The sequence below is a fragment of the Hyperolius riggenbachi genome, chromosome 7 (assembly GCF_040937935.1).
Source record: "Hyperolius riggenbachi isolate aHypRig1 chromosome 7, aHypRig1.pri, whole genome shotgun sequence".
NCBI classification, from domain to species: domain Eukaryota; kingdom Metazoa; phylum Chordata; class Amphibia; order Anura; family Hyperoliidae; genus Hyperolius; species Hyperolius riggenbachi.
In genome coordinates, this window is record NC_090652.1 from 3493721 (window position 1) to 3565809 (window position 72089).

Consider the following 72089-nt stretch of genomic DNA (forward strand, 5'->3'; position numbering starts at 1 on the left):
ACATTCCCATGAGGCATAACTATCCTATAACCGCCACACAAATGTATTCATCAGCCCACAATCCCATCACTGCAGCGTGTCTCAATAATGACCGCGCAGATCACTTACTTATATATTTACATACATTAAGCCCGGCAAGACCGCGTGCGCCTCAAGTAACGGCCCCGCCAGGGACAAAGCCATCTACATAATGTCACTAAAGCAGCCGTAAAACTATAAGATTTCCATAACCTCATAAACGTCTGAGCTGATACATCAGGGCAGCCATTGCTTCAGAATTCATGCAAATAATATCCATATAATAAAACTATATTACAGACAGTGTGATGCATACTGCAAATAACTCTTTATGCTAATGTTAAAGCACAACTCTAACCCTAAGGGCTCATTCACACTGGGGATCGCAAATCGCTAGCGACTATCGCTAGCGCTTTGCAGTGGCAATTTTTAACAGTAAATGCGTATTTTTTACTCTACATCTTTTTGATTGAGAGCATGCACATGTGACCCCATACACAGCAGTGTATATGTGTGCAGCCATGCACTGACCCCAGACACATAGGTGTATATGTGTGCAGCCATGCACTGACCCCAGACACAGCAGTGTATATGTGTGCAGCCATGCACTGACCCCAGACACAGAGGTGTATATGTGTGCAGCCATGCACTGACCCCCAGACACAGCAGTGTATATGTGTGCAGCCATGCACTGACCCCAGACACAGAGGAGTATATGTGTGCAGCCATGCACTGACCCCAGACACGGCAGTGTATATATGTGCAGCCATGCACTGACCCCAGACACAGCAGTGTATATGTGTGCAGCCATGCACTGACCCCAGACACGGCAGTGTATATATGTGCAGCCATGCACTGACCCCAGACACAGAGGTGTGTATGTGTGCAGCCATGCACTGACCCCAGACACAGCAGTGTATATGTGTGCAGCCATGCACTGACCCCAGACACAGCAGTGTATATGTGTGCAGCCATGCACTGACCCCAGACACGGCAGTGTATATATGTGCAGCCATGCACTGACCCCAGACACAGAGGTGTATATGTGTGCAGCCATGCACTGACCCCAGACACAGCAGTGTATATGTGTGCAGCCATGCACTGACCCCAGACACAGCAGTGTATATGTGTGCAGCCATGCACTGACCCCAGACACAGCAGTGTATATGCATGCAGCCATGCACTGACTCCAGACACAGCAGTGTATATGTGTGCAGCCATGCACTGAACCCAGACACAGCAGTGTATATGCATGCAGCCATGCACTGACCCCAGACACAGCAGTGTATATGCATGCAGCCGTGCACTGAACCCAGACACAGCAGTGTATATGCATGCAGCCATGCACTGACCCCATTCACAGCAGTGTATATGTGTTCAGCCATACACTGACCCCAGACACGGCAGTGTATATGTGTGCAGCCATGCACTGACCCCAGACACAGAGGTGTATATGTGTGCAGCCATGCACTGACCCCAGACACAGAGGTGTATATGTGTGCAGCCATGCACTGACCCCATTCACAGCAGTGTATATGTGTTCAGCCATACACTGACCCCAGACACAGAGGTGTATATGTGTGCAGCCATGCACTGACCCCAGACACAGAGGAGTATATGTGTGCAGCCATGCACTGACCCCATTCACAGCAGTGTATATGTGTTCAGCCATACATTGACCCCAGACACAGAGGTGTATATGTGTGCAGCCATGCACTGACCCCAGACACAGAGGAGTATATGTGTGCAGCCATGCACTGACCCCATTCACAGCAGTGTATATGTGTTCAGCCATACACTGACCCCAGACACAGAGGTGTATATGTGTGCAGCCATGCACTGACTCCAGACACAGAGGTGTATATGTGTGCAGCCATGCTCTGACCCCAGACACGGCAGTGTATATGTGTGTAGCCATGCACTGACCCCAGACACAGCAGTGTTTATGTGTGCAGCCATGCACTGACCCCAGACACAGAGGTGTATATGTGTGCAGCCATGCACTGACCCCAGACACAGAGGTGTATATGTGTGCAGCCATGCACTGACCCCAGACACAGAGGTGTATATGTGTGCAGCCATGCACTGACCCCAGACACAGAGGTGTATATGTGTGCAGCCATGCACTAACCCCAGACACAGAGGTGTATATGTGTGCAGCCATGCACTGACCCCAGACACAACACTGTATATGTGTGCAGCCATGCACTGACCCCAGACACAGAGGAGTATATGTGTGCAGCCATGCACTGACCCCATTCACAGCAGTGTATATGTGTTCAGCCATACACTGACCCCAGACACGGCAGTGTATATGTGTGCAGCCATGCACTGACCCCAGACACAGCAGTGTATATGTGTGCAGCCATGCACTGACCCCAGACACAGAGGAGTATATGTGTGCAGCCATGCACTGACCCCATTCACAGCAGTGTATGTGTTCAGCCATACACTGACCCCAGACACGGCAGTGTATATGTGTGCAGCCATGCACTGACCCCAGACACAGAAGTGTATATGTGTGCAGTCATGCACTGACCCCAGACACAGAGGAGTATATGTGTGCAGCCATGCACTGACCCCAGACACAGCAGTGTATATGTGTTCAGCCATACATTGACCCCAGACACGGCAGTGTATATGTGTGCAGCCATGCACTGACCCCAGATACAGAGGTGTATATGCGTGCAGCCATGCACTGATCCCAGACACAGAAGTTTATATGCGTGCTGCTATGCTCTGACCCCAGACACGGCAGTGTATATGTGTGTATCAATGCACTGACCCCAGACACAGCAGTGTATATGCATGCAGCCATGCACTGACCCCAGACAAGAGGAGTATATGTGTGCAGCCATGCACTGACCCCAGACACAGAGGTGTATATGCTTGAAGCCATGCACTGACCCAAGACACAGAAGTTTATATGCGTGCTGCCAAGCTCTGACCCCAGACACGGCAGTGTATATGTGTGCAGCCATGCACTGAGCCCAGACACAGCAGTGTATATGCGTGCGGCCATGCACTGAGCCCAGACACAGTAGTGTATATGCATGCAGCCGTGCACTGACCCCAGACACAGCAGTGTATATGTGTGCAGCCATGCACTGACCCCAGACACAGAGGTGTATATGTGTGCAGCCATGCACTGACCCCAGACATGGCAGTTTACATGTGTGCAGCCATGCACTGACCCCAGACACAGAGGTGTATATGTGTGCAGCCATGCACTGACCCCAGACATGGCAGTTTACATGTGTGCAGCCATGCACTGACCCCAGACACAGCAGTGTATATGTGTGTAGCCATGCACTGACCCCAGACACAGCAGTGTATATGTGTGCAGCCATGCACTGACCCCAGACACAGCAGTGTATATGTGTTCAGCCATACACTGACCCTAGACACAGAGGAGTATATGTGTGCAGCCATGCACTAACCCCAGACACAGAGGTGTATATGCGTGCAGCCATGCACTGACCCAAGACACAGAAGTTTATATGCGTGCTGCCATGCTCTGACCCCAGACACGGCAGTGTATATGCGTGCAGCCATGCACTGACCCCAGACACTGAGGTGTATATGCGTGCAGCCATACACTGACCCCATTCACAGCAGTGTATATGCGTGCAGCCATGCACTGACCCCAGACACAGAGGTGTATATGCGTGCAGCCATGCACTGACCCCAGACACTGAGGTGTATATGCGTGCAGCCATACACTGACCCCAGACACCGCACTGTATATGCGTGCAGCCATGCACTGACCCCAGACACTGAGGTGTATATGCGTGCAGCCATGCACTGACCCCAGACACAGCACTGTATATGCGTGCAGCCATGCACTGACCCCAGACACTGAGGTGTATATGCGTGCAGCCATACACTGACCCCAGACACAGCAGTGTATATGCATGCAGCCATGCACTGACCCCAGACACAGCAGTGTTTATGTGTGCAGCCATGCACTGAGCCCAGACACAGCAGTGTATATGCGTGCAGCCATGCACTGACCACAGACACAGCAGTGTATATGCGTGCAGGCATGCACTGACCCCAGACACAGCAGTGTATATGCGTGCAGCCATGCACTGACCCCAGACACAGCAGTGTATATGTGTGCAGCCATGCACTGACCCCAGACACAGAGGTGTATATGCGTGCAGCCATGCACTGACGCTGCACGCATGCTGGAAAATAACTTGGAATAATAAAGGGCATGGAATGATCTTGTCACATTACACTTATCACCGGATCCGCTGACCTGCACTCCCTCCCGCTGTCACGGCTCTTGCTCCTGTTGTTTAGCACGAGAGTAACAGGAAGTCTGAACGTTTTGTCACGCCAGATTCCCAATGTGGTAACAGAACGATCAGCGCGACCTCTCCACAACCTCCTGATATTTCCGGGCAATTAGCATATCGCCGCTGTTTAGGGACATTAATTCATTGTTGCTTATTTAGCCAGTGTAAAAAAAACATTTCAGAGAATAAAGCGCGTTCAGCATCATAAAATATCCTGCGCCTGACTTACATCTCCAGACTGGATATCATCAGACCCCGAACATGATCCTGCAATCACAGCCTCGATTCACAACAAACTCACTGCGACTGCAAACACACAATCATTACTTCACCTGCCCTGCAGCCAGGGGGCGCTCTACTGCCCAGACCTGCAGCATGCCACAGTGAGGGGGCACAATAACCTCACAGTCATTACTACACCTGCCCCACAGCCAGGGGGCGCTCTACTGCCCAGACCTGCAGCATGCCACAGTGACGGGGCACAATAACCTCACAGTCATTACTACACCTGCCCCGCAGCCAGGGGGCGCTCTACTGCCCAGACCTGCAGCATGCCACAGTGACAGGGGGCACAATAACCTCACAGTCATTACTACACCTGCCCCGCAGCCAGGGGGCGCTCTACTGCCTAGACCTGCAGCATGCCACAGTGAGGGGGGCACAATAACCTCACAGTCATTACTACACCTGCCCTGCAGCCAGGGGGCGCTCTACTGCCCAGACCTGCAGCATGCCACAGTGACGGGGGGCACAATAACCTCACAGTCATTACTACACCTGCCCTGCAGCCAGGGGGCGCTCTACTGCCCAGACCTGCAGCATGCCACAGTGAGGGGGGCACAATAACCTCACAATCATTACTGCACCTGTCCTGCAGCCAGGGGGCGCTCTACTGCCCAGACCTGCAGCATGCCACAGTGACAGGGGCACAATAACCCCACAGTCATTACTGCACCTGCCCTGCAGCCAGGGGGCGCTCTACTGCCCAGACCTGCAGCATGCCACAGTGACGGGGGCACAATAACCTCACAGTCATTACTACACCTGCCCCACAGCCAGGGGGCGCTCTACTGCCCAGACCAGCAGCATGCCACAGTGACGGGGGCACAATAACCTCACAGTCATTACTACACCTGCCCTGCAGCCAGGGGGCGCTCTACTGCCCAGACCTGCAGCATGCCACAGTGACGGGGGGCACAATAACCTCACAGTCATTACTACACCTGCCCCGCAGCCAGGGGGCGCTCTACTGCCCAGACCTGCAGCATGCCACAGTGACGGGGGGCACAATAACCTCACAGTCATTACTACACCTGCCCTGCAGCCAGGGGGCGCTCTACTGCCCAGACCTGCAGCATGCCACAGTGACGGGGTCACAATAACCTCACAGTCATTACTGCACCTGCCCTGCAGCCAGGGGGCGCTCTACTGCCCAGACCTGCAGCATGCCACAGTGACGGGGGGCACAATAACCTCACAATCATTACTACACCTGCCCCGCAGCCAGGGGGCGCTCTACTGCCCAGACCTGCAGCATGCCACAGTGACGGGGGGCACCATAACCTCACAGTCATTACTACACCTGCCCCGCAGCCAGGGGGCGCTCTACTGCCCAGACCTGCAGCATGCCACAGTGACGGGGGCACAATAACCTCACAGTCATTACTACACCTGCCCCGCAGCCAGGGGGCGCTCTACTGCCCAGACCTGCAGCATGCCACAGTGACAGGGGGCACAATAACCTCACAGTCATTACTGCACCTGCCCCGCAGCCAGGGGGCGCTCTACTGCCCAGACCTGCAGCATGCCACAGTGACAGGTGCACAATAACCCCACAGTCATTACTACACCTGCCCTGCAGCCAGGGGGCGCTCTACTGCCCAGACCTGCAGCATGCCACAGTGACAGGGGCACAATAACCCCACAGTCATTACTACACCTGCCCTGCAGCCAGGGGGCGCTCTACTGCCCAGACCTGCAGCATGCCACAGTGACGGGGGGCACAATAACCTCACAGTCATTACTGCACCTGCCCCGCAGCCAAGGGGCGCTCTACTGCCCAGACCTGCAGCATGCCACAGTGACGGGGGCACAATAACCTCACAGTCATTACTACACCTGCCCCACAGCCAGGGGGCGCTCTACTGCCCAGACCAGCAGCATGCCACAGTGAGGGGGGCACAATAACCTCACAGTCATTACTACACCTGCCCTGCAGCCAGGGGGCGCTCTACTGCCCAGACCTGCAGCATGCCACAGTGACGGGGGGCACAATAACCTCACAGTCATTACTGCACCTGCCCCACAGCCAGGGGGCGCTCTACTGCCCAGACCTGCAGCATGCCACAGTGACAGGGGCACAATAACCTCACAGTCATTACTACACCTGCCCTGCAGCCAGGGGGCGCTCTACTGCCCAGACCTGCAGCATGCCACAGTGACGGGGGGCACAATAACCTCACAGTCATTACTACACCTGCCCCACAGCCAGGGGGCGCTCTACTGCCCAGACCTGCAGCATGCCACAGTGACGGGGGCACAATAACCTCACAGTCATTACTACACCTGCCCCACAGCCAGGGGGCGCTCTACTGCCCAGACCAGCAGCATGCCACAGTGAGGGGGGCACAATAACCTCACAGTCATTACTGCACCTGCCCCGCAGCCAAGGGGCGCTCTACTGCCCAGACCTGCAGCATGCCACAGTGACGGGGGCACAATAACCTCACAGTCATTACTACACCTGCCCCACAGCCAGGGGGCGCTCTACTGCCCAGACCAGCAGCATGCCACAGTGAGGGGGGCACAATAACCTCACAGTCATTACTACACCTGCCCTGCAGCCAGGGGGCGCTCTACTGCCCAGACCTGCAGCATGCCACAGTAACGGGGGGCACAATAACCTCACAGTCATTACTGCACCTGCCCCACAGCCAGGGGGCGCTCTACTGCCCAGACCTGCAGCATGCCAGTGACGGGGAACACAATTAACTGTGCCCTGAGTGTGACTTAAAGGGATTCTTAAGTAAGCCCCCTGGAGTCCCCCTGTGCCCACAACGTCCTTCTGATTCCCTCTGTCCAGCAGCATCGACACCCGCAAAGCTGGCCGTCCCTGATTACTGCTCATGCCCTGATCGTGCTCCCACTGCCAAGAGCAGTCTACACATGCGCAGTAGCGATTTTAATGTACTGCACATGCGCAGAAAGCTCCTGACCGTGGGAGTGCGATCAGGGCGCAGGCCCATTAGCTGAATATTCCCTGTGCAGGCGCATGTTATACAATCATCAGCTGCCTCCACCGACTGTGCCTGAGATTTATTGCTTTAGGGATTTCAAAGGAAACTAGAGTCAGTAATTCACACACTGAGCAAGAATTACATTATTATGTGTGGTGAAGCTAAGAGGGGGATCCCACTTGTCCTCTGTGGAAAGGCTGTGTCTGTGAAGGTCGGTCACCGCTCCATATGACAGGCATTCCTTCAGCTCCCGCCAGCAGCTCCTGCCAGCAGCTGGGTGATCTCAGGACATCCCCATGGCAATCTTTTTTAGTCTTTTTTGTATTAAAAGCAACTTGAAATTAAAAAGCAGCGACAGCTGAGAAATTAGCTTTTAAATCAGTGAGGAAAAGCTGCGCCGAGTGCAATCCCAGCATGGATGCTGCAGAGGAAAGGGCACGTCGCTCTCATCTACACACCTCCACTGCTGATCACTCTCTGTATGCTGGGGACTTCTTATCCAACTCCATCACCAGCTCCGGGATACAGCTTCACTCAGCATGTCAGGGCTATATACATACATAATAATATGGTAGGACATTAGACTATGACTATGGTAGGATTAGAGAGTGAGCTCCTCTGAGGACAGTCAGTGACATGACTATGTACTCTGTAATGTGCTGCAGAAGATGTCAGTGCTATATAAATACATAATAATAATATGGTAGGACATTACACTATGACTATGGTAGGATTAGAGAGTGAGCTCCTCTGAGGACAGTCAGTGACATGACTATGTACTCTGTAAAGTGCTGCAGAAGGTGTCAGTGCTATATAAATACATAATAATAATATGGTAGGACATTAGACTATGATTATGGTAGGATTAGAGTGTGAGCTCCTCTGAGGACAGTCAGTGACATGACTAGGTACTCTGTAATGTGCTGCAGAAGATGTCAGTGCTATATAAATACATAATAATAATAATGTTAGGACATTAGACTATGATTATGGTAGGATTAGAGTGTGAGCTCCTCTGAGGACAGTCAGTGACATGACTATGTACTCTGTAATGTGCTGCAGGAGATGTCAGTGCTATATAAATACATAATAATAATATGGTAGGACATTAGACTATGACTATGGTAGGATTATTGTGAGCTCCTCTGAGGACAGTCAGTGACATGACTATGTACTCTGTAATGTGCTGCAGAATATGTCAGTGCTATATAAATACATAATAATAATATGGTAGGACATTAGACTATGACTATGGTAGGATTCGAGTGTGAGCTCCTCTGAGGACAGTCAGTGACATGACTATGTACTCTGTAATGTGCTGCAGGAGATGTCAGTGCTATATAAATACATAATAATATGGTAGGACATTAGACTATGGCTATGGTAGGATTAGAGTGAGAGCTCCTCTGAGGACAGTCAGTGACATGACTATGTACTCTGTAATGTGCTGCAGAAGATGTCAGTGCTATATACATACATAATGATATGGTAGGACATTAGACTATGACTATGGTAGGATTAGAGTGTGAGCTCCTCTGAGGACAGTCAGTGACATGACTATGTACTCTGTAATGTGCTGCAGAAGATGTCAGTGCTATATACATACATAATAATATGGTAGGACATTAGACTATGGCTATGGTAGGATTAGAGTGAGAGCTCCTCTGAGGACAGTCAGTGACATAACTATGTACTCTGTAATGTGCTGCAGAAGATGTCAGTGCTATATACATACATAATGATATGGTAGGACATTAGACTATGACTATGGTAGGATTAGAGTGTGAGCTCCTCTGAGGACAGTCAGTGACATGACTATGTACACTGTAATGTGCTGCAGAAGATGTCAGTGCTATATAAACACATAATAATAATATGGTAGGACATTAGACTATGGCTATGGTAGGATTAGATTGTGAGCTCCTCTGAGGACAGTCAGTCACATCACTATATACTCTGTAATGTGCTGCAGAAGATGTCAGTGCTGTATAAATACATAATAATATGGTAAGACATTAGACTATGACAATGGTAGGATTAGAGTGTGAGCTCCTCTGAGGACAGTCAGTGACATGACTATCTACTCTGTAAAGTGCTGCAGAAGATGTCAGGGCTATATAAATACATAATAATATGGTAGGACATTAGACTATGACTATGGTAGGATTAGATTGTGAGCCACTCTGAGGACAGTCAGTGACATGACTATGTACTCTGTAATGTGCTGCAGGAGATGTCTGTGCTATATAAATACATAATAATAAGATGGTAGGACATTAGACTATGGCTATGGTAGGATTAGAGTGTGAGCTCCTCTGAGGACAGTCAGTGACATGACTATGTACTCTGTAATGTGCTGCAGAAGATGTCTGTGCTATATAAATACATAATAATAATATGGTAGGACATTAGACTATGGCTATGGTAGCATTAGAGTGTGAGCTCCTCTGAGGACAGTCAGTGACATGACTATGTACTCTGTAATGTGCTGCAGAAGATGTCAGTGCTATATAAATACATAATAATAATATGGTAGGACATTAGACTATGACTATGGTAGGATTAGAGTGTGAGCTCCTCTGAGGACAGTCAGTGACATGACTATGTACTCTGTAATGTGCTGCAGGAGATGTCAGTGCTATATAAATACATAATAATAATATGGTAGGGCATTACACTATGACTATGGTAGGATTAGAGTGTGAGCTCCTCTGAGGACAGTCAGTGACATGACTATGTACTCTGTAATGTGCTACAGCAGATGTCAGTTCTATATAAATACATAATAATAATATGGTAGGACATTACACTATGACTATGGTAGGATTAGAGTGTGAGTTCCTCTGAGGACAGTCAGTGACATAACTATGTACTCTGTAATGTGCTGCAGGAGATGTCAGTGCTATATAAATACATAATAATAATATGGTAGGACATTAGACTATGACTATGGTAGGGATTAGAGTGTGAGCTCCTCTGAGGACAGTCAGTGACATGACTATGTACTCTGTAATGTGCTGCAGGAGATGTCAGTGCTATATAAATACATAATAATAATATGGTAGGACATTAGACTATGACTATGGTAGGATTAGAGTGTGAGCTCCTCTGAGGACAGTCAGTGACATGACTATGTACTCTGTACAGTGCTGCAGAAGATGTCAGTGCTATATAAATACACAATAATAATACGGTAGGACATTAGGCTATGTCTATGGTAGGATTAGAGTGTGAGCTCCTCTGAGGACAGTCAGTGACATGACTATGTACTCTGTAATGTGCTGCAGAAGATGTCAGTGCTGTATAAATACATAATAATATGGTAAGACATTAGACTATGACAATGGTAGGATTAGAGTGAGAGCTCCTCTGAGGACAGTCAGTGACATAACTATGTACTCTGTAATGTGCTGCAGAAGATGTCAGTGCTATATACATACATAATGATATGGTAGGACATTAGACTATGGCTATGGTAGGATTAGAGTGTGAGCTCCTCTAAGGACAGTCAGTGACATGACTATGTACTCTGTAATGTGCTGCAGGAGATGTCAGTGCTATATAAATACATAATAATAATAATATGGTAGGACATTAGACTATGACTATGGTAGGATTAGATTGTGAGCTCCTCTGAGGACAGTCAGTCACATCACTATATACTCTGTAATGTGCTGCAGAAGATGTCAGTGCTGTATAAATACATAATAATATGGTAAGACATTAGACTATGACAATGGTAGGATTAGAGCGTGAGCTCCTCTGAGGACAGTCAGTGACATGACTATCTACTCTGTAAAGTGCTGCAGAAGATGTCAGGGCTATATAAATACATAATAATATGGTAGGACATTAGACTATGACTATGGTAGGATTAGATTGTGAGCCACTCTGAGGACAGTCAGTGACATGACTATCTACTCTGTAAAGTGCTGCAGAAGATGTCAGGGCTATATAAATACATAATAATATGGTAGGACATTAGACTATGACTATGGTAGGATTAGAGTGTGAGCTCCTCTGAGGACAGTCAGTGACATGACTATGTGCTCTGTAATGTGCTGCAGAAGATGTCAGTGCTATATAAATACATAATAATAATATGGTAGGACATTAAACTATGACTATGGTCGGATTAGATTGTGAGCTCCTCTGAGGACAGTCAGTGACATGACTATGTACTCTGTAATGTGCTGCAGAAGATGTCAGTGCTGTATAAATACATAATAATAATATGGTAGGACATTAGATTATGACTATGGTAGGATTAGATTGTGAGCTCCTCTGAGGACAATCAGTGACATGACTATGTACTCTGTACAGTGCTGCAGAAGATGTCACTGCTATATAAATACATAATAATAATATGGTAGGACATTAGACTATGACTATGGTAGGATTAGAGTGTGAGCTCCTCTGAGGACAGTCAGTGACATCACTATATACTCTGTAATGTGCTGCAGAAGGTGTCAGTGTTATATAAATACATAATAATAAAAATAATATGGAAGGACATTAGACTATGACTATGGTAGGATTAGAGTGTGAGCTCCTCTGAGGACAGTCAGTGACATCACTATATACTCTGTAATGTGCTGCAGAAGATGTCAGTGCTATATAAATACATAATAATAATACGGTAGGACATTAGACTATGACTATGGTAGGATTAGATTGTGAACTCCTCTGAGGACAGTCATTGACATGACTATGTACTCTGTAATGTGCTGTAGAAGATATCCGTGCTATATAAATACACTAGCTGATTGCCCGGCGTTGCCCGGGTATGTATTTGGCTGGTGTTGGCTCCGCCTACTTTTTCTAACCCTAACACACAATTACTCACTGACCAAGTTTGTGAGCTTTGCGGTCTTTGGTATCAATAATCTGCATTGAAATGAAACAAATCTGATTGAGTGTGTGTGGCTCCAACCCCTTTTCTGAATTTGAACCCCAGTCACCCAATAACCAACTGTACCAGGTTTGAGGCCTGTGCCATTAACAGTTCAAGAATGGTAGCAATTAAATATTCCCCTTGAAAAGCAACAGGTGAAGTTTGATTCACTTTTGTAGGCTCCACCCACTTTTCTGAATATTAATCCCAGTCACCCAGTGACCAACTGTGCAAAGTTTAAAAACCCTGCCATTAACAGAATGGCTGCAGTGTACCTTTTCCCAGTGAAATTTATATTTGTCTCCACCCACTGATGACCCGGCGTTGCCCGGGTATGTATTTGACTGGTGTTGGCTCCGCCCACTTTCTAACCCTAACACACAAACACTCAATGACCAAGTTTGTGAGCTTTGGAGTCCTTGGCATCAATAATTTGTATATTCCCATAGAAATTAAACAAATCATATAGGCTGTTTGTGGCTCCACCCCTCTCCAGCATTTGAACCCCAGTCACCCAATGACCAACTGTAGCAGGTTTGAGGCATCTGCTATTAACAGTGTAAAAATGGCAGCAATTTAAATATTCCACTTGAAAATCAACAGGTGAATTTTGATTGGCTATTATAGGCTCCACCCACTTCCCTGAATATCTCAGTCACTCAGTGACCATCTGGGCAAAGATTGGGAACCCTGAAATAAACAGTGTAAGAAGGGCTGCAGTTTACACTTTCCCAGTGAAATTTGTTTTTGGCTCCGCTCACTTTTTGTAACCTGGACACACAGTCACTACTCAATGCCCAAGTTTGTGAGTTTCGGGGTCCTTGGCATCAATAATTTGTATTTTCACATGAAATGAAACAAATCTGATTCACGGTTTGTGGCTCTGTCCCCTTTTCTGAATTTGAACCTCAGTGACCCAATGACCAACTGTACCAGGTTTGAGGCTTGTGCCATTAACAGTACAAGAATGGCAGCAATTTTAATATTCTCCTTGAAAAGCGATTGGCATTTTTAGGCTCCACCCACTTTTCTGATTATTAATCCCAGTCACCCAGTAACCAGCTATGCTAAGTTTGAGAACCCTGCCATTAACAGTGAAGAAGGGCTGCAGTTTACAATTTCCCAGAAAAATCTGTTTTTAACTCCACCCACTTTTTGTAACCTTGACACACAGTCACTACTCAATGACCAAGTTTGTGAGCTTTTGGGTTCCTGGCATCAAAATTGTGCTAATGGAAGCAGTTTATCCAGCAAAGAAAGCTGGCTGTTTTTGGCTCCGCCCCTTTACTGAATTTGAACCCCAAACACTTAAAGAGAACCAGAGATGAAGCACCCTCTTGTATTTTACCTTATAAATCAGTGGGAACATGACAGTAAACATCTAATCTGCCCTTTGTTTCATTGTTCTCTGTGTAATCTGACTGTTATTACCTCTGATAAGAATCCCCGACTGAACAGTCAGGCTGCTCCGTCTAGCTTTGCTACAGAAAGATTATAGCTAAGTCTGTCTTCTGTGGTGTTATTTCAAGCCCAAGCCTGCCCCCTTGTGGCTTTGCTATAATGACTCAGCAATAATCATTCCCAGCAAAGCCAGATTTAATTGCTCAGTCTGGGATTCTTGTGACTGCTGCTAACAGACACTTTTAGCAGTGAGGATGAAACGGAGAGCATGGTAAGTGTTTTCTCTAATGTTCTTACTGATATACATGGTAAAATACACAAGGGTGCTTCCTCTCTGGTTCCCTTTAACGACTGACTGTAGCAGGTTTGAGGCCTCTGCTATTAACAGTGTGAGAATGGCTGCAGTTTCAATATTCCCCTTGAAAATCAATAGGTGAATTTTGATTGGCTCTTGTAGGTTCCACCTACTTTTCCGAATATTAATCCTAGTCACCCAGTGACCAACTGTGTGAAGTTTGAGAACCCTGCCATTAACAGTGTAAGAAAAGCTGCAGTTTACATTTCCCCATGTAAAAAGTTAGTTATTTTTGGCTCTGCCCACTATTTGTAATTTTGACATACAGTCACTTAATGACCAAGTTTATGAGCTTTGGGGTCTTTGGCATCAATAAGTTGCATTTTACCATTGAAATTAAACAAATCTGATAGGCTGTTTTTGGCCCACTCCCTTCAGAATTTAAATTTCAGTCTCCCAGTGACTGACTGTAGCAGATGTTAGGCCTCTGCCATTAAGAGTGCATGAATGGCAGCAAAGTAAATATTCCCCTTGAAAATCAAAAGGTGAATTTTGATTGGCTGCTGTAAGCTCCACCCACTTTTCTGAATATTAGTCCCAGTCACCCAGTGGCCAACTGTGTCATGTTTGAGAACCCTGCCAATAACAGAATGGCTGAAATCAATCTAACAAATCTGATTGGCTGTTTGTGGCTCCACCCCTTTAGTGAATTTGGATCCCAGTCACCCAATGACTGACTGTATCAGGTTTGAGGCCTCTGCCACTAACAGTGTAAGAATGGTAGCAATGTGAATATTCCCCTTGAAAATTAATAGGTAAATTTTGATTGGCTGTTGTAGGCTCCACCCACATTTCTGAATATTCATCCCAGTCACCCAGTGGCCAATTGTGTAAAGTTTGGGAACCCTGCAATGTAAAAAATGAAGTTGTTGGCACCGGCCACTTTTTCTAACCTTGACATACAGTCATTCAATTATCAAGTTTATCAGCTTTGGGATCCTTGGTATCAATACTTTGTATATTCCCATTGAAAAATAAACAAATCTGGCTGTTTGTGGCTCCGCCCCCTTCCTGAATTTGGACCCTAGTCACCCAGTGTCCAACTGTACCAGGTTTGAGGCATCTGCTTTTACCAGTATAAGAGAATGGTAGCAGATGAAATATTCCCTTTCAAAATCAAAAGGGGGATTTTTATTGGCTGTTGTAGGCTCCACCCACCTTCCAAAATCTTAATCTGTGACCCAATGACCAACTGTGCAAAGTTTGAGAACTCTGCCATTAACGGTGTAAGAATGGCTGCAGTTTATATTTTCCCAGTAAAAGTTGTTTTGGCTCCGCCCACTTTTTGTGACCTTGACACACAGTCACTCAATGACCACATTTGTGAGCTGTCAGGTTCCTGGCATCAAAAATGTGTGAATGGAAGCAGTTTATCCACCAAGGAAATCTGATTGGCTGTATGTGGCCCCGCCCCTTTAGTGAACTTTGACCCCAGTCACCCAATGACGACTGTAGCAAGTTTGAAGCCTCTGCCATTAAAAGTGTAAGAATAGCAGCAGTGTAAATATTCCCCTTTGAAAATCAATAGGTGAATTTTGATTGGCGGTTGTAAGCTCCACCCACTTTCTTGAATCTTAATCTCATTCACCCAGTGACCAACTGTGGCAAGTTTGAGAACCCTGCGATTAACAGTCTAAGAATGGCTGCAGTTTACATTTTCCCATTTAAAATGAACGGCTGAAATTTGATTGGCTGTTTTATGCTCCGCCCACTTTTCCTGGATTTGTAACCTCGGTCACCAAGTTACCAACTGTGCAAAGTGTGGGGACTGTGGCTCGATTACTGTGAGAATGGCAGCCTTTTCCATTTTTTCCATTGACTTAAATGGGTGGAATCTGATTTGCTGTTTGTAGCTCCGCCCAGGTGTGCAGGGGGGCCGCGAGACCCCCAGAACCTATCATCCCAGGTAGTAAGGGATCTGTGTACCAAGTTTCGTTCAAATCGGTCAAGCCGTTTTCGCGTGATCGCGGCACATACACACACACACACACACATATACATACATCCGATTTTATATATATAGATAATAATAATATGGTAGGACATTACACTATGACTATGGTAGGATTAGAGTGTGAGCTCCTCTGAGGACAGTCAGTGACATGACTATGTACTCTGTAATGTGCTGCAGGAGAGGTCAGTGCTATATAAATACATAATAATAATATGGCAGGACATTACACTATGACTATGGTAGGATTAGAGTGTGAGCTCCTCTGAGGACAGTCAGTGACATGACTATGTACTCTGTAATGTGCTGCAGAAGATGTCAGTGCTATATAAATACATAATAATAATATGGTAGGACATTACACTATGACTATGGTAGGATTAGAGTGTGAGCTCCTCTGAGGACAGTCAGTGACATGACTATGTACTCTGTAAAGTGCTGCAGAAGATGTCAGTGCTATATAAATACATAATAATAATATGGTAGGACATTAAACTATGACTATGGTAGGATTAGATTTTGAGCTCCTCTGAGGACTGTCAGTGACATGGCTATGTACTCTGTAATGTGCTGCAGGAGATGTCAGTGCTATATAAATACATAATAATAATATGGTAGGACATTACACTATGACTATGGTAGGATTAGATTTTGAGCTCCTCTGAGGACAGTCAGTGACATGACTATGTACTCTGTAATGTGCTGCAGAAGATGTCAGTGCTATATAAATACATAATAATAATATGGTAGGACATTAGACTATGACTATGGTAGGGATTAGAGTGTGAGCTCCTCTGAGGACAGTCAGTGACATGACTATGTACTCTGTAATGTGCTGCATGAGATGTCAGTGCTATATAAATACATAATAATAATATGGTAGGACATTAGACTATGACTATGGTAGGGATTAGAGTGTGAGCTCCTCTGAGGACAGTCAGTGACATGACTATGTACTCTGTAATGTGCTGCAGGAGATGTCAGTGCTATATAAATACATAATAATAATATGGTAGGACATTAGACTATGACTATGGTAGGATTAGAGTGTGAGCTCCTCTGAGGACAGTCAGTGACATGACTATGTACTCTGTAATGTGCTGCAGAAGATGTCAGTGCTATATAAATACATACTAATAATATGGTAGGACATTAGACTATGACTATGGTAGGATTAGAGTGTGAGCTCCTCTGAGGACAGTCAGTGACATGACTATGTACTCTGTAATGTGCTGCAGAGGATGTAAGTACTATATAAATACATAATAATAATATGGTAGGACATTAGAGTGTGACTATGGTAAGATTAGATTGTGAGCTGCTCTGAGCACAGTCAGTGACATGGCTATGTAGTATACTATGTAAAGTGCTGCAGAAGATGTCAATGCTGTATAAATACATAATAAGATGGTAGGACATTAGACCCTTAGTGTCCCAATCTGACCCAGCAAATGTGATTATTCTATAGATAGGAAATGATTCTGTACAGAGGAGAGGATTATACTATGCACAGCAGTGAGTTATACAGCTCATGGCTGTTCGGTAATGAATTAGTGATTATTTCTCTCGCTGGTCACTGTCTCTCTCGCTCTGCAGACAGAATTAGCTCCATCTGGTCACTGTGAACCTGAGAATTCTGCCAGTCATATTGTGCCCAGAGTAATGTGCAGCTGGTGGAGGTGCTAACGTTGAACAGCGGGCACACTGACAGTGACAGCAATGTTCAGGTGTGGCTTCATAATAATCTCCCAGTAATAATAATGATAAGATCCTCTGCCATGAAAGCTGTCCATGGCGTGTTTCTGGGTCCTCAGGGGACCACATAGGCCAGAGAGAGAAGTCTCATCATCATACGCAGCCTGCAGAAATATCACCTGAGACAATCGTTCAGAATCTGAACCTAGAATGAAGCCGGGTGGATTGGAAATCACAGGGAGTAATGTCAGCAGAGGAGCGGCAATAATCGGGAGAATGACGGGGGGCATCCAGTTCATCCACCCCGACATCCGTTTCATCCAGCACGACATCCGTTTCATCCAGCCCGGCATCCGTTTCATCCAGCCGACATCCGTTTCTTCCAGCCAAATGTCCATGTCATCCAGCCTGACGTCCGTTTCATCCAGCCGACATCCGTTTCATCCAGCCTGACATCCGTTTCATCCAGCCAAATGTGCATGTCATGTCATCCAGCCCGACATCCGTTTCATCCAGCCTGACGTCCGTTTCATCCAGCCGACATCCGTTTCATCCAGCCAAATGACCATGTCATCCAGCCGACATCCGTTTCATCCAAGATGACATCCGTTTCATCCAGCTGACATCCGTTTCATCCAGACAAATGTGCATGTCATCCAGCCTGACGTCCGTTTCATCCAGCCGACATCCGTTTCATTCAGCCAAATGACCATGTCATCCAGCCGACATCCGTTTCATCCAGGACGACATCCGTTTCATCCAGCTGACATCCGTTTCATCCAGCCCGATGTCCGTTTCATCCAGCCCAAAATCCGTTTCATACAGCCCGATATCTGTTTCATCCAGCACGATGTCCATTTCATCCAGCCCACATCCGTTTCATCCAGCCTGATGTCCGTTTCATTCAGCCCGATGGTCACTTAGCCTAGAATATGTACCTGGAATGAAGCCGGAGTAGACTGGAAATCTCCAGGGAGTAATGTCCGCTGAGGAGCGTCAGTAATCGGGAGAATGAAGGGGGGATAATCAGTGTCTGTTCTTCTTCTCCACCAGCACTATGGGTGTAACCTGCAGAGCTTTGCAATGAGAAGAATGGCCATATCAGGGTTATTAGCCACCAGTATACCCCGGCCACATGCCTCAGGGCAGCAGATTGCACCTGGCATATAGAAGACGGTGGGGAGAAGACCAGCTACAGTAATCTGCACTCTAATATTATTATATGTAAATCAATGACTAATATTCCAAGGTTCAAAAGCAACAGAACAGAAGCTTATACCTGGCCCACAGCATCTGCACTGCACATCATCCAGCCCAGCATCCGTTCATCTAGATCGACATCCGTATCATGCAGGCCAACATCCCTTTCACCCAGCCCGATGTTCATCCAGCCAGACGTCTGTTTCATCCAACCATCTGGACTACTGCAATGCCCTGTTCGTCGGATCCCCAGATAAGATACTGCACCCCTGAAGGTGGCCACTAACGATACAATGTCTAGCGAAAAATCCTTTAAGCGATCAGATTGTTCTGATTGGAAGAAAAATTGAGATTATTTACAACGATTCGATCAGAATTTCTGATTGCTCGAACGCTTTTTTGCTAGAAATTAAACCATTAGAGGCCACCTTTACAACTAGTACAGAATGCAGCAGCCAGACTCCTAGCCAATGACTCCCCCCCCCCCGCAGATCACACATCACCCCAGTACTGCAAACTCTTCACTAGTGTTGGGCGAACATCTAGATGTTCGGGTTCGGGCCGAACAGGCCGAACATGTCCGCGATGTTCGGGTGTTCGACCCGAACTCCGAACATAATGGAAGTCAATGGGGACCCGAACTTTTGTGCTTTGTAAAGCCTCCTTACATGCTACATACCCCAAATTTACAGGGTATGTGCACCTTGGGAGTGGGTACAAGAGGAAAAAAAAATTTAGCAAAAAGAGCTTATAGTTTTTGAGAAAATCGATTTTAAAGTTTCAAAGGGAAAACTGTCTTTTAAATGCGGGAAATGTCTGTTTTCTTTGCACAGGTAACATGCTTTTTGTCGGCATGCAGTCATAAATGTAATACATATAAGAGGTTCCAGGAAAAGGGACCGGTAATGCTAACCCAGCAGCAGCACACGTGATGGAACAGGAGGAGGGTGGCGCAGGAGGAGAAGGCCACGCTTTGAGACACAACAACCCAGGCCTTGCATGAGGACAAGAAGCGTGCGGATAGCATGCTTTGTACCACCATGCAGTCATAAATGTAATAAAGATAAGTGGTTCAATAAACAGGGACCACGCGGCAACGCTAACCCAGCAGCAGCACACGTGATGGAACAGGAGGAGGCGCAGGAGGAGAAGGCCACGCTTTGTGAGACACAACAACCCAGGCCTTGCATGAGGACAAAAAGCGTGCGGAGAGCATGCTTTGTACCGCCATGTAGTCATAAATGTAATAAAGATAAGAGGTTCAATAAACAGGGACCACGCGGCAACGCTAACCCAGCAGCAGCAGCAGCAGCAGCAGCACACGTGATGGAACAGGAGGAGGCGCAGGAGGAGAAGGCCACGCTTTGTGAGACACAACAACCCAGGCCTTGCATGAGGACAAAAAGCGTGCGGATAGCATGCTTTGTACCGCCATGTAGTCATAAATGTAATAAAGATAAGAGGTTCCATAAACAGGGACCGGCAACGGTAACCCAGCAGCAGCAGCAGCAGCAGCAGCACACGTGATGGAACAGGAGGAGGCGCAGGAGGAGAAGGCCACGCTTTGTGAGACACAACAACCCAGGCCTTGCATGAGGACAAAAAGCGTGCGGATAGCATGCTTTGTACCGCCATGTAGTCATAAATGTAATAAAGATAAGAGGTTCAATAAACAGGGACCACGCGGCAACGCTAACCCAGCAGCAGCAGCAGCAGCAGCACACGTGATGGAACAGGAGGAGGCGCAGGAGGAGAAGGCCACGCTTTGTGAGACACAACAACCCAGGCCTTGCATGAGGACAAAAAGCGTGCGGATAGCATGCTTTGTACCGCCATGTAGTCATAAATGTAATAAAGATAAGAGGTTCCATAAACAGGGACCACGCGGCAACGGTAACCCAGCAGCAGCAGCAGCAGCAGCAGCACACGTGATGGAACAGGAGGAGGCGCAGGAGGAGAAGGCCACGCTTTGTGAGACACAACAACCCAGGCCTTGCATGAGGACAAAAAGCGTGCGGATATAGCAGCAATGCTTTTTGCCGCCATGCAGTCATAAATGTAATACAGATGAGAGGTTCAATAAACAGGGACCGGAAACGCTAAACCATCCCAGATGTTCATCGGTCATGTTACTTGGTTGGGGTCCAGGAGTGTTGCGTAGTCGTTTCCAATCCAGGATTGATTCATTTTAATTTGAGTCAGACGGTCTGCATTTTCTGTGGAGAGGCGGATACGCCGATCTGTGATGATGCCTCCGGCAGCACTGAAACAGCGTTCCGACATAACGCTGGCTGCCGGGCAAGCCAGCACCTCTATTGCGTACATTGCCAGTTCGTGCCAGGTGTCTAGCTTCATGCCCGGTTTCAGGTCCAGCGGTGCCAGCCACAAATCCGTCTGTTCCTTTATTCCCCTCCAAATTTCCTCCCCTGTGTGCTGCTTATCCCCAAGGCAGATCAGCTTCAGCAACGCTTGCTGACGCATGCCAACAGCTGTGCTGCACTGCTTCCACGATCCTACTGCTGCTGGTGCTGGGTTAGCATTTCCGGATGAGGTACAGCTTTGAGATGCGTTGGAGGAGAAGGAGTCAGAGAGGTAGGTGCTGCTGTTGTTATCCAGCTGTTTGCGGCGTGGGCAACACCCGCGCCGTAGCAGGTGAGGAATCGCTGCCAGGCTCCACAAGGTTCACCCAGTGCGCGGTAAGGGAGATGTATCGACCCTGGCCGAACGCACTCGTCCAGGTGTCAGTGGTGAGGTGAACCTTGCAGGCAACGGCATTCTTCAAGCTTCGGGTTATTTAGCTGACCACGTGCTCATGCAACTCAGGCACTGCAGAGCGCGCAAAGTGGTAGCGGCTGGGAACAACGTAACGTGGGATGGCCACTGACATCATGCCCTTGAAGCTGTTTGTCTCCACCACTCGATATGGCAGCATTTCGCAGGCCAGAAGCTTGGCTATGCTGGCTGGCTGTTACTGCCACGGCCCGGGGGTCATTTGCTGGCAATTTCCTCTTGTGCTCAAACATCTCAGAGACAGACAACTCAACCGTAGCGCTGCACACCGAAGGGCTGTTGGTTGTTGTGTTTGATGAACACTGGGAGACCTCAAGAGCACTAGTCCGGAAAGTGACAGTGTCAGCATCGTCTGATGTTTGTGAATGTTGTGAACCACGCAATGGCTGGGCTACTGCTGCTGCTGAGGCGGGTCTGGTGGTGAGTCTGGTGAACCCAAGGGAGGCAGTGTTGCTGGTGGTACCCTGTCCTGCCGCGTTTGCCCACAGAGTGGGATGTTTGGATAGAATGTGGCGGCTCATGCTGGTGGTGGAGAGGTTGTTAATACTTTTCCCCCTGCTCAGGCGGGTCTTGCACACCTTGCAAATCGCCATGGTAACATCCTCAGTGCAGTCTTCAAAGAAAGCCCAGACTTTAACTGGCTGAGGACTCGGACCTCGTGCGTGATGTGCTGGTGCTGCTTAACCCACTGCTGGACGCTTGAGAGGTCATCCAAGTAATTATCTGGTCCTGTTCTTTTGGATCTGTGAGGGTTGTTGTCCTGGACAACATGGGCAGTATTGAGTGGGTTTTCTTGGGTGCTCCCCTGTGGCCTGTACGTGAACCGTCAGGGGAAACACCTCTTCCCTTGCCCCTCCCTCTTTCACCGGATTTCTTCCTCATTTCACTTATCCTTAAAGTACACGCTGACTGGCAGCAGTACAGTGGCAGTACAGAAATGCTATACAGTGGTGGGTGAGCGGTGTACCACTATTGTCAGCAGTGACACAGAGCACAATGCTATACAGTGGCGGGTGAGCGGTGTACTACTGTTCCCAGCAGACACAGAGTGGAAGTAAACACAATGCTATATAGTGTGGCTGAGCCGTGTACACAGAGTGGCATTAAACACAATGCTATATAGTCTGCTATATAGTCACCCCGAACAGGGTGATGTTCTGCAGAACCCGAACAGTGGCAAACACTGTTCGCCCAACACTACTGGGAGGGAACGCAGATTTTAGTACCTAAACACACGATACAACATGTTTTCCGGGGTCGGACTCTGAGGCACATACAGATGGTCCCGATCATCATCCTCATCATACAACTCTTCTCCTGAGTCTGACCCACCCACCACCTCTGCCACCCCAACATCCCCAGACACAGACCCCTCATCGTCCTCAACATTAACTTGGGATGCTGGCCTGAGCCAGACCTCCTCCTCCACATCAGGCCCCATCATCTCCTCAATGGCAGCCCTCATTAATCGCTCTGGCGACGGACTGATGGACACAACGTTCTCCTCCGGGGAGGGCTGCTGCTGACCACTGGCTGCTGGGGTGGATGTTATAGCTTGCGTGGGGCGTTGGCTGTTGCTGTTGTTGGGAGTGCTGCTCACAGCGGAGGTCTCTGGGGAACTCATGTTGAGCTCATATAGTGGTTGACGGTGAGTGGAGTATTACTGATCCCAGCAATATACACACTGACTGGCAGAGTACGCAATGCTATATAGTGTGGCTGAGCGGTGTACACAGAGTGGCAGTAAACACAATGCTATATAGTCTGGCTGAGCGAGCGGTGTACTACTGTTCCCAGCAGAATCAGAGTGGCAGTAAACAATGGTATATAGTCTGGCTGAGCGGTGTACACAGAGTGTCAGTAAACAATGGTATATAGTCTGGCTGAGCGAGCGGTGTACTACTGTTCCCAGCAGAATCAGAGTGGCAGTAAACAATGGTATATAGTCTGGCTGAGCGGTGTACACAGAGTGTCAGTAAACAATGGTATATAGTCTGGCTGAGCGAGCGGTGTACTACTGTTCCCAGCAGAATCAGAGTGGCAGTAAACAATGGTATATAGTCTGGCTGAGCGGTGTACACAGAGTGTCAGTAAACAATGGTATATAGTCTGGCTGAGCGGTGTACACACAATGCTATATAGTCTGCTATATAGTGTCAGTAAACAATGGTATATAGTCTGGCTGAGCGAGCGGTGTACTACTGTTCCCAGCAGAATCAGAGTGGCAGTAAACAATGGTATATAGTCTGGCTGAGCGGTGTACACAGAGTGTCAGTAAACAATGGTATATAGTCTGGCTGAGCGAGCGGTGTACTACTGTTCCCAGCAGAATCAGAGTGGCAGTAAACAATGGTATATAGTCTGGCTGAGCGGTGTACACAGAGTGTCAGTAAACAATGGTATATAGTCTGGCTGAGCGAGCGGTGTACTACTGTTCCCAGCAGAATCAGAGTGGCAGTAAACAATGGTATATAGTCTGGCTGAGCGGTGTACACAGAGTGTCAGTAAACAATGGTATATAGTCTGGCTGAGCGGTGTACACACAATGCTATATAGTCTGCTATATAGTGTCAGTAAACAATGGTATATAGTCTGGCTGAGCGAGCGGTGTACTACTGTTCCCAGCAGAATCAGAGTGGCAGTAAACAATGGTATATAGTCTGGCTGAGCGGTGTACACAGAGTTTCAGTAAACAATGGTATATAGTCTGGCTGAGCGGTGTACACAGAGTGTCAGTAAACAATGGTATATAGTCTGGCTGAGCGGTGTACACAGAGTGGCAGTAAACACAATGCTATATAGTCTGGCTGAGCGAGCGGTGTACTACTGTTCCCAGCAGAATCAGAGTGGCAGTAAACAATGGTATATAGTCTGGCTGAGCGGTGTACACACAATGCTATATAGTCTGCTATATAGTGTCAGTAAACAATGGTATATAGTCTGGCTGAGCGAGCGGTGTACTACTGTTCCCAGCAGAATCAGAGTGGCAGTAAACAATGGTATATAGTCTGGCTGAGCGGTGTACACAGAGTGTCAGTAAACAATGGTATATAGTCTGGCTGAGCGAGCGGTGTACTACTGTTCCCAGCAGAATCAGAGTGGCAGTAAACAATGGTATATAGTCTGGCTGAGCGGTGTACACAGAGTGTCAGTAAACAATGGTATATAGTCTGGCTGAGCGAGCGGTGTACTACTGTTCCCAGCAGAATCAGAGTGGCAGTAAACAATGGTATATAGTCTGGCTGAGCGGTGTACACAGAGTGTCAGTAAACAATGGTATATAGTCTGGCTGAGCGGTGTACACACAATGCTATATAGTCTGCTATATAGTGTCAGTAAACAATGGTATATAGTCTGGCTGAGCGAGCGGTGTACTACTGTTCCCAGCAGAATCAGAGTGGCAGTAAACAATGGTATATAGTCTGGCTGAGCGGTGTACACAGAGTTTCAGTAAACAATGGTATATAGTCTGGCTGAGCGGTGTACACAGAGTGTCAGTAAACAATGGTATATAGTCTGGCTGAGCGGTGTACACAGAGTGGCAGTAAACACAATGCTATATAGTCTGGCTGAGCGAGCGGTGTACTACTGTTCCCAGCAGAATCAGAGTGGCAGTAAACAATGGTATATAGTCTGGCTGAGCGGTGTACACAGAGTGTCAGTAAACAATGGTATATAGTCTGGCTGAGCGGTGTACACAGAGTGTCAGTAAACAATGGTATATAGTCTGGCTGAGCGGTGTACACAGAGTGGCAGTAAACACAATGCTATATACTCTGGCTGAGCGAGCGGTGTACTACTGTTCCCAGCAGACACAGAACAGTGAACAGAATGCTATATAGTGTGGCTGAGCGAGCGGTGTACCACTATTCCCAGCAGACACAGAACAGTGAACAGAATGCTATATAGTGTGGCTGAGCGGGCGGTGTACCACTATTCCCAGCAGACACAGAACAGTGAACAGAATGCTATATAGTGTGGATGAGCGAGCGGTGTACCACTATTCCCAGCAGACACAGAACAGTAAACAGAATGCTATATAGTGTGGCTGAGCGAGCGGTGTACCACTATTCCCAGCAGACACAGAACAGTGAACAGAATGCTATATAGTGTGGCTGAGCGAGCGGTGTACCACTATTCCCAGCAGACACAGAACAGTGCACAGAATGCTATATAGTGTGGCTGAGCGAGCGGTGTACCACTATTCCCAGCAGACACAGAACAGTAAACAGAATGCTATATAGTGTGGCTGAGCGAGCGGTGTACCACTATTCCCAGCAGACACAGAACAGTAAACAGAATGCTATATAGTGTGGCTGAGCGAGCGGTGTACCACTATTCCAAGCAGACACAGAACAGTGAACAGAATGCTATATAGTGTGGCTGAGCGAGCGGTGTACCACTATTCCCAGCAGACACAGAGTGGCAGTAAACAGAATGCTATATAGTGTGGCTGAGCGAGGTACACAGAGTGGCAGTAAACAGAATGCTATATAGTGTGGCTGAGCAAGCGGTGTACTACTATTCCCAGCAGACACAGAGTGGCAGTAAACAGAATGCTATATAGTGTGGCTGAGCGAGGTACACAGAGTGGCAGTAAACAGAATGCTATATAGTGTGGCTGAGCAAGCGGTGTACTACTGTTCCCAGCAGTGACACAATGACAGGGGGGACCCTGGCTAGCGTGGCTGGAGCGCGAACTACCCTGCCTGCCTACCCAAAGCTAAACCCACAGACAAATGGCGGAGATATGACGTGGTTCGGGTATTTATTTACCCGAACCACGTGACCGTTCGGCCAATCAGAGCGCGTTCGGGTCCGAACCACGTGACCCGTTCGGCCAATCACAGCGCTAGCCGAACGTTCGGGGAACGTTCGGCCATGCGCTCTTAGTTCGGCCATATGGCCGAACGGTTTGGCCGAGCACCGTCAGGTGTTCGGCCGAACTCGAACATCACCCGAACAGGGTGATGTTCTGCAGAACCCGAACAGTGGCGAACACTGTTCGCCCAACACTACTCTTCACTGGTTGACAGTAAAAGTGGGAATCCATTATCTGATCTGCCTGCTGATATTCAAGGCTGTACACCACATGGGACCCAAATACATAGTGGATCTATTGGAACTTCCCCTCCACACACCCTTCACTCTGCCAGTAAAATGAATCTGGTTATTCCCAGGATATTCTTAAAAAAACTTTTGGTGGTTGCCTCTTTTCCTATGCAGCCCCTACTCTATGGAACTCGCTTCCACAGTCAGTGCAAGAGGCTCCTTCTCTGGACAACTTTAAGAATAGGCTAAAAACCCACCTCTTTTCCCAAGCCTTTGAGACTGCAGAATGAAGGGTCCCAGCACTCTGAGTCGACACAAAAAAAGCGCTTTAAAAATATTATCATTATCATCCAGTCTGACATCCGTTTCATCCAGCCTGACATCCGTTTCCTCCAGCCTGACATCCGTTTCCTCCAGCCTGACATCCATTTCATCCAGCCCGATGTCTGTTTCATCCAGCCCGACATCCGTTTCATCCAGCCTGATGTCCGTTTCATCCAGCCCGATGTCCGTTTTATCCAGCCAGACGTGTTTCATCCAGCCGGACATCTGTTTCATCCAGCCAGACATCTATTTGATCAAACCCAATGTCCATTTCATCCAGCCCGATGTCCGCTTCATCCAGCCCGACATCCGTTTCATCCAGCCTGATATCCTTTTCATCCAGCCTGACATCTGATGTCTGTTTCATCCAGCCCGATGTCCATTTTATCCAGCCAGATGTGTTTCACCCAGCCCGACGTCTGTTTCATCCAGCCAGACATGTTTTACCCAGCCCGACGTCTGTTTCATCCAGCCAGATGTCTGTTTGATCCAGCCCAATATCCGTTTCATCCAGCCCGATGTCCATTTTATCCAGCTTGATGCCCGTTTCATCTATCCTGACATCCATTTTATCCAGCCTGATGTCTGTTTCATCCAGCCCGACATCCGTTTCATCCAGCCTGATGTCCGTTTCATCCAGGCCGAAGTCCGTTTTATCCAGCCAGATGTGTTTCATCCAGCCCAACCTCTGTTTCATCCAGCCAGACGTCTGTTTAATCCAGCCCAATGTCCATTTCATCCAGCCCAATGTCCGTTTCATCCATCCCGACATCCGTTTCATCCAGCCCGATGTCCGTTTCATCCAGCCCGATGTCCGTTTCATCCACCCAGACATCCGTTTCATCCAGCCCGATGTCCGTTTCATCCAACCCGACATCAGTTTCATCCAGCCTGATGTCCGTTTCATCCAGCCTGATGTCTGTTTCATCCAGCCCAATGTCCGTTTTATCCAGCCAGATGTGTTTCATCCAGCTGGACGTCTATTTGATCCAGCCCAATGTCCATTTCATCGAGCCTGACAACCGTTTCATCCAGCCTGATGTCCGTTTCATCCAGCCGGCATCTGTTTCATCCAGCCCGATGTCCGTTTCATCCAGCCGAATGTCCATTTTATCCAGCCAGACATGTTTCATCCAGCCCGACATTCGTCTCATCCAGCCCAGTGTCAGTTTCATCCAGCCCGATCTCTGTTACCTCCAACCAGACGTCTGTTTCATCCAGCCTGATGTCTGTTTCATTCAGCCCGACAACCGTTTCATCCAGCCCAATGTCCATTTGATTCAGCCCGATGTCCGTTTCATCCAGCCCGATGTCCGTTTCATACAGCCTGGCAGTAATCCTATCAGCCGACGTCTTTTTCATTCAACCCAACTTATTTTTCATCCAGCTCATCATCCGTCTCACAGTTCATGCCACATTTGCTTGAGAATTTATGGACTGTCTGTGTGATTTAAAGGCTAGTGTCAGTTTTGGCCATTGTGGCCAAGGTAGGAGTGAAACGCGTAGGTGCTCGGAATCATTATCACTGCTTGTTGGAGGGGTTCATCGTGGAGAGTCACCTGTGAATGAATGTGTTCTACTCGGCTAGTCTGATAATCGGGAGTATGTTTCCCGCTGGTGGTCATGCTGATGAAGCTATGGAATGAAAGGATGAAACGTGTAGGAGAGGTTCGGTGCAGAGAGATCAACCTGAGGCCAGGCCAGTCATTACTGGCAATCTGGCTGCTGTTATGAGGCCCCGCCGTGTTTGGTGAGATATACTATCGCTTTTTATGAAGTCTCTGTGCCCTGCACGTCGCAGCCAGCGCCTCGGCTGAAGTATGTTTTTATGGCTGCCCCCTCCAGTCTGCTTCCCTGCATCAGAAAATTGAATTTTCAGCGGAGATAAATAATTTGTTTCATCCGCTCGTCTGATGAGTCTCACGCCGCAGCTAGCGGCCTTCTGGTTTTATGGCCTCAACTCCGTCGCCAATAAAACCCTCACTTTATCTGCTGGAGAAATCCAATAAACTTCCAAAATGGCACTAAAGTAAACCATAGCATCAATACGCGGAAAGGAGAAAGTGCTGAAAGGGTGGGTCCAGTGCACTTTTCTTAGAAAAAAGGGCATTGCAAAGGCCAATGCTACACAAATTATTTATGGCTATACAGCTAGCAATGATCATATTGTAGTAGCGTCTGGCTTACGGTTTTTCACAAAGTAAAATAATTAGCGAGAATAGTGGGAGCTCGGTATATAGTTCAGTGTACAGCAGCACATTTTCATTTTTCCCAGTTTAAAAAACTGTTTTTTCTTTTAACTTGTTAAAAGCTCTTTTTATGAAAAAATGTTTGACTTGTTCCAGAAGAATCAAACGGAAGAATCCCTTGCGGAGTCCACAGTGTATTGCAGGCACAGAACTGTTAGTCCTGCTGCCAGGAACTGCATTGGAAGAGATTTATTTTTTAAAGGGAACCGTAACTGGAGTTCAGGTCATCTTCCGGCCGCTGAGTTGGGCGACTGGAGAACCTAATGACGGCTCTCCCTGCTGCCGCTTAACTCCCCGTCGGCATTACATACTATTCCCTCTCCGAGTTGTTGCATCTCAGAGGGTGGAGTAATTCGAGGTCTGGCAGCCACCGGAGCCATGAATTGCCCTTACATGGGGCGCGCAGTATAGCATTGCTGCCATGACGGCGCCCAGCTTCTGTGCATTCCTCTCAGTGTCAAAATAACCTGCTTAACCGAAATAACCTGCTCTGCCTTAACTGAATAAATAAAAAAAAGAGTTTAACTTACCTGGGGCTTCTTCTAGCCCTGCAGCCACCCTGTGCCCATGCCGTCTCTGGACGATCCTCCAGTCCCCCGCAGCTGGTCAGTTTCATTTTTACTGACTGGCCAGTCGATGGCCACTGTGCCTGCGCAGCCCTGGCCACACGCATCCTCGGTCACACTCCCATCGCCGGGAGATTTTCTCACACTGCGCATGCGCGGGATGCTACCAGTGACGAAAGCGTAATCGAGGATGCATGCGGCCAGGGTAGTGGCCACCGACTGGTCAGTTGGCAAGAACGAAACTGACTCACTGGAGGGGGACCAAAGGATCGGTTTGTCCCGGCGCAGGCACAGGACGGCTGCAGCGGGCTAGTAGGTAAGTTAGAGGTAATTTAGTCTCTTTTTTTTTTATTCAGTTAAGATTCCCTTTCATTTCTTGTATTTAGAAGGAGGCACAGTACCAGCAAGAACTTGTGTCCCATTTATTGCAAGGTACACCTGATGAAGGGCGTTGCCCGAAACATGTAGTGTGAGACATTGCAATAAACTTTGCTATTAACCGCTAAAGTCGGTGGGTTTTGGCAGTGTTTAATCACGAATACTTTTTTCATTCGAAACTTTAAAATCGATTCTCTCAAAAACTATTAGGTCTTTTTGAAAAAAACATTTTTTAAGTTGTAGCCACTGATCACCTTTATAATCCGTGCAATTTTGGTGATTGTCGCATGTATGGGGGTTTTGCTATTAACGTTAAAGTCAAATCCGTGATCATGGCCGTGATCGCGTATTCTACATGTAATCACGGCTAAAATCCAAGTCGAATCTGGAGCTGTGATTCAAATCCTGATCACGGTCATGTGATATCCGGATTCTCATTCTGCCGTGGCCAAATTTACTCAAATTCGTGATGGGGGGGGGGGGGGGGGGGGGGGGTATCCGAGCAACACTGACTATTGCTAGAAATGTTTTTCATTTCTTGAAGAGAATAAACAACCCAGGAAAAAGAAATCTGCATTTCTTATGCTTCCTGGACACGCAGCCGGTGGCGTACGCAGCTTCCCACAGGAGATGATCCCCGCATACATCTCCATACTATTTTCAGATGCTGTGTTCATTTAGGCGCTTTTCATAAGGCAATAATCTCAGGGCAGCGTCACAGAGCCCCAGGTGGGGGATTAAGAGGGCTGCGGTTCTGTCAGGAGAATTCAGAGCTCTGATGAATCTCCGATCTTACAGAACCATGCCAGCGATCCGCGACTTATAACGTGCTTTCCATCGTGCTAATTCATCAAACACCTCCTCTAGCTTTTCTCCAGAGGGAGTCGCTGACCGAGATCAGCTTCGTAGCCGTGCACAATGATTTTCCCATGGAGGCTGATTTTCTTGTTCATGAGACATCTGAAGTCATCTGGTCACAACGTGGTGGCACCGCTCAGCTCTGCAGTATAATTCTAGCAGGAGGACCGTGCTCCAGATCAGCCTCAATGTACAGAAAATGAGTTCAGATCTGCACTTGTGTCAGAATAGCAGGGCTCCTTATAGTGTTGGGCGAACACCTGGATGTTCGGGTTCGCGAACGTTCGCCGAACATGGCCGCAATGTTCGGGTGTTCGCGCCGAACTCCGAACATAATGGAAGTCAATGGGGACCCGAACTTAAGTGCTTTCTAAAGCTTCCTTACATGCTACATACCCCAAATTTGCAGGGTATGTGCACCTTGGGAGTGGGTACAAGAGGGGAAAAAATATTTGAAAAAGAGCTTATAGTTTTTGAGAAAATTGATTGTAAAGTTTGAAAGGAAAAACTGTCTTTTAAATGCGGAAAATGTCATGTTTCTTTGCACAGGTAACATGCTTTTTGTCGCCATGCAGTCATACATGTAATACAGAGAAGAGGTTCCAGGAAAAGGGACCGGTAACGCTAACCCAGCACCAGCAGCAGCACACGTGATGGAACAGGAGGAGGGCGGCGCAGGAGGAGAAGGCCACGTTTTGAGACACAACCCAGGCCTTGCATGAGGACAAGAAGCGTGCGGATAGCAATGCTTTTTGCCACCATGCAGTCATAAATGTAATACAGATGAGAGGTTCAATAAACAGGGACCGGCAACGCTAACCCAGCAGCAGCACACGTGATGGAACAGGAGGAGGCGCAGGAGGACAAGGCCACGCTTTTTGAGACGCAACCCAGGCCTTGCATGAGGACAAAAAGCGTGCGGATATAGCAATGCTTTTGCCGCCATGCAGTCATAAATGTAACACAGATGAGAGGTTCAATAAACAGGGACCGGAAACGCTAACCCAGCAGCAGCACACGTGATGGAACAGGAGGAGGCGCAGGAGGAGAAGGCCACGCTTTTTGAGACGCAACCCAGGCCTTGCATGAGGACAAAAAGCGTGCGGATATAGCAATGCTTTTTGCCGCCATGCAGTCATAAATGTAACACAGATGAGAGGTTCAATAAACAGGGACCAGAAACGCTAACCCAGCAGCAGCACACGTGATGGAACAGGAGGAGGCGCAGGAGGAGAAGGCCACGCTATTTGAGACGCAACCCAGGCCTTGCATGAGGACAAAAAGCGTGCGGATATAGCAATGCTTTTGCCGCCATGCAGTCATAAATGTAACACAGATGAGAGGTTCAATAAACAGGGACCGGAAACGCTAACCCAGCAGCAGCACACGTGATGGAACAGGAGGAGGCGCAGGAGGAGAAGGCCACGCTTTTTGAGACGCAACCCAGGCCTTGCATGAGGACAAAAAGCGTGCGGATATAGCAATGCTTTTTGCCGCCATGCAGTCATAAATGTAACACAGATGAGGGGTTCAATAAACAGGGACCAGAAACGCTAACCCAGCAGCAGCACACGTGATGGAACAGGAGGAGGCGCAGGAGGAGAAGGCCACGGTTTTTGAGATGCAACCCAGGCCTTGCATGAGGACAAAAAGCGTGCGGATATAGCAATGCTTTTTGCCGCCATGCAGTCATAAATGTAACACAGATGAGAGGTTCAATAAACAGGGACCGGAAACGCTAACCCAGCAGCAGCACACGTGATGGAACAGGAGAAGGCGCAGGAGGAGAAGGCCACGCTTTTTGAGACGCAACCCAGGCCTTGCATGAGGACAAAAAGCGTGCGGATATAGCAATGCTTTTTGCCGCCATTCAGTCATAAATGTAACACAGATGAGAGGTTCAATAAACAGGGACCGGAAACGCTAACCCATCACAGATGTTCATTGTTCATGTTACTTGGTTGGGGTCCGGGAGTGTTGCGTAGTCGTTTCCAATCCAGGATTGATTCATTTTAATTTGAGTCAGACGGTCTGCATTTTCTGTGGAGAGGCGGATACGCCGATCTGTGACGATGCCTCCGGCAGCACTGAAACAGCGTTCCGACATAACCCTGGCTGCCGGGCAAGCCAGCACCTCTATTGCGTACATTGCCAGTTCGTGCCAGGTGTCTAGCTTCGATACCCAATAGTTGAAGGGTGCAGATGGATTGTTCAACGCCATCTGACATGTAGTCCTTGACCATCTTCTCCAGGCGATCGGTGTTGGAGGTGGATCTGCACGCTTGCTGTTCTGTGGGCTGCTGCATGGGTGTCAGAAAATTTTCCCACTCCAAGGACACTGCCGATACCATTCCCTTTTGGGCACTAGCTGCGGCTTGTGTTGTTTGCTGCCCTCCTGGTAGTCTTGGGTTTGCGGAAGTCAGTCTGTTGGCGTACAACTGGCTAGAGGAGGGGGAGGATGTCAATCTCCTCTCTAAAGTCTCCACAAGGGCCTGCTGGTATTCTTCCATTTTGACCTGTCTGACTGTTTCTTCAAGCAGTTTTGGAACATTGTGTTTGTACCGTGGATCCAGAAGGGTATAAACCCAGTAATTGGTGTTGTCCAGAATGCGCACAATGCGTGGGTCGCATTCAATGCAGTCTAGCATGAATTGAGCCATGTGTGCCAGAGTCCTGCCAGAACCATCATCATCCTCTTGTGGGCGTTGTGTTTGTTGTGATGCATCATAGTCGTCACCTTCTTCCTGGTCTGCTTCTGCTGACCATTCGCGCTGAATTGTGGAAGTCCATTGTGCACCGCTCTGGCCCTCGTCAGTGGTGGCATGAAATTCCTGCTCCAACTCCAGCTGTTCCTCCTCCTCTTCTTCGTCATAGCTGCTGGGGCCAGCGTTTCCTGAGGCAGATGGCCTGATGTTGGTACCATTACGCTGATCATTTTCTCCATCAGATTCCCCCAGTTGCATCATGACAGCTGTTTCCTTGATTTTCAACATTGACCTCTTCAGTAAACACAGCAGTGGTATGGTAATGCTGACTGAAGAGTTGTCACTGCTCACAAGCAACGTGGATTGCTCAAAATTATGGAGGACTTGGCAGAGGTCCAACATGTTGGCCCAATCGGATCCACAGAAGCTTGGCAGCTGGCCGGATGCGCCTCGGTACTGCGCCGTCATGTACTGGACCACTGCACTCTTCTACTCGCAAAAAGCGGGCTAGCATGTGCAGCGTAGAATTCCAGCGCGTAGGGACATCACACAGCAAGCGATGGTGGGGGAGATTGAAGCGCTCCTGCATCTTGGCGAGTGCCCCGAAGCAGTACTGGAATTTTTACAATGTTTGGCCACTCGTCGCACCTTCAACAGAAGATCGGCCATGCCTGGGTATGTCCTCAGGAACCACTGAACTACTAGGTTCATCACGTGCGCCAGGCAAGGGATGTGTGTCGGCTTAGCCAACCTTAAAGCGCGAATGAGATTACTCCCATTATCACACACAACCATGCCCGGTTTCAGGTCCAGCGGTGCCAGCCACAAATCCGTCTGTTCCTTTATTCCCCTCCAAATTTCCTCCCCTGTGTGCTGCTTATCCCCAAGGCAGATCAGCTTCAGCAACGCTTGCTGACGCATGCCAACAGCTGTGCTGCACTGCTTCCACGATCCTACTGCTGCTGGGTTAGCGTTTCCGGATGAGGTACAGCTTTGAGATGCGTTGGAGGAGAAGGAGTCAGAGAGGTAGGTGCTGCTGTTATCCAGTGGGAGGGACGGCGGTGCAGCTGTTTGCGGTGTGGGCAACACTCGCGCCGTAGCAGGTGAGGAATCGCTGCCAGGCTCCACAAGGTTCACCCAGTGCGCGGTAAGGGAGATGTATCGACCCTGGCCGAACGCACTCGTCCAGGTGTCAGTGGTGAGGTGAACCTTGCAGGCAACGGCATTCTTCAAGCTTCGGGTTATTTTGCTGACCACGTGCTCATGCAACTCAGGCACTGCAGAGCGCGCAAAGTGGTAGCGGCTGGGAACCACGTAACGTGGGATGGCCACTGACATCATGCCCTTAAAGGACTTCCGAGGCCAAAAAGATGAAAATTACACAATACCTTTTATATATCTGAATCCACGGAGGACGTCCAGCGCGTCCTCCGCACCGTACCGCCGTCATTGCTGCCTTTCTCTTTCCCCCCTGGCTCGGCCCGACCCCACTGAACGGGTCGCATAGGCTTCCACTACTAAGATGGCCGCCGCCCTGAGCCGCGGCTGCGCAGTACGCTTTGCCCTTAGTGCGACTGCGCAGCCTTCAGCCCGCCTCCCGCAGCGTACGGATTCCGTAATGCTGCCCAAGCGTATGTCCGTACGCTGCGGGAGGCGGGCTGAAGGCTGCGCAGTCGCACTAAGGGCAAAGCGTACTGCGCAGCCGCGGCTCAAGGCGGCGGCCATCTTAGTAGTGGAAGCCTATGCGACCCATTCAGTGGGGTCGGGCCGAGCCAGGGGGGAAAGAAAAAGGCAGCAATGACGGCGGTACGGTGCGGAGGACGCGCTGGACGTCCTCCGTGGATTCAGATATATAAAAGGTATTGTGTAATTTTCATCTTTTTGGCCTCGGAAGTCCTTTAAAGCTGTTTGTCTCCACCACTCGATATGGCAGCATTTCGCAGGCCAGAAGCTTGGCTATGCTGGCTGTTACTGCCACGGCCCGGGGGTCATTTGCTGGCAATTTCCTCTTGCGCTCAAACATCTCCGAGACAGACAACTGAACCGTAGGGCTGCACACTGAAGGGCTGTTGGTTGTTGTGTTTGATGAACACTGGGAGACCTCAAGAGCACTAGTCCGGAAAGTGACAGTGTCAGCGTCGTCTGATGTTTGTGAATGTTGTGAACCACGCAATGGCTGGGCTACTGCTGCTGCTGAGGCGGGTCTGGTGGTGAGTCTGGTGACCCCAAGGGAGGCAGTGTTGATGGTACCCTGTCCTGCCGTGTTTGCCCACAGAGTGGGATGTTTGGATAGCATGTGGCGGCTCATGCTGGTGGTGGAGAGGTTGTTAATACTTTTCCCCCTGCTCAGGCGGGTCTTGCACACCTTGCAAATCGCCATGGTACCATCCTCAGTGCAGTCTTCAAAGAAAGCCCAGACTTTGGAGCACCTGCCTTGCTGGCGATTTCTGTTTGCGCCTCTTTTGCGTCTCAAAGGAACTTCCACGCTTGTGGTGCCTGAAATTTCGCGCCGCCTACCTTGTGGCACAAGGCGAACTCATGCAGCAGTGGGTTCTTCAACAGACTCATCTGTGCTGCTACGACAGTGATGTTCTCCTTCACATACAAAATCTGGGTCTGTGTCCACATTGTCCATACCCTCCTCTTCCATCTCCTCAAACTCGTCATATGTCATTGTGGGGGGCCGCCGCCGTGGAGTAGAGCTCCCCAGAACAACCTCTGCGCAGCTCACTCCAACGTCGTCTTCCAGATCTTCTCGGCCGACCTCCTGCAATTGAAACCCCTCCTGCCCAACTTGCTCTGGGATTTGGGTTTCAAAGTCCTCGGACTCGCCTTGTATTTCAGTGCGCGGTGCATTTCCCACAGTTAATGGTTGTGAATCCGGGCACAACATTTCTGGCTGTTCCATTGACCTTTCAAAGGTGGAAGTTTGTTGGGCTGGGAATAGCTCCTGCGAATACCCCATTGTGTCCTGAGGTAATTCTTCGGACTGGTTATCTGGCAGTTGTGTGCATGGTGTCGCTGCCGGTTGTGTCAGCTTTGTGCCCACTGGCTCCTTGTAACTGGCTGAGGACTCGGACCTCGTGTGTGATGTGCTGGTGCTGCTTAACCCACTGCTGGATGCTTGAGAGGTCATCCAAGTAATTATCTGGTCCTGTTCTTTTGGATTTGTGAGGGTTGTTGTCCTGGACAACATGGGCGGTATTGAGTGGGTTTTCTTCGGTGCTCCCCTGTGGCCTGTACGTGAACCGTCAGGGGAAACACCTCTTCCCTTGCCCCTCCCTCTTTCACCGGATTGCTTCCTCATTTCACTTATCCTTAAAGTACACGCTGACTGGCAGCAGTACAGTGGCAGTACAGAAATGCTATACAGTGGTGGGTGAGAGGTGTACCACTATTCCCAGCAGCGACACAGAGCACAATGCTATACAGTGGCGGGTGAGCGGTGTACTACTGTTCCCAGCAGACACAGAGTGGCAGTAAACACAATGCTATATAGTGTTGGGTGAGCGGTGTACACAGAGTGGCAGTAAACACAATGCTATATAGTGTGGGTGAGCGGTGTACTACTGTTCCCAGCAGCGAGTCAGAGCACAATGCTATACAGTGGTGGGTGAGCGGTGTACCACTATTCCCAGCAGCGACACAGAGCACAATGCTATACAGTGGCGGGTGAGCGGTGTACTACTGTTCCCAGCAGACACAGTGTGGCAGTAAACACAATGCTATATAGTGCTGGGTGAGCGGTGTACACAGAGTGGCAGTAAACACAATGCTATATAGTGTGGGTGAGCGGTGTACTACTGTTCCCAGCAGCGAGTCACAGCACAATACTATACAGTGGTGGGTGAGCGGTGTACCACTATTCCCAGCAGCGACACAAAGCACAATGCTATACAGTGGTGGGTGAGCGGTGTACTACTGTTCCCAGCAGACACAGAGTGGCAGTAAACACAATGCTATATAGTGCTGGGATGAGCGGTGTACACAGAGTGGCAGTAAACACAATGCTATATAGTGTGGGTGAGCGGTGTACTACTGTTCCCAGCAGCGAGTCAGAGCACAATGCTATACAGTGGCGGGTGAGCGGTGTACTACTGTTCCCAGCAGACACAGAGTGGCAGTAAACACAATGCTATGTAGTGCTGGGTGAGCGGTGTACACAGAGTGGAAGTAAACACAATGCTATATAGTGTGGGTGAGTGGTGTACTACTGTTCCCAGCAGCGAGTCACAGCACAATGCTATACAGTGGTGGGTGAGCGGTGTACCACTATTCCCAGCAGCGACACAGAGCACAATGCTATACAGTGGCGGGTGAGCGGTGTACTACTGTTCCCAGCAGACACAGAGTGGCAGTAAACACAATGCTATATAGTGCTGGATGAGCGGTGTACACAGAGTGGCAGTAAACACAATGCTATATAGTGTGGGTGAGCGGTGTACTACTGTTCCCAGCAGCGAGTCAGAGCACAATGCTATACAGTGGCGGGTGAGCGGTGTGCTACTGTTCCCAGCAGACACAGAGTGGCAGTAAACACAATGCTATATAGTGCTGGGTGAGCGGTGTACACAGAGTGGCAGTAAACACAATGCTATATAGTGTGGGTGAGCGGTGTACTACTGTTCCCAGCAGCGAGTCACAGCACAATGCTATACAGTGGTGGGTGAGCGGTGTACCACTATTCCCAGCAGCGACACAGAGCACAATGCTATACAGTGGCGGGTGAGCGGTGTACTACTGTTCCCAGCAGACACAGAGTGGCAGTAAACACAATGCTATATAGTGCAGGGTGAGCGGTGTACACAGAGTGGCAGTAAACACAATGCTATATAGTGTGGGTGAGCGGTGTACTACTGTTCCCAGCAGCGAGTCAGAGCACAATGCTATACAGTGGCGGGTGAGCGGTGTACTACTGTTCCCAGCAGACACAGAGTGGCAGTAAACACAATGCTATATAGTGCAGGGTGAGCGGTGTACACAGAGTGGCAGTAAACACAATGCTATATAGTGTGGGTGAGCGGTGTACTACTGTTCCCAGCAGCGAGTCACAGCACAATGCTATACAGTGGTGGGTGAGCGGTGTACCACTATTCCCAGCAGCGACACAGAGCACAATGCTATACAGTGGTGGGTGAGCGGTGTACTACTGTTCCCAGCAGACACAGAGTGGCAGTAAACACAATGCTATATAGTGCTGGGTGAGCGGTGTACACAGAGTGGCAGTAAACACAATGCTATACAGTGGCGGGTGAGCGGTGTACTACTGTTCCCAGCAGAGACACAGAGCACAATGCTATACAGTGGCAGGTGAGCGGTGTACTACTGTTCCCAGCAGAGACAGAGTGGCAGTAAACACAATGCTATATAGTGCTGGGTGAGCGGTGTACACAGAGTGGCAGTAAACACAATGCTATACAGTGGTGGGTGAGCGGTGTACTACTATTCCCAGCAGCGACACAGAGCACAATGCTATACAGGGTGAGCGGTGTACTACTGTTCCCAGCAGACACACAGAGTGGCAGTAAACACAATGCTATATAGTGTGGGTGAGCGGTGTACTACTATTCCCAGCAGCGACACAGAGTACAATGCTATACAGGGTGAGCGGTGTACTACTGTTCCCAGCAGACACAGAGTGGCAGTAAACACAATGCTATATAGTGCTGGGTGAGCGGTGTACACAGAGTGGCAGTAAACACAATGCTATATAGTGTGGGTGAGCGGTGTACTACTGTTCCCAGCAGCGAGTCACAGCACAATGCTATACAGTGGTGGGTGAGCGGTGTACCACTATTCCCAGCAGCGACACAGAGCACAATGCTATACAGTGGCGGGTGAGCGGTGTACTACTGTTCCCAGCAGACACAGAGTGGCAGTAAACACAATGCTATATAGTGCTGGGTGAGCGGTGTACACAGAGTGGCAGTAAACACAATGCTATATAGTGTGGGTGAGCGGTGTACTACTGTTCCCAGCAGCGAGTCACAGCACAATACTATACAGTGGTGGGTGAGCGGTGTACCACTATTCCCAGCAGCTACACAAAGCACAATGCTATACAGTGGTGGGTGAGCGGTGTACTACTGTTCCCAGCAGACACAGAGTGGCAGTAAACACAATGCTATATAGTGCTGGGATGAGCGGTGTACACAGAGTGGCAGTAAACACAATGCTATATAGTGTGGGTGAGCGGTGTACTACTGTTCCCAGCAGCGAGTCAGAGCACAATGCTATACAGTGGCGGGTGAGCGGTGTACTACTGTTCCCAGCAGACACAGAGTGGCAGTAAACACAATGCTATGTAGTGCTGGGTGAGCGGTGTACACAGAGTGGAAGTAAACACAATGCTATATAGTGTGGGTGAGTGGTGTACTACTGTTCCCAGCAGCGAGTCACAGCACAATGCTATACAGTGGTGGGTGAGCGGTGTACCACTATTCCCAGCAGCGACACAGAGCACAATGCTATACAGTGGCGGGTGAGCGGTGTACTACTGTTCCCAGCAGACACAGAGTGGCAGTAAACACAATGCTATATAGTGCTGGATGAGCGGTGTACACAGAGTGGCAGTAAACACAATGCTATATAGTGTGGGTGAGCGGTGTACTACTGTTCCCAGCAGCGAGTCAGAGCACAATGCTATACAGTGGCGGGTGAGCGGTGTGCTACTGTTCCCAGCAGACACAGAGTGGCAGTAAACACAATGCTATATAGTGCTGGGTGAGCGGTGTACACAGAGTGGCAGTAAACACAATGCTATATAGTGTGGGTGAGCGGTGTACTACTGTTCCCAGCAGCGAGTCACAGCACAATGCTATACAGTGGTGGGTGAGCGGTGTACCACTATTCCCAGCAGCGACACAGAGCACAATGCTATACAGTGGTGGGTGAGCGGTGTACTACTGTTCCCAGCAGACACAGAGTGGCAGTAAACACAATGCTATATAGTGCTGGGTGAGCGGTGTACACAGAGTGGCAGTAAACACAATGCTATACAGTGGCGGGTGAGCGGTGTACTACTGTTCCCAGCAGAGACACAGAGCACAATGCTATACAGTGGCAGGTGAGCGGTGTACTACTGTTCCCAGCAGAGACAGAGTGGCAGTAAACACAATGCTATATAGTGCTGGGTGAGCGGTGTACACAGAGTGGCAGTAAACACAATGCTATACAGTGGTGGGTGAGCGGTGTACTACTATTCCCAGCAGCGACACAGAGCACAATGCTATACAGGGTGAGCGGTGTACTACTGTTCCCAGCAGACACACAGAGTGGCAGTAAACACAATGCTATATAGTGTGGGTGAGCGGTGTACTACTATTCCCAGCAGCGACACAGAGTACAATGCTATACAGGGTGAGCGGTGTACTACTGTTCCCAGCAGACACAGAGTGGCAGTAAACACAATGCTATATAGTGCTGGGTGAGCGGTGTACACAGAGTGGCAGTAAACACAATGCTATATAGTGTGGGTGAGCGGTGTACTACTGTTCCCAGCAGCGAGTCACAGCACAATGCTATACAGTGGTGGGTGAGCGGTGTACCACTATTCCCAGCAGCGACACAGAGCACAATGCTATACAGTGGCGGGTGAGCGGTGTACTACTGTTCCCAGCAGACACAGAGTGGCAGTAAACACAATGCTATATAGTGCTGGGTGAGCGGTGTACACAGAGTGGCAGTAAACACAATGCTATATAGTGTGGGTGAGCGGTGTACTACTGTTCCCAGCAGCGAGTCACAGCACAATACTATACAGTGGTGGGTGAGCGGTGTACCACTATTCCCAGCAGCGACACAAAGCACAATGCTATACAGTGGTGGGTGAGCGGTGTACTACTGTTCCCAGCAGACACAGAGTGGCAGTAAACACAATGCTATATAGTGCTGGGATGAGCGGTGTACACAGAGTGGCAGTAAACACAATGCTATATAGTGTGGGTGAGCGGTGTACTACTGTTCCCAGCAGCGAGTCAGAGCACAATGCTATACAGTGGCGGGTGAGCGGTGTACTACTGTTCCCAGCAGACACAGAGTGGCAGTAAACACAATGCTATGTAGTGCTGGGTGAGCGGTGTACACAGAGTGGAAGTAAACACAATGCTATATAGTGTGGGTGAGTGGTGTACTACTGTTCCCAGCAGCGAGTCACAGCACAATGCTATACAGTGGTGGGTGAGCGGTGTACCACTATTCCCAGCAGCGACACAGAGCACAATGCTATACAGTGGCGGGTGAGCGGTGTACTACTGTTCCCAGCAGACACAGAGTGGCAGTAAACACAATGCTATATAGTGCTGGATGAGCGGTGTACACAGAGTGGCAGTAAACACAATGCTATATAGTGTGGGTGAGCGGTGTACTACTGTTCCCAGCAGCGAGTCAGAGCACAATGCTATACAGTGGCGGGTGAGCGGTGTGCTACTGTTCCCAGCAGACACAGAGTGGCAGTAAACACAATGCTATATAGTGCTGGGTGAGCGGTGTACACAGAGTGGCAGTAAACACAATGCTATATAGTGTGGGTGAGCGGTGTACTACTGTTCCCAGCAGCGAGTCACAGCACAATGCTATACAGTGGTGGGTGAGCGGTGTACCACTATTCCCAGCAGCGACACAGAGCACAATGCTATACAGTGGCGGGTGAGCGGTGTACTACTGTTCCCAGCAGACACAGAGTGGCAGTAAACACAATGCTATATAGTGCTGGGTGAGCGGTGTACACAGAGTGGCAGTAAACACAATGCTATATAGTGTGGGTGAGCGGTGTACTACTGTTCCCAGCAGCGAGTCAGAGCACAATGCTATACAGTGGCGGGTGAGCGGTGTACTACTGTTCCCAGCAGACACAGAGTGGCAGTAAACACAATGCTATGTAGTGCTGAGTGAGCGGTGTACACAGAGTGGCAGTAAACACAATGCTATATAGTGTGGGTGAGCGGTGTACTACTGTTCCCAGCAGCGAGTCACAGCACAATGCTATACAGTGGTGGGTGAGCGGTGTACCACTATTCCCAGCAGCGACACAGAGCACAATGCTATACAGTGGTGGGTGAGCGGTGTACTACTGTTCCCAGCAGACACAGAGTGGCAGTAAACACAATGCTATATAGTGCTGGGTGAGCGGTGTACACAGAGTGGCAGTAAACACAATGCTATACAGTGGCGGGTGAGCGGTGTACTACTGTTCCCAGCAGAGACACAGAGCACAATGCTATACAGTGGCAGGTGAGCGGTGTACTACTGTTCCCAGCAGAGACAGAGTGGCAGTAAACACAATGCTATATAGTGCTGGGTGAGCGGTGTACACAGAGTGGCAGTAAACACAATGCTATACAGTGGCGGGTGAGCGGTGTACTACTGTTCCCAGCAGAGACACAGAGCACAATGCTATACAGTGGCAGGTGAGCGGTGTACTACTGTTCCCAGCAGAGACAGAGTGGCAGTAAACACAATGCTATATAGTGCTGGGTGAGCGGTGTACACAGAGTGGCAGTAAACACAATGCTATACAGTGGTGGGTGAGCGGTGTACTACTATTCCCAGCAGCGACACAGAGCACAATGCTATACAGGGTGAGCGGTGTACTACTGTTCCCAGTAGACACACAGAGTGGCAGTAAACACAATGCTATATAGTGTGGGTGAGCGGTGTACTACTATTCCCAGCAGCGACACAGAGTACAATGCTATACAGGGTGAGCGGTGTACTACTGTTCCCAGCAGAGACACAGATTGGCAGTAAACACAATGCTATATAGTGTGGCTGAGCTGTGTACTACTATTCCCAGCAGCGACACAATGACTGGGGGGACCCTGGCTAGCCTGGCTGGAGAGAGAACTACCCTGCCTGCCTACCCAAAGCTAAACCCACAGACAAATGGCGGAGAAATGACGTGGATCGGGTATTTATTTACCCAAACCACGTGACCGTTCGGCCAATCAGAGCGCGTTCGGGCCCGAACCACGTGACCCGTTTGGCCAATCACAGCGCTAGCCGAACGTTCGGGTAACGTTCGGCCATGCGCTCTTAGTTCGGCCATATGGCCGAACAGTTTGGCCGAGCACCATCAGGTGTTCGGCCGAACTCGAACATCACCCGAACAGGGTGATGTTCTGCAGAACCCGAACAGTGGCGAACACTGTTCGCCCAACACTAGCTCCTTATTGTTGGTCGTATCTTTTCAAGCATTATTGAAACGCACCACAATACAGCGCTTGCACAGAGACATCAGTAATAGCTTTCCATGCACTCTCTGATGTCCTTGCTGATCGCAGTATGTGCTGGATTGTTGAAATCTGCAACACACAAGTGTGGATGGGCTGCTTCTGTGAAGTATAACCATAATGGACGGCCACAATTTATCAAACCCAGCGCTGGATTTGACATAAGACACTATAGGCATGTGCCTACAGGCGCCTGAAGATGAAAAAGGTGGCTGACTCCCCTCCCTGAGCACCTCCCTCCCTCCCCATGCAGAGTCCTGATGTGAGTGTAAATGAGAGGTTACTTAACTGATTCTCAGCATTCCACTGACAAGCTCTACCTTCAACTTGGGGCACCTCTAGCTACCTAATACTTTGTGTGACCTCTAGCTACTAAATACTGAGGCTACCTCTGGCTACTAAATGGCACCTGTAGCCACCTACGCAGGGCAAGTGGAGTAAGGGAGAAGTGACAGCTGGGCAGCCAGCACACTTGCGGTGCGGTTCGGCGGGGGTTTGTAGGGTCATGGAGGGCGGAGTCTAGGGTGCCAGGACATCTGTGCCTATAGGCTCGTGTGATGTAAATCCGGGCCTGCATGCATGGAGGGCGGAGTCTAGGGTGCCAGGACATCTGTGCCTATAGGCTCCTGTGATGTAAATCCGGGCCTGCATGCATGGAGGGCGGAGTCTAGGGTGCCAGGACATCTGTGCCTATAGGCTCGTGTGATGTAAATCTGGGCCTGCATGCATGGAGGGTGGAGTCTAGGGTGCCAGGACATCTGTGCCTATAGGCTCCTGTGAGGTAAATCCTGGCCTGCATGCATGGAGGGTGGAGTCTAGGGTGCCGGGACATCTGTGCCTATAGGCTCCTGTGATGTAAATCTGGGCCTGCATGCATGGAGGGCGGAGTCTAGGGTGCCAGGACATCTGTGCCTATAGGCTCCTGTGAGGTAAATCCGGGCCTGCATGCATGGAGGGCGGAGTCTAGGGTGCCAGGACATCTGTGCCTATAGGCTCCTGTGAGGTAAATCCGGGCCTGCATGCATGGAGGGCGGAGTCTAGGGTGCCAGGACATCTGTGCCTATAGGCTCCTGTGATGTAAATCCAGGCCTGCATGCATGGAGGGCGGAGTCTAGGGTGCCAGGACGTCTGTGCCTATAGGCTCCTGTGATGTAAATCCGGGCCTGCATGCATGGAGGGCGGAGTCTAGGGTGCCAGGCTCCTGTGATGTAAATCCGGGCCTGCATGCATGGAGGACGGAGTCTAGGGTGCCAGGACATCTGTGCCTATAGGCTCCTGTGATGTAAATCCGGACCTGCATGCATGGAGGGCGGAGTCTAGGGTGCCAGGACATCTGTGCCTATAGGCTCCTGTGAGGTAAATCCGGGCCTGCATGCATGGAGGGCGGAGTCTAGGGTGCCAGGACATCTGTGCCTATAGGCTCGTGTGATGTAAATCTGGGCCTGCATGCATGGAGGCGGAGTCTAGGGTGCCAGGACATCTGTGCCTATAGGCTCCTGTGATGTAAATCTGAGCCTGCATGCATGGAGGGCGGAGTCTAGGGTGTCGGGACATCTGTGCCTATAGGCTCCTGTGATGTAAATCCTGGCCTGCATGCATGGAGGGCGGAGTCTAGGGTGCCAGGACATCTGTGCCTATAGGCTCCTGTGATGTAAATCCAGGCCTGCATGCATGGAGGGCGGAGTCTAGGGTGCCAGGACATCTGTGCCTATAGGCTCCTGTCATGTAAATCCAGGCCTGCATGCATGGAGGGCGGAGTCTAGGGTGCCAGGACATCTGTGCCTATAGGCTCCTGTGATGTAAATCCGGGCCTGCATGCATGGAGGGCGGAGTCTAGGGTGCCAGGACATCTGTGCCTTTAGGCTCCTGTGATGTAAATCCGGGCTTGCATGCATGGAGGGAGGAGTCTAGGGTGTCAGGACATCTGTGCCTATAGGCTCCTGTGATGTAAATCTGGGCCTGCATGCATGGAGGGCGGAGTCTAGGGTGCCAGGACATCTGTGCCTATAGGCTCCTGTGATGTAAATCCGGGCATGCATGCATGGAGGGCGGAGTCTAGGGTGTCAGGACATCTGTGCCTATAGGCTCCTGTGATGTAAATCCGGGCATGCATGCATGGAGGGCGGAGTCTAGGGTGCCAGGACATCTGTGCCTATAGGTTCCTGTGATGTAAATCCGGGCATGCATGCATGGAGGGCGGAGTCTAGGGTGTCAGGACATCTGTGCCTATAGGCTCCTGTGATGTAAATCCGGGCATGCATGCATGGAGGGCGGAGTCTAGGGTGTCAGGACATCTGTGCCTATAGGCTCCTGTGATGTAAATCCGGGCCTGCATGCATGGAGGGCAGAGTCTAGGGTGCCAGGACATCTGTGCCTATAGGCTCCTGTGATGTAAATCCGTGCCTGCATGCATGGAGGGCGGAGTCTAGGGTGTCAGGACATCTGTGCCTATAGGCTCCTGTGATGTAAATCCAGGCCTGCATGCATGGAGGGAGGAGTCTAGGGTGCCAGGACATCTGTGCCTATAGGCTCCTGTGATGTAAATCCGGGCCTGCATGCATGGAGGGCGGAGTCTAGGGTGTCAGGACATCTGTGCCTATAGCCTCCTGTGATGTAAATCCAGGCCTGCATGCATGGAGGGCGGAGTCTAGGGTGCCAGGACATCTGTGCCTATAGGTTCCTGTGATGTAAATCTGGGCCTGATCAAACCACCTATGCTTATTGCTTACCTCCCCCCCCCCCCCCCCCCCCTCCCCAAACCCTCCTTCTTCAACCTGTTAACAGCTTACCTACCTGCTCAGGGGTGTAGCTAGACTTAAAAGGGCCCCCTCCACAAAAATGATAGCATGGGGCCCCCTTAGTTCCCGAACCCCTTGTGGGTCATGTGATTGGGAGCCAGCGAATGGCCGCAGAGAGTGTTCTGCTGTGAAGTAGCGTCTGTAATCAGGAAAAAATAGCACACACTCCTGCACATGGTTTTTGTGAGCGAACAGGGAGATTATTTTGCTAATTGGCTGCACTTGCAGTTGAGGAAAGGTAGGAGGAGGGGCCCCTGAAAGCCTCTGGGCCCCCCTGCGGTGGCAGGGGTCACAGGGGTAATTGTTACGCCCATGTACCTACTCTTACACACAACTACTCGGTATGTCTCTAAGATTGCACCATCAGCTTCTCCATCTTCTCTCTAATGACATCTCACCACCAAACTCAGATGCCCTCTCCTGGTCCTTCCCATGCCATCCTCTGTACATTTCCTTCATCTGCTGGCAGCACTTCAGTGGTTTTCAGTCTTAACCCTCTGGGCGATACAATTAGATCGATTAGATAGATTAATTTTTTATTTTTTAAATGAAGTAGCGAGCCCTGGGCTCGCTACAAAATAGCCGCTGCGCAGCGGCATCCCCCCACCCACTCCAATCGCCTTCAGAGATCAGAGTAAGCAGGAAATCCCATTCAGAACGGGATTTCCTGCTGGGCTTCCCCGGTCGCCATGGTGACCGGGCGGGATGACGTCACCGACGCCATGGACGTCGTGACGTCAGAGGGAGTCCCGATCCACCCCTCAGCACTGCCTGGCACTGATTGGCCAGGCTGCGCAAAGGGTCTGGGAGGGGGAGGGGCGAGTGGCGGATCGGCGGCGAGCGGCGGCGATCGGAAGTTACACGCAGCTAGCAAAGTGCTAGCTGCGTGTAACAAAAAAAAATTATGCAAATCGGCCCACCAGAGCCTGAGAACTCCTCCTGCGTGACATACCCGGAGCTCAGCTCGGGATTATCGCCCAGGAGGTTAAAGAGAATCTGTACTGTGGAAATCTTACTTAAATAAATGTACCAGCCTGATTGTTTTCTTCTCCTAGCCCCCTCTGTGACATTTTTACCTCTCCCCGCTGCTTTCTTGGTGATAAAATCACTCTTTAATTCATTGTTTTTGTAAACAATGATGACGGCCGCCAAACAGGAAATGCATCAACAGAGCAGGTGCCTGTTTGCAGAGGCTCCTCTCAAACGTGACTTGACTGCTGGAATGTTACTCCCACTTGTTGCCTTAGCTGCTTGTCTGTAGAGTTGGGCCGAACCTCCGATTTTCGGTTCGCGAACCGGGTTCGCGAACTTTCGCGAAAGGTTCGGTTCGCGTCAGTGGCGGACACAGGCAGCAGTGGGCCCCTGTGCAAAATATCAATTGTGGGCCCCCCTGACCTGCGGCGCGCTTCACGCGCCGCGCCCAAAAATGGGTGCAGCTATAACCTGCGGCGCGCGAAGCACGCCGCGGCAAAAAATGGGCGTGGATAGAACCTGCGGCGCATAGCGCCGCGGCAAAAAATGGGCGTGGCAATGACCGGATAAGGGCGGAGCTAACTGTAATTTAAAGTGATCCCGGGGTGAGAGTGATATGGAGGCTGCCATATTTATTTCCTTTTAAACAATACTAGTTGCCTGGCGGCCCTGCTGATCTATTTGGCTGCAGTAATAAACTGAATTACACCAGCAACAAGCATGCAGCTTAATCTTCTCAGTTCTGACAATATTGTCAGAAACCCCTGACCTGCTGCATGCTTGTTCAGGGTCTATGGTTGAAAGAATAAGAGGCAGAGGACCAGAACGGCAACCAGGCAACTGGTATTGCTTAAAAGGAGAGAAATATGGCAGCCTCAATATTATTCTCACCTCAGGTTCCCATGAAAAGTGCAACGCAAAGACAGTGGGCCCAAGTTTTGGTGACCCTTTCCCCAGAAAATTCACATAATTGTGCAGGTTTTCTCAAGAAAATACACATAATGTGAGCAGATTTGCCCAGAAAATACATTCAATCATGTCGGCAGATTTGCCCAGAAAATACATTCAATCATGTCGGCAGATTTGCCCAGAAAATACGTGCAATCATGTCGGCAGATATGCCCAGAAAATACGTGCAATCATGTCGGCAGATATGCCCAGAAAATACGTGCAATCATGTCGGCAGATATGCCCAGAAAATACGTGCAATCATGTCGGCAGATATGCCCAGAAAATACGTGCAATCATGTCGGCAGATATGCCCAGAAAATACGTGCAATCATGTCGGCAGATATGCCCAGAAAATACGTGCAATCATGTCGGCAGATATGCCCAGAAAATACGTGCAATCATGTCGGCAGATATGCCCAGAAAATACCTGCAATCATGTCGGCAGATATGCCCAGAAAATACCTGCAATCATGTCGGCAGATATGCCCAGAAAATACCTGCAATCATGTCGGCAGATATGCCCAGAAAATACGTGCAATCATGTCGGCAGATTTGCCCAGAAAACACATGCAATCATGTAGCAAATTTGCCCAGAACATACATGCAATCATGTGGCAGACCTGCCCAGAACATACACGCAATCATGTGGCAGACCTGCCCAGAACATACACGCAATCATGTGGCAGACCTGCCCAGAACATACACGCAATCATGTGGCAGACCTGCCCAGAACATACACCTGCTAAAATAAATAATAAAAAAAAAACATTTACTCACCTGCAGCAGCAGACCTCCTGTCCCAGCCTCCATCCGGCGCGCAGCTCCCATGGGTGGTTGGGTGGATAGGTAGCCTGGTGGGTAGGTAGGCAGCCGGGTGGGTAGGTAGGTAGCCCTTAGCCGGGTGGGTAAGTAGCCTGGTGGGTGGCTGGGTAGCCGGGTGGGTAGCCTGGTGGGTGGCTGGGTAGGCGGGTGGGTAGGTAGCCTGGTGGGTGGGTAGGTGGGTGGTTAGGTAGCTGGGTGGGTGGGTAGGTAGCCTGGTGGGTTGGTAGGTAGCCGGGTGGGTAGGTAGGTAGGTAGCCTGGTGGGTAGGTAGGTAGCCGGGTGGGTGTGTAGGTAGCCGGGTGGGTGGTTAGGTAGCCGGGTGGGTGGTTAGGTAGCCGGGTGGTTAGGTAGCCGGGTGGTTAGGTAGCCGGGTGGGTGGGTAGGTAGCCGGGTGGGTAGGTAGCCGGGTGGGTAGGTAGCCGGGTGGGTAGGTAGCCAGGTAGATAGCCGGCAGGGTGGTTAGGTAGCCGGGTGGGTAGGTAGCCAGGTAGATAGCCGGCAGGGTGGTTAGGTAGCCGGGTGGGTAGCTAGGTAGCCGGGTGGGTAGGTAGCCGGGTGGGTAGGTAGCCAGGTAGATAGCCGGCAGGGTGGTTAGGTAGCCGGGTGGGTAGGTAGCCGGGTGGGTGGGTAGGTAGCCAGGTAGATAGCCGGCAGGGTGGTCAGGTAGCCGGGTGGGTAGCTAGGTAGCCGGGTGGGTAGGTAGCCAGGTAGGTAGCCGGCAGGGTGGTTAGGTAGCCGGGTGGGTAGCTAGGTAGCCGGGTGGGTGGGTAGGTAGCCTGGTTAGGTAGCCGGGTAGGTAGCCGGGTGGATGGTTAGGTAGCGGGGTAGGTAGCCGGGTGGGTGGGTAAGGTAGCCGGGTGGGTAGCTATCCGGGTGGGGGGCCCGACTCCTATCCTCCCTCACTCACCTCGGGGCCCCCCTCCCGGTATGCGCTGCAGCCGGCGGGAGAGCAGAAAATACAGGAAGTCTCCGGCCGGGGCTGCAGCAGACGCTAGAGGCAGCTGCTGCTTAGTTTCCGATATGTCTCCAAAGCTGGAGACCAAGCGGCAGCTGCCGCCCCGGCCGGAGACTTCTTGTATTTTCCGCTCTCCCGCCGCATGAGGGGGGGGGGGCGAGGTGAGGGGGGAGGACAGGAGTTGGGCCCCCCAGGTTAAAAAAAAAAAAAATAAAAAAAAAAAATAACAAAATAAAAAAACCTGCAATACTTAATGGGCCCCTGAAGCAGCAGAACTTCAGGGGCCCTCGTGCGGCGGCACGGCCTGCACGGCCGTATGTCCGCCACTGGTTCGCGTTAAAGTTCGCGAACCGCAATAGACTTCAATGGGGATGCGAACTTTGAAAAAAAAAAATAATTTTGCTGGCCACAAAAGTGATGGAAAAGATGTTTCAAGGGGTCTAACACCTGGAGGGGGGGATGGCGGAGTGGGATACATGCCAAAAGTCCCCGGGAAAAATCTGGATTTGACGCAAAGCAGCGTTTTAAGGGCAGAAATCACATTGAATGCTAAATGACAGGCCTAAAGTGCTTTCAAACATCTTGCATGTGTTTACATCAATCAGGTAGTGTAATTAAGGTACTGCTTCACACTGACACACCAAACTCATCGTGTAACGCACCGCAAACAGCTGTTTGTGTAGTGACGGCCATGCTTTACTGGTGCGCACCATGGCGAGAGTGCAGGTTTTGGTGGCTTTACAGCCCATATGGTCACCTGGCTGATGTAGCTGAATGACAGAACAGTGACTGTCCAGCTGATCAAATTTGGTCTGACCACAATGAGGCAACGACCTTATTATCGTGGGTGTGCCCCCCGAGACACTCATCTAGGCGCCGGTCATTGCTCCATTGTGATACGCAAGCCCCTTCACCACGGCAAGGTAATGATCACGAAGGGGAATGGGCGCATGTACATGCCTTTTCTTTTGTTGTTGCAGCTGCCCGCAGTGCAGCCAGAAAAATTAGGCAGTCATGTACACGCACCCGAAAAATTATTACAGCGGCCGCTGCTAGCAGCGGCCTAAAAAATTCAGCAATCCGCCTGGAGTCCCGGACCCTGTTGGTGGTGGCGGAGAAGGTAGTCAAGCGGCCTGCAGGCAAAAAATGGGCGTGGCAATGACCGGATAAGGGCGGAGCTAACTGTAATTTAAAGTGATCCCGGGGTGAGAGTGATATGGAGGCTGCCATATTTATTTCCTTTTAAACAATACTAGTTGCCTGGCGGCCCTGCTGATCTATTTGGCTGCAGTAATAAACTGAATTACACCAGCAACAAGCATGCAGCTTAATCTTCTCAGTTCTGACAATATTGTCAGAAACCCCTGACCTGCTGCATGCTTGTTCAGGGTCTATGGTTGAAAGAATAAGAGGCAGAGGACCAGAACGGCAACCAGGCAACTGGTATTGCTTAAAAGGAGAGAAATATGGCAGCCTCAATATTATTCTCACCTCAGGTTCCCATGAAAAGTGCAACGCAAAGACAGTGGGCCCAAGTTTTGGTGACCCTTTCCCCAGAAAATTCACATAATTGTGCAGGTTTTCTCAAGAAAATACACATAATGTGAGCAGATTTGCCCAGAAAATACATTCAATCATGTCGGCAGATTTGCCCAGAAAATACATTCAATCATGTCGGCAGATTTGCCCAGAAAATACGTGCAATCATGTCGGCAGATATGCCCAGAAAATACGTGCAATCATGTCGGCAGATATGCCCAGAAAATACGTGCAATCATGTCGGCAGATATGCCCAGAAAATACGTGCAATCATGTCGGCAGATATGCCCAGAAAATACGTGCAATCATGTCGGCAGATATGCCCAGAAAATACGTGCAATCATGTCGGCAGATATGCCCAGAAAATACGTGCAATCATGTCGGCAGATATGCCCAGAAAATACCTGCAATCATGTCGGCAGATATGCCCAGAAAATACCTGCAATCATGTCGGCAGATATGCCCAGAAAATACCTGCAATCATGTCGGCAGATATGCCCAGAAAATACGTGCAATCATGTCGGCAGATTTGCCCAGAAAACACATGCAATCATGTAGCAAATTTGCCCAGAACATACATGCAATCATGTGGCAGACCTGCCCAGAACATACACGCAATCATGTGGCAGACCTGCCCAGAACATACACGCAATCATGTGGCAGACCTGCCCAGAACATACACGCAATCATGTGGCAGACCTGCCCAGAACATACACCTGCTAAAATAAATAATAAAAAAAAAACATTTACTCACCTGCAGCAGCAGACCTCCTGTCCCAGCCTCCATCCGGCGCGCAGCTCCCATGGGTGGTTGGGTGGATAGGTAGCCTGGTGGGTAGGTAGGCAGCCGGGTGGGTAGGTAGGTAGCCCTTAGCCGGGTGGGTAAGTAGCCTGGTGGGTGGCTGGGTAGCCGGGTGGGTAGCCTGGTGGGTGGCTGGGTAGGCGGGTGGGTAGGTAGCCTGGTGGGTGGGTAGGTGGGTGGTTAGGTAGCTGGGTGGGTGGGTAGGTAGCCTGGTGGGTTGGTAGGTAGCCGGGTGGGTAGGTAGGTAGGTAGCCTGGTGGGTAGGTAGGTAGCCGGGTGGGTGTGTAGGTAGCCGGGTGGGTGGTTAGGTAGCCGGGTGGGTGGTTAGGTAGCCGGGTGGTTAGGTAGCCGGGTGGTTAGGTAGCCGGGTGGGTGGGTAGGTAGCCGGGTGGGTAGGTAGCCGGGTGGGTAGGTAGCCGGGTGGGTAGGTAGCCAGGTAGATAGCCGGCAGGGTGGTTAGGTAGCCGGGTGGGTAGGTAGCCAGGTAGATAGCCGGCAGGGTGGTTAGGTAGCCGGGTGGGTAGCTAGGTAGCCGGGTGGGTAGGTAGCCGGGTGGGTAGGTAGCCAGGTAGATAGCCGGCAGGGTGGTTAGGTAGCCGGGTGGGTAGGTAGCCGGGTGGGTGGGTAGGTAGCCAGGTAGATAGCCGGCAGGGTGGTCAGGTAGCCGGGTGGGTAGCTAGGTAGCCGGGTGGGTAGGTAGCCAGGTAGGTAGCCGGCAGGGTGGTTAGGTAGCCGGGTGGGTAGCTAGGTAGCCGGGTGGGTGGGTAGGTAGCCTGGTTAGGTAGCCGGGTAGGTAGCCGGGTGGATGGTTAGGTAGCGGGGTAGGTAGCCGGGTGGGTGGGTAAGGTAGCCGGGTGGGTAGCTATCCGGGTGGGGGGCCCGACTCCTATCCTCCCTCACTCACCTCGGGGCCCCCCTCTCGGTATGCGCTGCAGCCGGCGGGAGAGCAGAAAATACAGGAAGTCTCCGGCCGGGGCTGCAGCAGACGCTAGAGGCAGCTGCTGCTTAGTTTCCGATATGTCTCCAAAGCTGGAGACCAAGCGGCAGCTGCCGCCCCGGCCGGAGACTTCTTGTATTTTCCGCTCTCCCGCCGCATGAGGGGGGGGGGGGCGAGGTGAGAGGGGAGGACAGGAGTTGGGCCCCCCAGGTTAAAAAAAAAAAAAATAAAAAAAAAAAATAAAAAAATAAAAAAACCTGCAATACTTAATGGGCCCCTGAAGCAGCAGAACTTCAGGGGCCCTCGTGCGGCGGCACGGCCTGCACGGCCGTATGTCCGCCACTGGTTCGCGTTAAAGTTCGCGAACCGCAATAGACTTCAATGGGGATGCGAACTTTGAAAAAAAAAAATAATTTTGCTGGCCACAAAAGTGATGGAAAAGATGTTTCAAGGGGTCTAACACCTGGAGGGGGGGATGGCGGAGTGGGATACATGCCAAAAGTCCCCGGGAAAAATCTGGATTTGACGCAAAGCAGCGTTTTAAGGGCAGAAATCACATTGAATGCTAAATGACAGGCCTAAAGTGCTTTCAAACATCTTGCATGTGTTTACATCAATCAGGTAGTGTAATTAAGGTACTGCTTCACACTGACACACCAAACTCATCGTGTAACGCACCGCAAACAGCTGTTTGTGTAGTGACGGCCGTGCTTTACTGGTGCGCACCATGGCGAGAGTGCAGGTTTTGGTGGCTTTACAGCCCATATGGTCACCTGGCTGATGTAGCTGAATGACAGAACAGTGACTGTCCAGCTGATCAAATTTGGTCTGACCACAATGAGGCAACGACCTTATTATCGTGGGTGTGCCCCCCGAGACACTCATCTAGGCGCCGGTCATTGCTCCATTGTGATACGCAAGCCCCTTCACCACGGCAAGGTAATGATCACGAAGGGGAATGGGCGCATGTACATGCCTTTTCTTTTGTTGTTGCAGCTGCCCGCAGTGCAGCCAGAAAAATTAGGCAGTCATGTACACGCACCCGAAAAATTATTACAGCGGCCGCTGCTAGCAGCGGCCTAAAAAATTCAGCAATCCGCCTGGAGTCCCGGACCCTGTTGGTGGTGGCGGAGAAGGTAGTCAAGCGGCCTGCAGGCAGACATGCTGTGTGGAGGGACTGGGAGCGACTTAGTCTTCTTGGGGCAGGCCAGGCAGCCAGTCACACGGCGTGCAGGCAGAGATGCTGTATGTGCGGGGACTGACTTAGTCTTGGGGCGGGCAGCAGCCCTCCGGGATCCATGCCTCATTCATTTTGATAAAGGTGAGGTACTTAACACTTTTGTGACTTAGGCGACTTCTCTTCTCTGTGACAATGCCTCCAGCTGCGCTGAAGGTCCTTTCTGAGAGGACGCTTGCGGCAGGGCAGGAGAGAAGTTGGATGGCAAATTGGGACAGCTCTGGCCACAGGTCAAGCCTGCGCACCCAGTAGTTCAAGGGTTCCTCATAGCTGTTCACAGCAGTGTCTACATCCACACTTAAGGCCAGGTAGTCGGCTACCTGCCGTTCCAGGCGTTGGTGGAGGGTGGATCCGGAAGGGCTACGGCGAGGCGTTGGACTAAAGAACGTCCGCATGTCCGACATCACCATGAGATCGCTGGAGCGTCCTGTCTTTGACTGCGTGGACACGGGAGGAGGATTAGTGGCAGTGGTACCTTGCTGCCGTTGTGTCGTCACATCACCCTTAAAGGCATTGTAAAGCATAGTTGACAGCTGGTTCTGCATGTGCTGCATCCTTTCCACCTTCCGGTGAGTTGGTAACAGGTCCGCCACTTTGTGCCTGTACCGAGGGTCTAGTAGTGTGGCCACCCAGTACAGCTCATTCCCCTTGAGGTTTTTTATACGGGGGTCCCTCAACAGGCAGGACAGCATAAAAGACGACATCTGCACAAAGTCGGATCCAGTACCCTCCATCTCCTCTTGCTCTTCCTCAGTGACGTCAGGTAAGTCAACCTCCTCCCCCCAGCCGCGAACAATACCACGGGAAGGTTGAGCAGCACAAGCCCCTTGCGATGCCTGCTGAGGTTGTTCTCCTGCCGCTGTCCCCTCCTCCTCCTCCTCCTCCCCCAAAGAAACACCTTGCTCATCATCCTCTGAGTCTGATTCGTCTTCTGCACACGACTTCTCTTCTTCCTCCTCCTCCCCCCTCTGTGCTGCCGCAGGTGTTGAGGAAACAGCTGGGTCTGATGAAAATTGGTCCCATGCCTGTTCCTGCCGTAACGGTTCCTGGTCACGCTCATTCGCAGCTTCATCCGCCACTCTACGCACAGCACGCTCCAAGAAGTAAGCGTAGGGAATTAAGTCGCTGATGGTGCCCTCACTGCGGCTTACCAGGTTGGTCACCTCCTCAAACGGCCGCATGAGCCTGCATGCATTTTCCATCAGTGTCCAGTTGTCGGGCCAGAACATCCCCATCTTCCCAGACTGTTTCATTCTACTCCAGTTGTAGAGGTAGTGGGTCACGGCTTTCTTCTGTTCTAGCAGGCGGGAGAACATGAGCAGGGTCGAGTTCCAGCGAGTCGGGCTATCGCAAATGAGGCGTCTCACCGGCATGTTGTTTTTGCGCTGAATTTCCGCAAAGCGTGCCATGGCTGTGTAAGACCGCCTCAAATGCCCACAGAACTTCCTGGCCTGCTTCAGGACATTCGCTAAGCCAGGGTACTTTGCCACAAATCTTTAAACCACTAGATTCATGACATGTGCCATGCAGGGTATGTGTGTCAGCTTCCCCATATGCAAAGTGGCAAGCAGATTGCTGCCGTTGTCGCACACCACGTTGCCTATCTCCAGGTGGTGCGGGGTCAGCCACTCATCCACCTGTTTCTTAAGAGCAGCCAGGAGAGCTGCTCCAGTGTGACTCTCCGCTTTGAGACAAGACATGTCTAAGATGGCGTGACACCGTCTTACCTGGCATGCAGCATAGGCCCTGCGGAGCTGGGGCTGTGTAGCTGGAGAGGAGAACTGCCACTCAACCAAGGAGGAGGAGGACAGCGAAGAGCATGTAGCAGGAGGAGAGGAGGTGGCAGGAGGCCTGCCTGCAAGCCGTGGAGGTGTCACAATTTGGTCCGCTGCGCCCTGCTTGCCATCGTTCACCACCAGGTTCACCCAATGGGCTGTGTAGGTAATGTAGCGGCCCTGCCCGTGCTTGGCAGACCAGGCATCCGTGGTCAGGTGTACCCTTGACCCAACGCTCTTCGCAAGAGATGACACCACTTGCCTCTCAACTTCACGGTGCAGTTGGGGTATGGCCTTTCTCGAAAAATAAGTGCGGCCTGGCATCTTCCACTGCGGTGTTCCGATGGCCACAAATTTACGGAAGGCCTCAGAGTCCACCAGCCGGTATGGTAACAGCTGGCGAGCTAACAGTTCCGCCACGCCAGCTGTCAGACGCCGGGCAAGGGGGTGACTGGCCAAAAGTGGCTTCTTCCGCTCAAACATTTCCTTCACGGACACCTGACTGCTGCTGTGGGCAGAGGAGCAGGAAGCGCTCAAGGGCAGAGGCGGAGTGGAGGAGGGTGCCTGTGAAGGTGGAAGGGAGAAAGCGGCAGAAGCAGATAATGCACCTGATGGAGGAGGAAGAGGAGAAGGAGGGTGGCTTTGCTTTTGTGTGCTGCTGCTGCTGCTTTTGCTCAGGTGGCCATCCCATTGCTGTTTGTGCCTTTTCTCCAGGTGCCTTCGTAAGGCACTTGTCCCTACGTGAGTGTTGGCCTTTCCACGGCTCAATTTTTGTTGGCAGAGCGAGCAGATGGCTTTGGTCCGATCTGAGGCACACACATTAAAAAATTTCCACACCGCTGAGCCACCCTGGGATGTGGGCACTATGGGGACCTCAGCAGCTGATGCTGAAGGGCAAGTTGGCTGGCTGTACATAGGTGGCAATACATGGTGCCGGACACTGCCACCAGCTGTTTCTGACGAAGAGCTGCCCCAGCTTCTTTCAGCAACTTCTCTCCTCCTCCTACTCTCTGACTCCCCCTCTGAACTGTCCCCCTCTTCATCTCCTCTATTGGGTACATACAGAGGATCCCTATCATCGTCATCATCGTAATCATCCTGCCCAGCTTCGCTTGCCTCAGACAAATCCAAACTTGCACCATCAGTAGGTCCTTCATCCTCCTGACACGTTACATCCATAATGTTGCCGCGTAACTCAGACATATGAGCTGGTGAAAATTCATCTGGCTGTAACAACAATGGCTGTGCATCAGTGATTTCACCACTAAATAATTCTTGCGAAGTGTCAAATGCAGCGGAAGTGGTGCTAGTAGTAGCGCTGGTGGCTGAGCAAGATGAGGTGTTCTGTGTCGCTAAATACTCAACCACGTCCTGACAATCTTGGGAGGTGATGGGACGTGCCTTCTTCCGAGCACTGTACTGTGGGCCAGGTCCACACGAAATTACATTTACACGACCTCGCGCAGACCTGCCGGGTGGCCTTCCTCTGGCTCTGCCACTACCTCTTCCTCTACCTGTTTTGTCCATATCGGGTATGCACGGAGTGGTATATCACACTGCGTGCACTCACGTAGGTAGGTGGGTTCACTTAACTGCACAGGTATGCGCACTGATGCGGTGGGTTCACTGAACAGAACAGGTATACAGTGGCGGGTTCACAGAACAGGTATGCAGTGGCGGGTCCACTGAACAGAACAGGTATGCAGTGGCGGGTTCACTTAACTGCACAGGTATGCGCACTGATGCGGTGGGTTCACTGAACAGAACAGGTATGCAGTGGCGGGTTCACTTAACTGCACAGGTATGCGCACTGATGCGGTGGGTTCACTGAACAGAACAGGTATACTGTGGAGGGTCCACTGAACAGAACAGGTATGCAGTGGCGGGTTCACTAAACAGAACAGGTATGCAGTGGCGGGTCCACTGAACAGAACAGGTATGCAGTGGCGGGTTCACTAAACAGAACAGGTATGCAGTGGCGGGTCCACTGAACAGAACAGGTATGCAGTGGCGGGTTCACTTAACTGCACAGGTATGCGCACTGATGCGGTGGGTTCACTGAACAGAACAGGTATGCAGTGGCGGGTTCACTAAACAGAACAGGTATACAGTGGCGGTTCACTAAACAGAACAGGTATGCAGTGGCGGGTCCACTGAACAGAACAGGTATGCAGTGGCGGGTTCACTTAACTGCACAGGTATGCGCACTGATGCGGTGGGTTCACTGAACAGAACAGGTATGCAGTGGCGGGTTCACTTAACTGCACAGGTATGCGCACTGATGCGGTGGGTTCACTGAACAGAACAGGTATGCAGTGGTGGGTTCACTTAACTGCACAGGTATGCGCACTGATGCGGTGGGTTCACTGAACAGAACAGGTATGCAGTGGCGGGTTCACTTAACTGCACAGGTATGCGCACTGATGCGGTGGGTTCACTGAACAGAACAGGTATGCAGTGGCGGGTTCACTAAACAGAACAGGTATACAGTGGCGGGTCCACTGAACAGAACAGGTATGCAGTGGCGGGTTCACTAAACAGAACAGGTATGCAGTGGCGGGTCCACTGAACAGAACAGGTATGCAGTGGCGGGTTCACTTAACTGCACAGGTATGCGCACTGATGCGGTGGGTTCACTGAACAGAACAGGTATGCAGTGGCGGGTTCACTAAACAGAACAGGTATACAGTGGCGGGTCCACTGAACAGAACAGGTATGCAGTGGCGGGTTCACTAAACAGAACAGGTATGCAGTGGCGGGTCCACTGAACAGAACAGGTATGCAGTGGCGGGTTCACTAAACAGAACAGGTATACAGTGGCGGTTCACTAAACAGAACAGGTATGCAGTGGCGGGTCCACTGAACAGAACAGGTATGCAGTGGCGGGTTCACTTAACTGCACAGGTATGCGCACTGATGCGGTGGGTTCACTGAACAGAACAGGTATGCAGTGGCGGGTTCACTAAACAGAACAGGTATACAGTGGCGGTTCACTAAACAGAACAGGTATGCAGTGGCGGGTTCACTGAACAGAACAGGTATGCAGTGGCGGGTTCACTTAACTGCACAGGTATGCGCACTGATGCGGTGGGTTCACTGAACAGAACAGGTATGCAGTGGCGGGTCCACTGAACAGAACAGGTATGCAGTGGCGGGTTCACTAAACAGAACAGGTATACAGTGGCGGTTCACTGAACAGAACAGGTATGCAGTGGCGGGTTCACTTAACTGCACAGGTATGCGCACTGATGCGGTGGGTTCACTGAACAGAACAGGTATGCAGTGGCGGGTTCACTAAACAGAACAGGTATACAGTGGCGGTTCACTAAACAGAACAGGTATGCAGTGGCGGGTCCACTGAACAGAACAGGTATGCAGTGGTGGGTTCACAGCACAGGTATGCAGTGGTGTGTTCACAGCACAGGTATGCAGTGGTGGGTTCACAGCACAGGTATGCAGTGGTGGGTTCAATGAACAGGTATACAGTGGTGGGTCCACTGAACAGAACAGGTATGCAGTGGTGGGTTCACAGCACAGGTATGCAGTGGTGGGTTCACAGCACAGGTATGCAGTGGTGGGTTCACAGAACAGGTATGCAGCCAGACAGGAACAAGCTAAGCCTAACTAATCTTTCCCTGAGAGACAGTCTGCAGCAGCTCGCCCTACTCTGACTAATGCAGGCACACGAGTGGCCGTAATGGCCGCCGCTGCCTGCCTTATATAAGGGGGGGTGGGGCTCCAGGGGCTAGTGTAGCCTAATTGGCTACACTGGGCCTGCTGACTGTGATGTAGAGGGTCAAAGTTGACCCTCCATGTGCATTATGGGGCGAACCGAACTTCCGCAAAGGTTCGCCTGCGGGACGCGAACGCGAACCACTGAAGTTCGCATGGAACCGTTCGCAGGCGAACCGTTCGGCCCAACTCTACTTGTCTGGGCTTTGAACTGAATTCTGCACTCACGGCTGTTCACAAGGTACACACCTAGCCGCTCACTCCGCTCCTCCAATGAACTTCGCCTGACTGCCCCCCACATCACCCAGTCCCATGCACACTTCCAGGACTTCTCAAGAGCTGCTCCAACACTATGATACTCCCTAGTCCCTACCTCCACTCATTAGGGCAGCCCCCTCCTTCAACATCTTCAAGAAGGCCCTCAAAACTCACCTTTCCACTCTGGCCTACCACCCCTCACAAGTGCTCTAAACCTGCAGCTGAACTCTAGTCCCCTACCTTTTGTGTCCCTACCTCTCCTTCTAGATTGTAAGCCTTTGGGCAGGGTCCTCCTCCTTTTGTGTCCTACCTGATCATGCACCTCCATTACTGTGCACCCATGCTATGCATTTGAGTGAACCTAACTTGCCTAATCTCCATGCTCCCCTCCAGTGACTAAGAATTACCTTGTACTCATGCTGTGATCTGGTTTTTCTTGTATTCCTGTATTGTCATATTGCTGTATGTCACCCCTAAATATTGTCTGTAACCTAAATTAATGTCCAGCGCTGCGTAATATGTTGGCGCTTTATAAACACAATAAATAAATAAAATACATAATAAATAAGGTCACAGCTCTGTGAGCCTTGCAGACACGCTGGCTGTGAGCAGAGACCTTGCCTATGATTCATACACACAGGAGAGCATAGGAGAGCATAGGGCGTGGAGGGGGCGTGCATAACTTCTCCCTATCACAGCAGAGGCAGTGTATTCCTCTCTGGGTCGACAAAGCATGACAAAGAAAAGAAGATTAGATATATTACAGAGACAGTGCAACTAGAAAAAGTTGCAGTAATCCAGACCACATTAGAACAGCTATAGAAACTTATAGGATAGAAGAAATAAGGCTGAAAATGTTGTTACAGAGTCTCTTTCAGAAGTACTTGTGTCCCTGAAGATGAGGGGATCCATACTGAGCACGCATTAGACTGTTTCACGCATGCGCAGTACGGACGCACTCGTGTTTTCAGAAGTAATCAGGGAGGCAAGTACTTCTGGAGGCTGCCCGAAGACTTCCAAAATGAAATTCAACCTAGCAGATGGAGGAAGTTTAGCGGAGGCGTGCAGAAAACAACAGTCAGCATCAGTGGCATAGCTAAGGAGCTCTGGGCCCCGATGCAAGTTTTACAATGGGGGCCCCCAAGCACTTTATACATAATAATTGATACAGCGCACCAAAACCTGCCAATGGCACTGACAGTGTCAGAGGTGCAAAAAGGGGATGGGGAACAGTTTGTTAATGATTACTACTATTCAAAATATCTATAGAAGTGATTATTATGAGCACTGGACCAATAGAGAGATAATTCTGCAGTTGAGGGAGGGCCCTTTGGGGCCCCTCTGGCCCAAGGGCCCTGATGCGGTCGCAACCTCTGCACCCCCTATTGCTATGCCCCTGATCAGCATGGAGGGACAGGAACACTCTATAGTATCCAGGACCTTCCCTCTTTATAGATATCTGGCCTGAATTCAGTTACCTCACTTCACGTTCACTCAGAGGGTCCTTTTACACTGAATGCGACGCAACTCAATGAAATGTAGCCCGACGCAACTCAAAACAACTCAACACAATGCGTTATGTGTAAAATGGCCCTAAAGGAATAGCCTCTAGGTGTAGATGCCCCAACGGGAAACTGACCATTGTCCAGAGCGGGATCATCCACCAGGCAACCTAGGCAGGTGCTTCGGGCATAGAGGTTGTCAAGGGGCCCACCTACCACCTTCTTTAACTTCTCTTCACTTCGGCCTACCAAAAGGACCACACGGGGACCCAAATCTGCTACCTTGCCAAGAGCCCCAATACATCTCAATCCATCTCTGCCGGTGTCGTCCTCTTTCCTCCCTGGACCTACCTAGTCCTCCCTCTCTCATCTTCTCTCACTAGCCATCTTTATTGCCCTATTCCCTGTTTGTTTTCTGCCTATATCTGCTCCTTGTACCCGTCATCCAAATTTGTAGACAATTTTTTTCCACTGGACTCCAGCAGCACATCCTCTTCTATTGAAAGAGGTGGTAGAGGCAGGGACCACGGTTTTTTAATTTGCACACATTTTGCCACAAAAACAAAACATGCATCTCCGCACTGGTCATTGAACTTAGTGGAATGGCAGAGTTTTCGTGTTCATCCTTATCCGGTCACTCATTTTTTTCTGAATTATTTCCGCCTTAAGAAATTGGATGGCCTCCCAAAATATCGCGCCTGGAAAACGCAGTCAAAAAACACAGCCACAGAATGCTGAAAAAGACACCCAAAATCACAAAGACAAGTGCGCTCCCTGACTTAGGAGATGCCCAATTACTGGGAAAGCCCAATTACCTCTCATCGCACTCTGATTGTGAGACGTTCGGTTTACATGTAGCTGCTGCTTATAAATGAGGTGTTATGCTCCTGACTACATAATGTTTCTTGGAAACTTCCCACGGAATAGCTCTGAGAACATGCTAGAGAGCTCACAATAACAGCTCTGACAACATGCTTAATAGAGGGAGAAAACACACAACTACCGGCAATAACAGCTCTGAGAACACAACTCCTGATGATAATAGCTTTGAGAACAGTCTTAATCGAGAGAGAGAGAGAGAGAACACAACACACAACTCTTCACCATAATGGCTTTGAGAACATGCTTTATGGAGATGTAGTCTTGAAGCTCTTCAGCCTGCTGTCTCCACAAAAGACCCCCAGAATTCACAGGAATCTCAGCAAGATGCAGAAGGAATGTGGAGAGCTGCAAGGTTTTCAGAGTGCTAGAGTGACCTTCGTGGTCATTGCCGTCATTGGAGCCATTGTGCGTTGTGGTAGACATTGTATGTAGCTTACAGCCTCCAGTGCCAATCCACAGAAGAATAAAGAGTGCTTAGATGCCGAGGAAACACACAAAGGACCGTCACAAGATGTCCAAGGCAGACCTGAAATAACACAGCCATCTAGGCTGAGACTCGATAATCATTGGGTGTGGCCAGCCTGTTAGTGGATGAAAGTATTTTCTTCCATCAGTGCAGCAGCTGAAATGACAATACAGATAGTTAGCACTGGCTTATGGGATTATCACAAGGCCAGCAGTGGCCACTGGCCAATATGTTACTTTTCAGCCAATCAGAGAGGGAGGAGATTTTGAGTGATTTACCAAAGGAAGCCTAAAGCAGGCCATACATTAGCCGACCAACCAACCAACCAATCGACCATCCAATTCGATTATTATAATCGAATTGGATGAAAATTGGTGCTGCCAAGTGCATGCCCGACCGACAAATCGACCAATTTCAGGACATAAATTGGCCGCCCAGTCGATCGCGCATGCTGGAAGATGTCGGGCCGAAGTTGGTTGGTTGGGAGTGCGGCGGTACGGCGGCCAAATTGTGAACGAGTGACGAGACGACGAAACCCCCGCCGCTGCTGCCGCAATGTATAAATGTATGTAGTGTAGTGCATTTATACATTACCTGTCCGGTGTCAGCCTCCACGCAGTTTCCGTCCATCTTGCCGGGTTCCACATACACGCCGGCGGCGCTCTGACGTCAGGAAGGCGCATAGTGGCTGACGTCAGATGCTATGCGCTGCTACCGTGTTTCCCCTAAAGTAAGACATCCCCTGAGAATAAAACCTAGCAGGAATTTCAAGAATGCTTGAAATGTAAGACATCCTCTGAATGTAAGCCCTAGCAGCATCCCACATGACACCAGCAAGTCACACTCAATACAAAGCCTGGATACAGGAGAGCAGCAGTATAATGGGAGTTCTACAGTCCTGTATATCTGTCAGGCAATTTGTGTTTTTGTTGGAGCCAGCCCTCCTGATCTGTTGTGATAAGCATCAGCAGCACTTCCCCTCTTCCCAGGACACACAGCTTATTCTATCATAGCTCTGGGGAGCCTGACAGAGTTCTCTGCCTGCAAGAAATAGACTCTTACCCACATGAGCAGCAGAATCAATTTCTTGTAAGTGAGAGCCAATATCTGCAAACCACAAGCTCTGTGCATGCTGCTTGTGTTTCAGCATGGCATGCAGTATATACATTTTGTATAGGAAAACTACCAGTGTTTGGCCAAAAATAAGACATCCTCTAAAAATATGCCCTATTACATCTTTTAGAGCAAAAATTAATATAAGATAGTGTCTTATTTTCGGGGAAACATGGTAGCGTGTATGCGGCTGTTACCCGGCGAGATGGACGGTCACCATGCGGAAGCTGCTACAGGACAGGTAATGTATAAATGTACTACACTACATACATTTATACATTTGGGGGGCAGCGGCGGGGCGGACGCAGCGGGCTCAGCCGATTCCGTGATGATTTCATGCTGAAATCGGACAGGAATCGGCCTGCAGTGTATGGGCAGATTCGACTAGGAGACAAAATTAATCTCTAATCATATTCGATTAATGGTTCAATCAAGTTCAGGCTAGCACACCTACTTCAAAGTGCAATAGTTCTCCTTTTTATTGCTCCATCAACACAATGATGACAATTGTTTCGGAGCCACGGCGGGTCTCCTTCCTCAGAATGTGCAGACAAAAACATATATCATATTCGATTAGAGATAAATTTGTCTCTTGGTCGAATCTGCCTATAATCTTCCAATGTATGGGCACCTTAACAGGAGCTGATAAGACCCGATCCAGCAATAGATACATCTCTCCCCAATTCTACTCCGTAGCAGCAGAGCTGGGACAAGGTCCTCCAGCACCCAAGGCTGAGACAGCAAAGTGCGCCCCTCCCTCCCTCCCACCCCAGCCGTCACACACTGATTGCTATTACACTAAGAGGGCCACAGGGCCCACAACCTCCCCAACACCCTAATCTCTAGTTATCTGGCTTGCAGTCACTGCCATGTATCCCCTTTTCTTATTTCTCTCTGCTTCAAACGCAATTAGGAATGACAGCTGAATGAATTGTGCGCCCCCTCCTACACTGCGCCCTGAGGCTGGAGCCTCTCCAGCCTATGCCTCGGCCCGGCCCTGAGTAGCAGTGATCTCTGAATCATCTTCCCCGACTCCACTAGGTACATCAAGAAGAGATCGATTCACGGCCCTCACTATCATAACACATCTTCATGCAGCATTCTTTTCTGAACCCCCCCCCTCCCCCCAACGTGTGTGAGAAAAAATCACCTGCATGAAGTTGTCTGAAATTCATTGTAAGTTGACTGATCATATTGTATATTGGGGTCGATAAAATCACTACAAAAGGGATTGATTTGACATACATATTGACCTGTGTATGAGAGTCTTAACTTCCTTCTCTCACCTCCCAGACCAAAGTTCTCTAACGCCCCCCCCCCCCCCCCCCCCCCCCCCTCCCCCTTCATGTCTTCTCTCTCTTTTAGTAACAATTGGAGGCGGGGGGGGGGGGGGGGGAGGGGGGTCCTGAAGCCATTACAATGCCAAAAAGTGTGTGTGTGTGTGTGTGTGTGTGTGTGTGTGTGGGGGGGGGGGGGGGGGGGGGCCACAGACATTTCACTGCCAATGCAGCTCTGCAAAAGAAATGAAACAACCGTTCCCCCAGAGTAGTGATATTCGTGTCTATGATAAGTCAGGCAGATTCATGTGGTCAATTTGTTCAGTTGATGGATTTGAGATATTTTATTTGTATGTACTGTATGCATCACTGTTGTCTGTATGCATGTTGGATTATTATGGCTCTGTACAATTAACAAGCTGACACATCATTGCATTCCAGTGGTTCTGGGGGTGTGGCTAGCTTTCAGGGACAACAAAGGATGATTTGCATATTCAGCAGTGATGCATTGTGGGAGATATCTCAGAGCTCACTCCAACCTGAATTATTGCAAATACCTTCTGTTTTAAGAAGGCAAACTCTTGCTTTCCTTAGCATTTTAGTAAGAGGTCTTTTTGGTCCTTTGTAGCCCCTTACACAGTCCTGGGAGTTCTGGTTCACCCTGAGCTTGCTGGGTAATTCTGGGTGTTTCAAGTCGTACCCCATAGAGCCACATTAATCCATGCCATGCACTGATGAGGATCAATCAAGAAGGCAAACTTTAGATTTGTTCAGATGTGCTTTAATTCCTCTGTATGAAAGAGTGTCATTTATGTGTCTTTTATATTGCTAATTATACAGGGCCGGCGCTACCATTAAGGCAAGGGGGGCAATTGCCCCCAGGCCCCAGAGTCCATAGGGGCCCCCAAGGATCTTCTATTAAAAATGTGATTTTGCCAGCGGCCGGATCCTGCCCCCACCCCTCCAAGTTCCTTCCTCCATTTGCTGAACGGTGTGTAGGGCAGCTTGCCTGTCAGCCTCATCGCCGTGAAGTTCAGAAAGTCTTCTCCACTGCACACAGTCACAGCATTTCCTCTCTGCTGCCCTCTGGTGGCACCTCTCAGCAGGGCCGGGCCGAGGCATAGGCTGGAGAGGCTCCAGCCTCAGGGCGCAGTGTAGGAGGGGGCGCACAATTCATTCAGCAGTCATTCCTAATTGTGTATGAAGCAGAAAGAAATAAGAAAAGGGGATACATGGCAGTGACTGCAAGCCAGATAACTAGATATTAAGGTGTTGGGGAGGTTGTGGGCCCTGTGGCGCCTCTTAGTCTAATAGCAATCAGTGTGTGACGGCTGGGGTGGGGGGGATGGAGGGGCACACTTTAGTGTCTCAGCCTTGGGTGCTGGAGGACCTTGTCCCGGCTCTGCCTCTCAGTACTGCACCGCTGGAGGCGTCACAGAGGAGACGCTGTAACTGTGTGAAGTGGAGAAGACTTTCTGAACTTCCTGGCGACACTGACAGCTGAGTTGTACCTAAGCCCTACTGCGCACCGCTCTGCATATGGGAGGGAGAGAGCCAAACTAAGCCTGGTGGGGGACACATTTAGCTATCTGTACTATAGGGGGGGGGGGGGGTGATATTCCATCAGTGTGTGGTCAGGGGGCCCCAAGTTACTTTTGCCCCGGGGCCCTGTTGGGACCAGAAACGGCCCTGTACTTGTATATACTGCCTGTGTTGTCTCTGATGCCACATTGGAGAGATTGAGCCGTGTTTCTTGCTAGTGTGCATTATTATCAGGCTATTAAGGCGCTATTAGCGTTGTATGTTAGGGGATGTGGCGCTCGCCCTCTCCTACTCGCTATTTCATGGCTAGATAGATTAATGTGATGTTATTAAAGCACAGAATGATTGTATGTCGAGGAGCAGATGTGTCTGTGGATGCCATTAGTCAGGCAAGGCTTAATGAGGATGTATATTATTATTGTTAGCTGTGTAATTAGGTCATCCCCATATATCCATCATCTGCCATACATTCTTCATGTCTATTAACAATCCATTATCTCCAGCAGTGCATACATTTCACAGTATTCCCCCCTAACTGAGGTATTGCCTGGAGAAAACACCATAACTCGATATAGAGGAGGAAATCTGCTGTGTGTACACAACTCATCCAATCCTTCCATCCAATCCTTCTCAACTTCAAGCAGACCAACAGATAACGTGAACGATACAATCAGAGGTGAAAACGTCATACATATCAATGTAATTCTACATCTCCCAATTCCATATAGAAAGGGATTTCTGCTGTGTGTCCTCGACTCATCCAATCCTTGTCAACCTCATGGTTCAAGCAGATCAACCGACCACAGATCGGAGCAGCAGAGAACGTGTAAGCAATGAAAACGATACAATCAGAGGTGAAAACTTCATACATATCAATTCAATGTATTCCACATCTCCCAATTCGATATAGATATATTCTGCTCTGTGTCCACGACTCATCCAATCCTTCTCAACCGCATGGTTCAACTAGATCAACCAACCACAGACCGGAGCAGCAGACAACGTGCAAGCAAGGAAAATGATACAATCAGAGGCAAAAACTTCATACAGATCAAAGTATTCCTTCATCTGACGCATGTTCATTTATCAAAATGTACTTTTTGGAACACAATATTATTACGTCATCACAAAAGGGCAGATGAGCAAGGTTGGTTATACTTTTTGTGCCCCTAGGCCAACATTCCTACAGCGCCTCTTCCATGTACAGCACCCCCTCGTATTCCCTGTGCAGCCCCCTCTTTCACATCTAACATTTATGTGCAGCAGCCTACTTCAGTTATCTACAGATCCATTAAGGAGCAGCTCTCTGTTTCGGCAACAGTAAAAAAGGGCGCAGGAGGCTACTGGACAAATCGGGCGCCGCCATTCACTCCTATAATAATTATCGTTTAATGGGCGCCGAACAGGAAAAAAGGGCGCCCGAGAATAATAACGTTTACCAACGGCGCCCGAAGATTTTTCATGTTTTATAATTGCTTGTGATGATTTACGTTTCCTATTTCAATAAAACATTATTTTAAATGTTATCCCTGTTTGTAAAACATTATTATTTTACAAAACAAAGCGATCAGTACGTAACGTAAATTGTAATATATTTTATCCCTTACCGTTTTTAAAACATTATTCTACACACAAATTACAGTGATCTCTAAGGAGGGTCTTAGGTTTAGGCACCATCAAGGGGGGTCTTAGGTTTAGGCACCAACAGGGGGGTCTTAGGTTTAGGCACCACCAGGGGGGTCTTAGGTTAAGGCACCAACAGGGGGGTCTTAGGTTTAGGCACCAACAGGGGGGTCTTAGGTTTAGGCACCAACAGGGGGGTCTTAGGTTTAGGCACCACCAGGGGGGTCTTAGGTTTAGGCACCAACAGGGGGGTCTTAGGTTTAGGCACCAACAGGGGGGTCTTAGGTTTAGGCACCAACAGGGGGGTCTAGGGGTTAGGGGTAGGTACAGGGAGGGTTACTTAGTAAAAATTTTTTAAACGTTATTATACGTTTCACTATTTAAACGGAAGATTAACGTTTTTACAATTGCCGATTTCATGCACATTATTTAATGATTTATAACTTTATAAAACATTAATTTTAAACGAAATACAGTACAATTAATTTTTAAACTTTATCCATGCTTATCGTTTAAAACCCCGCGCCCTTTTTTCCCAGCGCCCCTTTTTAACGTACGCCTCTGTTTCTATCTGTATCTCCTTATTCGGATTCTGTGTATTCCATTTGCAGCCTCTTCTTCCATATGCAGCAATCCCTCTTCCATGTTCAGCCGCCCCTCAGTCAGCTACCACCCAAGGCCAGGGCCTTTGTGACCTTTACAGAGATCCAGCCCTGCACATAACATAATTGATTCAGTTATCTATATGGTCCGTTCATATAAATGATCATTTTCAATATCTACTACATGGAACATCAAATGAATATAAAGTAATATAACACTGTGAGTGCATTTTTCCCATACTTTCTCTGTGAGACTATTACACCCACTGGGCCAGATGTAATTCAAGGTGATAAGAAGCTCGCAGGATCTGCCACTTCCATCCCTTTCACTCTATGTCCATCTCTAGCCACTACAGCCACAAAATACTATATTTATGTTGAGTGAGGACCGAGTTCTATGCTGCACCCGCCTCTTCCTGCATCAATAAGCTGCTCCTATTGGCCCTCTGTCCCTATCCACTGCCCAGTGATCCTATCACCACTGTCACATGACTGCAAGGAGGGACAGCTGACCAGGCTTCTGTTACAAAAGCAGAGACAAGCTTGAAGCACAAACACGGCATAGTGGTTAGCACTTCCGCCTTGCAGTGCTGGGTCCCCGGTTCATATACCAGCCAGGTCATTATCTACACATAGTTTGTATGTTCTCCCCGTGTCTGTATGAGTTTCCTCTGTGCACTCCGGTTTCCTTCCCGCATCCCAAAAACATACAGAGAAGTTAATTGGCTTCCCCCCAAAAATGGCCCTAAGCTCCTCTGAGGACAATCAGTGACATGACTATGTAGTCTGTAATGTGCTGCAGATGTCAGTGCTATATAAATACATAATAATAATATGGTAGGGCATTAGACTATGACTATGGTAGGATTCGAGTGTGAGCCCCTCTGAGGACAGTCAGTGACATGACTATGTACTCTGTAATGTGCTGCAGGAGATGTCAGTGCTATATAAATACATAATAATAATATGGTAGGACATTAGACTATGACTATGGTAGGATCAGACTGTGAGCTCCTCTGAGGAAAGTCAGTGACATGACTATGTACTCTGTAATGTGCTGCAGAAGATGTCAGTGCTATATAAATACATAATAATAATATGGTAGGACATTAGACTATGACTATGGTAGGATTAGAGTGTGAGCTCCTCTGAGGACAGTCAGTGACATGACTATGTACTGTGTAATGTGCTGCAGGAGATGTCAGCACTATATAAATACATAATAATAATATGGTAGGACATTAGACTATGACTATGGTAGGATTAGAGTGTGAGCTCCTCTGAGGACAGTCAGTGACATGACTATGTACTGTGTAATGTGCTGCAGAAGATGTCAGTGCTATATAAATACATAATAATAATATGGTAGGACATTAGACTATGACTATGGTAGGGTTAGAGTGTGAGCTCCTCTGAGGACAGTCAGTGACATGACTATGTACTCTGTAATGTGCTGCAGAAGATGTCAGTGCTATATAAATACATAATAATAATATGGTAGGACATTAGACTATGACTATGGTAGGATTAGAGTGTGAGCTCCTCTGAGGACAGTCAGTGACATGACTATGTACTCTGTAATGTGCTGCAGAAGATGTCAGTGCTATATAAATACATAATAATAATATGGTAGGACATTAGACTATGACTATGGTAGGATTAGAGTGTGAGCTCCTCTGAGGACAGTCAGTGACATGACTATGTACTGTGTAATGTGCTGCAGGAGATGTCAGCACTATATAAATACATAATAATAATATGGTAGGACATTAGACTATGACTATGGTAGGATTAGAGTGTGAGCTCCTCTGAGGACAGTCAGTGACATGACTATGTACTCTGTAATGTGCTGCAGAAGATGTCAGTGCTATATAAATACATAATGATAATATGGTAGGACATTAGACTATGACTATGGTAGGATTAGAGTGTGAGCTCCTCTGAGGACAGTCAGTGACATGACTATGTACTCTGTACAGTGCTGCAGGAGATGTCAGTGCTATATACATACATAATAATAATATGGTAGGACATTAGACTATGACTATGGCAGGGATTAGATTGTGAGCTCCTCTGAGGACAGTCAGTGACATGGCTAT